This window comes from Notolepis coatsorum, assembly GCF_963971535.1.
Source record: "Notolepis coatsorum genome assembly, chromosome: 6".
In the NCBI taxonomy this organism is placed as follows: Eukaryota; Metazoa; Chordata; class Actinopteri; order Aulopiformes; family Paralepididae; genus Notolepis; species Notolepis coatsorum.
Genome location: NC_140170.1, coordinates 129324952 through 129389966, shown reverse-complemented (window position 1 = coordinate 129389966; position 65015 = coordinate 129324952). Strand labels below are relative to the sequence as shown.

The 65015-nt window shown below is 45.4% G+C and overlaps 1 protein-coding gene across 1 annotated transcript; it reads right to left on the bottom strand.

The window, feature by feature from the left end:
* Positions 1–6523: 6523 nt before the first annotated feature.
* eif6 (eukaryotic translation initiation factor 6) lies at positions 6524–36859 on the bottom strand. The gene is made up of 7 exons (XM_084317137.1): positions 36717–36859; positions 36294–36431; positions 22158–22243; positions 20438–20613; positions 19891–20067; positions 17219–17403; positions 6524–7150 (listed from the first exon to the last, which is right to left on the bottom strand). The coding sequence occupies exons 2-7, from the start codon at positions 36398–36400 to the stop codon at positions 7141–7143; spliced, it is 741 nt and encodes a 246-aa protein (XP_084173263.1). The 5' UTR covers positions 36401–36431; positions 36717–36859; the 3' UTR covers positions 6524–7140.
* Between the last annotated feature and the right edge of the window lie 28156 nt (positions 36860–65015).

The window sequence follows — 65015 nt, the reverse complement described above, 5'->3', positions numbered from 1 at the left end:
CATTCTAAACCATGTGCCTCTATTAGGCAGTAAATTGTTCTTTGTTTTCACAATGTGTGCCCCTCTATCGTATCGAGATACATATTCCATGTGTATGGAATAACACTCACCTTTAACATTCACTTTAAACACTTTTTAACACTACACCATATTGTATCTATTTATTAGTAAAAGATTTGCACTACCTCTCTAACTCATCTTTGCATTTGTTTGCATTGTGTACTTGTACTAGTTTGTATATTTTGTATAGTGTTTGGTCTTTATTTTTTTTAACTTTTTTACTGTCTGAAGCACAATCTCAGGGGGCTCATACAGAACCAAGCATTTTACTGTAATGTACATGTACCTTATATGTGACAAATAAGCTGGTCAGGAAGGCCAATAACATGGTGGGAGTGGAGCTAGACTCTTCCTCTGTCAGAGAGGAAGAGCCTTGCTAAGCTCCACGCCATCATGGACAACCCCTCCCACACGCTATACACAGACTTGGCTGATAGAAGGAGCATGTTCAGTGTTAGACTAAGACTCCCTAGATGCAACACTGAACGGCACAGGAAGTCCTTAATTCCAACAACCATCAGACTGTACAACACATCACTGTGCCTCACTGCCTCACCACAGAGTGACAGTACAAACTCTGGTAATCTTCCTGGACTTTTGACTTCTTATTTTTACATATACACTTAAACATTTTTATTAAAATAAATCTACATTTATTACTGTACATTTTACTGTATATTTTTGGCTGTATATTTTAGAATGTATATATTTTAGAATGTATATCCCGGACTGTATTTTTATTGTTATTTGTGATTTTTGACTACCTAAACTTTACGCAACATAGGGGAGAAGCAAACATAGCTTGCATAGCAGCCTTCTAAACTCTAATTTGAAAATTACCTTGAAGAAAAAGTTTTCTGCCAGTGAAGTTTTGTCACAGATATTTGACGGTGAAAGTGACATAGGAGAGAATGTGTCTGAGACCCTGATTATGAGGCGTCCTCCTCTGATGAGAATGAGACCCTTAGTGCAGATGCTCCTGTTGTCTCTCAACCACAAGCAGACACGTTACTTTCCAAAAACGGAAAGTTATCACGGGCCCACTCCCCACTTGAACAACATAATATATATTATGTATGTATAATTGGGTGGGGGGGGAGTAGGGGTAATGTTTTATTTAAATGGTTATTTAGGTAATCAACATTAACATGAATTAACAGTAACATGAAGTTTATCAGTGAGCTGGATACAATCCTACCTGGAGGGGAGAGAACAGATGGTGGAGGTAAACGGTACCCTATCCCCCCCCCTCACAGTGAACTGTGGTGTTCCACAAGGAAGCATACTAGGACCGCTACTGTTCCTAATTTATGCAAATTACATGTCGTCAGCTTGTGACTGCAACTTGTTCCTGTTTGCGGACGACTCAGCCCTGCTGGTCTCTGACAAGAACAAGTTACAGGTTGAAAAAACCCTCAGCTCGGAACTAGGCAAAATCTGCATATGGCTCGCCGACAACAAACTATCATTACACATGGGCAAAACAGAGTCCATTCTCTTCGGTTCAAATAACAAACTCAGCAAGACCGACGGCTTCTCAGTTACAGTGGGTGACAATATTGTCACAAGGAAAGATGAAATTACCTACCTGGGTTCCATTCTAGAGGCTAATCTTTCCTGTGACAAAATGGCATCCAATGTAATAAAAAAAGTAAACCAACAAACTCGATTCTTGTACCGGATTTCCTCTCTGGTAAACAAGAATACCCTGAAGACTCTGGCAGGAGCACTCATTCAAGGGTACTACGACTAAGCACCTCAAAGGCACTAAAAAACCAAATTACAAACATCTCAAAACAAACTAGTCAGACTACTGCTTGACCTGACTCCTAGAACCCACCTCACCCCTGCCCACTTTGCCAACCTAGGATGGCTTAGAGTAGACGACAGAGTACAGCAACTTGCAATGGGCCTGGTCTACAAGATGCACTACACGACCAAGGTACCCATGTACATGTCAAAATACTTCCCAAAGGTCAGTGAATACCACGATCACAACACCAGAGGGAGCTCCACAAATCATGTTAAACCCAGATTCGGCTCAAACAAGGGACTAAACATGTTTTGCAATTATGCCACATCAATGTGGAACGCCCTACCCAAAGCTGTAAAGGAATGTGAATCACTACCCACTTTCAAAAACACTCTCAAAGAACACCTACGGGAGACTGCAATTCGAAACTGGCCCCTACAAATGTCCTAACCCAGTTGTACAGTAAAGACCAAGTATGGCTTTGTCAGTATTCCAATGTACAGTGTGTGTCCCCCTACCCAACCCCCCCCCCCCCACCTCCAATGTACAGTTTTTATGTCAAATGTATATACACTCTTTTTCTGGACACTTTTTGTATCACAAACAGTACTGTATTTGCAAATCTGGTATGTCATAAATGTATAGATGTAGCAGTACTGTCTATCTGTATGTCGTGTGTGTCATAATGATGAATTGAAAATGGGGGACCCTGATGTAAACAAGACGAAAGTCTTTCTCTGGTCTGCATCCCCTTAACAATTGTATGTATTGAGCTGTACTGTACTGTACCCATTCTGCAATGTTAATACACTTTTCAATCAATCTATCTATCTATCTATCTATTGTGTTTAATTACATACAGTATATTTATTTAATGTGGCGAATAAAATAAATGTAAATCAATCAATCAACCTGAAACATACATTTGGGTAACACTTTTGATTATGATCATTTTCTGGAGGTTTAAACTGCTGGGGTCAAAATGTCCCCAAGGATAAAGAGTGTAAAGTAAATTTGAGGATAACAGGAGGGTTAACAAAACCATTTCAAATAATTTTAGCCCTGCTAGATAGAGGTAGCAAATAACTCTAAGGATGGCAATAATAATAATAAACGTTATTTGTACAAATTCCATACAAGAATTGCAGCCCAAAGTGCTTCACAGCAGAAAATACACTAGAATACATCAAATGAACATAAAATAGACAGAATAAATGCAATGCAGAAAATAAAAATACAAGATGATAGAAGTAGATGATCATAGTGTTCTTGGGGGCATGTAGTTGACAAGAAAATTGCCAATATAGCTTGGTCTGGTTCCATTTATGGCTTTGTACATAACGAGGCGGACCTTCAAATCAATTCTAAATGTTACCGGAAGCCAGTGAAATAGCCTAGCTGAGAGTTGAATAAACTGAAGTATTTTCTTCAGTCGGCTTGGAATAAAGGCATGGATCCGTTTTTCAGCATCCTTTTGATTTATAAATGGTTGTACTTTAGCTTTGTTTCTAAGGTGGAAGAATTGTGTTTTTGTCACCTTGTTAATGTGGGACTTAAAGCTTACAGTAGACCTGAGTCTATGAACCAAGACTTGTAAGCAAGGAGTAAGTTTCCCCATAATATTATTCAGCAGAATTTCTCTTGAAATAGAAATTTGGTAAATTCCAGTAAATATTGCAATTTCGAAACTCTTGAGTATCATAAATGGATTCAGTATCCCGAATAACCCCCAAAACCACTCCAACATTGTTGAAATTGATCAAGTAGTTTCCGAGATTTGCCATTTAGGTGATTATGCAAATGTTGCTAATTATGCAAATAAAAAAAGTTGCCCAACATGTACAACTTAGCATCCGGCAGTTTCTAAGTGCTGGTGACCCATACTATCATAAAAGATTGTGTTGGCAATGAGTGCCCCTTATAAAATACAAAGAATTCTGGTGCAAGTGTCCTTATAGTGTCTTTGGTGAAATTACATATTGAAAATATCTTTATACAGTAGGGCACAGATTTACACAATACAAGGATTCAGTGTTTGCTCATGACGTCATGGGAGATGTTCTAAATAAATTAATGTGTGCAAAAACAGTTTAGAGCCTTGGGATGTGAGATTATTTTAAATTAATTACAACCACATCATTCTGAGTCACTTTCAATTAATTATCTTTAACTTGACTCATTGGCCATGGCTCATTTTATGTGAAAAACATAAAAGAACACATTTATGACATATGAATGTGGTGTTCAGGTCGACTGTAAAGATTAATTAAAAAAATTGTCTTTTTTTTTCAGACAATACATGATAGCATCACAAAAAACGAATAGCACTTTTTGATAAATGTGATCTAGCAGAGGTAAATTGCTAATATTAACCATATATGCGGTCTAGATTGCTTGTAATTGAGATAAAGTTAACTTGTTATATATTTTTTCCAGAATGTTATGGATTTATAGTTTTAAAATCCCAATGTTGTGGTGGGTCCACCAGACCTGCGATCACTGGGTGAATAACAGAAATGCCCACACAAGGGTTGACTAATAATTGCCTATACTAGTGGTGTCTTTCATTTCTGTGTGGCAGTGGTTGGAGAATAGAATGTCTGCAGAGTAGATTGTTGTTGCAAAACACAGTTGTCCCTCATGACATCTAATCATTCAGTTCCATTTCATTGAGTCCCGGGGCAGGACCAACAATCTGGTAAATTGCAGTGTTGTCAGGAGGACAGTGCTCAGTGGTCTGGCAAAGCTAAACTAATTGAGATAAACTCTCAATGAACAATTGTTTACAACATTAATTTAGGATGTGGTCTTGGTACCTGAAAGATATCCCAGCAAACAGGTACTCAGGACAAAAAGGTGATTGTCAAAGTCAGCAATGGTATTATTGCACCCTGCTCTTTACTGGATCTGGAAACAGACTAAAACACACTGGCATACGGGTTTAGAATATTTAGCAACCTAATTCAGTTACAGGAAGTGTCAGGTACAGCTTTGTTTAGTAGGATATAGACAAATATTTAGCAACCTAATTCAGTTACAGGAAGTGTCAGGTACAGCTTTGTTTAGTAGGATATAGACAACTTGAAGGATATATTCATGAAGTTAAAATGGATCTGATATCAGTTGTATTCAACTGTACGTCAATTGGTAATGGTATTAGGTATACCGTGTTCAGTAAACAGCTTTCAGGCACAGCCCTTGTTAAACTCAAATGGGCTCCACAAATGGTGCCTTCCTGCATTTAGCAATGGAGGGCGCCAGAGACCACAAAGTGTGCATTGTATACGTGTAAGTTAGTTTGTTTTTGAAGGCATTACAGTTGAATGGTCGTTTATATGCGAGCAGTCACCTGCAGTGCACATGCTGTAGAACTAGATTACAATCAAGATTTTCAGAATTTCCTATTCTTTCAATCTATAACAAAACACTAATATAATCTAATTATATAAAAGCTCATTAAAAAGAAATACCCCCATTGGTTCCAATAAAACAAGACCGGGAATGACAATTACAGGGTCAATCAGTTTTATTATACAAGACAGAGGTCATAACAGAAATCTTAACCATGTCAAGTGTGCCATGCAGGTGTAATTTGTTACAGTTGGCAATCACATAAAAGACTTAAGTAAAACATTTTCAACTTCTCACAATTCCAAAACGGTTAGTTCCCCCACACATGTATAGCTTGGGAAACCCCACCCTGACATTTATGGTGTATGATTATCAATAAAGGTTACTCTTTTAAATGTTTCTTCAAACTCGTTATAAACATCTAATTCAACATTTTCTTGATGTCATTCTCTTCAGTAGGAAAGCATTTCTTATCCATACATTGTTGTTGTTGTTCAAGGCTGAACAGACTCCAACACCAAACTATGGAAGGTGATTTCAGAACTGAGAGAATGCATTGTATGTGTATGTTAGTAAGTCTTATTTAGTCTATATAGCTTTAAAACTTTTTACAGCTGTAAAAACCAGTTTGATATAGAGCTGTGAACCTATTTGATCCTTATTTTATCCAGTGCACACTTTCAGTTAATGGAATCGGATTGTATTTATTACTGCTAACACTACAAAATAATATATAGCATAATGTAGACTCAAAACATGTTGAGGTCAGAAAGCGTCTTGACAAATGTTGATTTCTGGAGTGGAATGCAGCGCAACTTTATGAAAGTTCTGTCAAGCCAGGGTCCAGCTAGCCCCTTACGTGACTGCGATCTGCAAGCCAGGGGCTTTTCGTATCCGCAGTCACTCTCAGCTATGCCGCCACCAGGCTCATATTAAGTACCAAGCGCTGAATGCTGAGCTGGGGTGGGTAAAAAATATATCAGATATGAATTTCAAAGATACCCAGCGTACAATATGGGTTTAACACAGCTTTACAGTGGGGTCTGGAAGCTCGGAGTTGCTAATAAACAGTTTAAATCATTGTTACAAAACAAGTGGTACTTACAGACCGAACGTCCATTTCCGCCGTTGGTGTCACAGCGCATGCGCACCAGGCAGCCAAATAGCGGCAGAAGAAGAAGACGCCATCTTGCCAACATTCGCTCTGTGAGTACCACTCGTTTTGTAACAATGATTTAAACTGTTTATTAGCAACTCCGAGCTTCCAGACCCCACCGTAAAGCCGTGTTAAACCCATATTGTACACTGGTTATCTTTGAAATTCATATCTGATATATTTTTGACCCATCCCCAGCTCAGAATTCAGCGCTTGGTACTTAATATGAGCCTGGTGGCGGCATAGCTGAGAGTGACTGCGGATACGAAAAGCCCCTGGCTTGCAGATCGCAGTCATGTAAGGGGCTAGGGTCCAGCATTAAGAACCTCTTTATTCATATGGGAACCTACCATCGGTAGAAAAGATTAGAGGCACCGATTATCCATCATTGGCAGAATCTACACAGGCACAACAGAAGATACATACTTACATTAAACTTGCCAACTTTTTTTTTCAGATCTGAGTTTTTCCAGGACCATCTACATAAGAGAGAAATCACACATAATATGATTTCTCCCCGTTAAGTGCAACTGAAATATAAACACCACATCTCTTGTGTGGCAAACGTTTAAAAGCCAGCTTCATCTGCTGTTCCTGTGTAAAGGCAGTTCTAAACAGTGGATTTCTCCCCCTTAAACCCATTTTGTGTCCTAGTTTAGTTGAACTGAAAGGACACAAAATGGCCACCACCAGGAAAGCAAAATACAGGTGTGAAAAGAGCCGTTTGATAGAAGGGTTGAGGTCCAGCAGCTCGTTGGCTCAGCCTCCCAGACCTCACACGCCACACTATTCCCCAATGGTAGACCGCTGGCCAGACTTTTTATGTCAAGCTGGAAAGAAAGAGAGAAGTGGAAGTATTAGGATAAGATAGGATATTCCTTTATTGATACATCTAAAATAGTATGCAGCATGGGAGAGGGGAGGTACAGGTAGTAAAAACAAGCAGTGTAAACAATATAACAAGTCAATATAATTAACTAACTCACTGAAATAGTATTCACATAAGGTGCAGTATGCATAAGGTAGTGTTATTGTCCTTTTTAGGTTCCTAGTAGTTGTAGTTGGATGTCTGGCAGCAGTCCCTGCCCACTGTTGTGGAGCCTGATGGTCGCTGGTATGAAGGACTGGCCGAGGCGGTTAGTTGAGTGTCGGGGGGGGGGTATGAGTCTGACTGTCGTAGAGGGGGTGGGAGGGATTCTCCAGGATAGCAGCCAGCTTCCTTCTCATCCCCCTCTCTGCCATCACCTCTAGTCTGACCAGCTCCTTCCTCACCAGCTTTACCCATTACAAATGGGCAATTTGTCAATACTGTGTTTATGTTTGCATGCATCTTGCATTCAGTCAGCTAGTCTGCGTTAGACATGTTGAACAGTAATTTTCATGCTGCTGAGCATTCAAACCAACCTGTCCATCAGCAAGTCTCACGCTAAAGGGGATGGCAGGTCACTCAGTGAGTCTCTCACGCTAAAGGGGAGGGCAGGTCAGTGAGTATTTCACGCTAAAGGGGAGGGCAGGTCAGTGAGTATCTCACGCTAAAGGGGGAGGGCAGGTCAGCGAGTCTCTCACGCTAAAGGGGAGGGCAGGTCAGCGAGTCTCTCACGCTAAAGGGGAGGGCAGGTCAAAGCGTTCTCAAACCAACCTGTCGATCAGAGTCTCTCACGCTAAAGGGGCTGGCGGGTCAAAGTTTGATGTAGATGTGTGTGTATGTATGTATACCATGTGTATATCAACTGAACACAATATTAGGAAGCATACTATTTTAGATGTATAGAAGTCTGCTCAGTTGGCACTTGTGGGATTGACAGAAGGGAGAACACTAACATATCTGTTGTTCGGCCATGTGAGGGTAGATATCTGCCCATGCCGACTGCTCCAAAGTGCTCGAGATATGTCCAATTAATCAGACAACTAATGAATGAATGTATACCTTTATTAATGTCAGGGCTGTACAGTGCGAGATATATATTGCATGTGCTACAGCAACATCGGTCTGTGCGATTAATGGATTTACTTCAGTAGCACTGGTGCGATAGGCATTCGGTTCATTCATGTCGATACTCTATTTTGAAAATCCTGTAGCGGGTCTCATTTCCGCGTAAGCGCAGCTCCAGCTATAATAACTATGGCTCCGGCAGCTAGCAACGCTCAGTTCATATCGATACTCTTATTTTGAAAATCCGTGGTGTCGTGACTCATATCCGCTCGGCTCCACAGCAGTACTCGTCTCGCAGTAGCAGCAGTAGCGTCTGGAACACGTACATTGCACCATAGCAAGGCTAGTGTGCCTATTTCGCGATCCAAAACAAATCCCTGCTGTTTTATTCTGCAACGGGTCAAATGCATATAACATGCTTTGCAATCCTCGCCATTCCTTTATGACCATGTCGTGTTTAAGACCGGATTTAACAGGCAGGCATTCTCCCTTCTGTGTGTGTGCGTTTGAAAAGAGATGTCAGACGAGTATATTATATTGATAGTAAATGTACTGAGGGTGGACAGATAATGTTGATATTTAAACATAAAAAATACAATACATAATAAATGTATGCATGATCATCATGCAACATAAAACAATTGCAGGAACGGTTTGGGAGAGGAAGGGGTTTTAGGTTGAGTGTTCCAAAAAATGTTTACTTAAAGTTTAAAGCTCAATATATCAAAACGTGGCACTTTATAGTGAACAGGAGGTCTATTTGTATTAAAAACAATAAATAGTTTTTCATTTAAATGTCTGGAAGAGCTAAATTTCTTTTTCCCCAAATTATATTTGTTACCTTTTTTGAGTTGATCTAAATGTTACAGATTGTGTTAAATGGGCTTATGATATCATCTCATATCGATTGCAGGCACATGCATTGTATCGTATCGTGGCAGATATCGGCAAATATCGTATCGTTGTCCAAAGAATCGATATCGTATCGTGATGAAAAAATAGTTTTTCATTTAAATGTCTGGAAGAGCTAATTTCTTTTTTCAAATTATATTTGTTACGTTTTTTTGAGTTGATCTAAATGTTACAGATTGTGTTAAATGGGCTTATGATATCATCTCATATCGATTGCAGGCACCTGCATTGTATCGTATCGTGGCAGATATCGGCAAATATCGTATCGTTGTCCAAAGAATCGATATCGTATCGTGATGAAACAGGCGATTCCCACCCCTAGTAGAGTCCATACACCAAACACAAAATCCCATAATTCCTTACACGTAACGTGTCTGGCTGTGTGACGTCAACTTGTCAGCATGAAAATGACAGCCAAACATGGCACTGCAACTAAATAACACAAATACAATAGGCACATTTGTGACTGTAGGCACATTTGTGACTGTTACAAATATAACACGTTTTATACTTGTGCTACAAGATTTTGGCCTGTGCTACAAAACTATCAACCTCTGTAGCACCAGTGCTATGTGCAAAAACGTACAGCCCTGATTAATGTATATATGTATTGCAGTCTTTTTATTTTTTTCTCCGCTGGAGATACTTGATATGTCCAGGTTGTACTGAATTGTTTTATATTTTTGATCAAGTACTGAAAAGCATAATTTTTCAGCCTCAGGAGTTCAGGCTATTTTTGGATGGGCTCCGCCCATAAGTGCTTTGAGTGAGTCACCCACAGTCTGTGACTGGCAGACAGAGAGATAGAGAGAGAGAGGGGGACACAGAGCATAAAGTTATCTCTCCACTGCTTCCCCCACGCGGTCCAGGTTGTGTGTAAATGTGTGTTTGACACACTCCTGCGCCGCGGTCCCTCTCTCTACCAGGGAGAAGCCCGGCGCGCCAGGTTGTAAAATGCATCTCTCTCTCGCTCTCTCTGAGGAAGTGAAGATATTTCCACTCGCTCTGCTGTCGCTGTCAACCATAGAGGGGGTTAGTTATGCAAATCAGTACCCTATTCACGTCAGCAATACCATCAAATCAGAACAGCTTAGTTGAGTGAGGGAAGATCTTGTGAACTCGAGACTAGACTGATGAGTCAATATGGTAATTAGAGACAGACCCATTGTAACTAACCTCTATTGCTATAAAAGAATGCTAAACACTGGAAAGCGCCATTTATAATGCATGTCCCCTTTAATCATCTTCCCTTTATTCATTTCCTTAGATTTTTTGTACACGTGATCTCAAGAAGGTACTGAACAAGCTATTTTATGGTCATATTTAGTACATTGTCCTGGAATACACCGCTTGGAAACGAGGCTGGCTAGGATAATTACCGTACTTTTCGGACTATAAGCCGCGGCTTTCCCCCCAATTTTTCGACCCTGCGGCTTATATAACGGTGCGGCTTATATGTGACTCAACGTGACCAAACCCGAAAATGTAAAAATCTAAATATAGCTTTTTTGACTGCATTGAAATGTTATTTATCTGTTCCCTTATTTGCTAAACTTAATACAACTTGTAAATGAGTTAATTCTTGTTATTTGTCCGACAGTATTGTGTCCCAATGCTAATTACATATGGTAATTAAACATTAAAACACCTGCGGCTTATAGTCCAGTGCGGCTTATATATGTACACATCATTCAATTTAGCTGCTGCGGCTTATAGTCAGGTGCGGCTTATAGTGCGAAAAGTACGGTAGCTTGCACGGCGCTATTTTACAGTTTACCTGCCGAGTTGGTGTGTGTTTTGAATTCTGAGGGTAACTGTTATAGTAGTGTGGGGTATACGGTGGACGTCGTTGCAATGTATTGGGGCGGAACAGAGTATTTTAGGGTCATATTTAGTACATTGTCATGAGATACTACGCTTGCTCTGGCTAACTGCTAACGTGCGCGGACTGACGACGACATCAACTCGACTCTCGAGACATTCGCAGCAGCAAAACAAGTCTATTAATAGCCCGTCCATCGGCGCCGGGCATAAGAAGTTAATTAAACTTGACAGACATTATATCGACGATAATTATCGATAGAGTTATATGAAAATAATTTTATCGCGATAACGTTTTTGGCCATATCGCCCAGCTCCGTTCTGAACCCTCTGAACCTTGGTGCTCTCTGGCGAACCACCCCGCGTTTACACCCATTTAAGCAGAACCAACATTCCACGGTCTCCGCCATCAACGGGGGCGTTACTCAGGTAAAAATAATGCGTGGAGAGCGAGCCTCAGCGCGAGCACACAAAAGCACACACACACTGTATACGTTTGAAATGAATCGTTCCAGCAAAGTATGCTTCTATTATTCGAATGACTTGTTTTAATGGGTATCATCATGGGTAAGTCCTACTGTAGAACATGACATAATAGCATGATATCAGATTTATTAATGCCAATAATGCATGACGACCGCAATTGGCACTTGAAAAGTGTAAATGATGGATTAGTCAGTAGCAATTCATGACTGCTCGTTTAGCTCAACTGGTTAGTGCGCTGCCTGTGGACCATATGGTCCCCAGTTCGAATCTCTTGCTTACTTTTTTTTTTTGTAACGTTAAATAATTTATCCACTCTGGTGTCCCAAAAAGGACAATAACACCAACTTATGCATACTGCACCTTATGTGAATACTGTATATTTCAGTTAGTTAGATAGACAATTATATTGACTTATTTATTTACACCCGTGTACCCACCCATGCTGCTATGATGCCTGAATTTCCCCAAGGGATCAATAAAGGAATATCTTATAAACCAGAGATAAATTAATTAACGTTACAGAAAAAGAAGTATCCAAGAGATTTGAACTGGGGACCATATGGTCAACCAACCAGTTGAGCTAAATGAGCAGTCATCAATTGCTAATCCATCATTTACACTTCAAGTGCCAATTGCGGTCGTCGTGCATTAATAAATCAAGATATCATGCTATTATGTCATGTTCTACAATAGGACTTACTACTATATGATACTAGGGATGTCCAATATTAACACTTTAATCGCCGGAAACGCCGAAACTCGTCATTGCCCGCCATGCTCATTCTGCCGAAGACGCCGTAACACGTCTTTGATATCAATATTTCAAAAATCTGTGATCGAAATCATATTTCTCCTCCAGGGACCTGAGATATACTGCTAGGCTCCACTCAACCCTCGATGGGCAGATCGCCCAACAGGAAGTGACGCGCCAAACAGGAAGTGCTCACCCATATTTCGTCCGGGCACTCGCGATCGTTAGCAGGACTCCATCTCGACACACTGGATAATCAATCGCTCGCCCTAACTCAATAAACAACGTTATTTGGACGTATATAGTATTATACAACCTGGAAATGGTTCATCTAGATCAACATCCCATAATAGAAAACAGTCTACTCCAAGCTGATCGCCCAACGGCCCGAGGAGACTGGGGTAAGTTTCAGCGTTTATTATTACCGTGTTCGATATAAACTGCTCCGATGATCATATGACCCACAGTAGATGAATGATATAACGTTGCCCACGGAATTATAAACGACCCCCCACCCATCCGGTCAACATCAGATCATACGTAGTAACTTCTAGAAGTACCTCCAGTTGAAATTTTTTATCTGGCACCGATCGCTACCAAACTGTATTTGATCATCAATATAATGCATTTGGGGCTATAAATCAAGTTCTGGAGAAAGCTGCAGAAAACGATAAAAACATACTTATACTTTAGACCGTATTTTAGTATGAATATGTGAATGAAAAAGTATAACGTTGCTACACCCTGAACAATAGATATAGGACATTGAATGGGCCATAATAATGTCAATTTAGCAATAGAATTAAAAAAGTTATAGCCCTGCAAAGAAGGGGAACTTCTCCATAGACAAATAGAGCTGGCTAGGGATGGTAAATTATGAATTTAACCATGGCGATCAAAGTGTTAAAATGTGATATCGGAAAATATCGGTTTAATTTTTATTTTATTTCTATAACCTTTATTTACCCAGGCAAGCAAGTAAGAACAAATTCTGATTTTATTTATTGTAAAAAGTATGCATAATATTATGTTAATTCCACAACAAGACATATGAAATGTTTATTACCTGAAATTATTCAGTTTTTTGGGGGGGGGAAACCCTGCATATATCGGTATCGGTTGATATCGGTATCGGAAATTAAGAGTTGGACAATATCGGTATAGGTAAAAAAGACAATATCGAGCATCCCTATACGATAGTCATTCGAATAATAGAAGCATACTTTGCTGGAACGATTCATTTCAAACGTATACAGCGTGTGTGTGCGCTCTCGCGCTGACTCGTTAAGCAGGGATTAAAGCAAAAAAGAATCTCCTGACTGAACTTTTTTCAGGCCAAGTCTATTCTTATTTTAACCTCCACTGTATTTTTTTTTAATAGCGTTAGCGTTTTAAGGGAGCCTACTTGTAGAGCCTACTGTCCTGACTGTGACTATAGACCCTACTGTTGTGGTTGTTGTGCCAGGCAGGGAGGCTGTGTGCTGGAGAGCGTGAATGCAAGTCTTGTGGCTAGCTTCTGATTGATGGCGAGCTAGCACCCTTTTCCCATTACTTTGAACCATGAACTAAAAGGCTTGTTATCATACAAACAAGGGACTAAACACGTTATGCCACAACAATGTGGAACGCCCTACCCACAGCCGTACACATTTTTGAATCCTCAGTGTTTCCCACAGGATTTAGTGAGACTGTGGTGGTGGGTGAACCTCTGCCCCTCCAGAGGGGTCCGGGGGCATGCCCCCTCGGATTTTTTTTTACGTTTTAAAGTTAAATGCATCAATCTGGTGCACTTTGAGAGCAAAATTAAGAGGCTAGATCTATGATGATCTTTGTGCTCAAAACACAAAATCGACTAGACACTAGAGCATACATTTGAGCCATCAAAGAAATTAAGCAAAAGTGGTTGCCTGTGTTGAACTAGTTTATTTTTTTTAGAAAAAAAAAAAAAATAGACTGGATTACTATTACGACTACTACCAGTGCCAATACTACTGAAACATCCCTATTGGCAAACTTGTATGTGTAATATATATATATAATATATATGTATATAAAAAAAATATCAATTACAATATTATATAAATATAATCAAATAGACTGAAATCCGTCTCAAGACGGAACGCTTTAATGCCTGCGTTAAGCCTTTCCCTACGCATATTCATTTCCGGAGCATTTCTTTATCCACTCTGGTTGGATGGTGTATTGTACTAGCAAATCGCTTCCCGTTGAATGAATCGGTTGAGTGCAATGCCGACTCGCTACGTTCCCCCGTTCACTCGTCTTCACACAGCCTAGAATATGACACGCCCACTCTTGACGTCACGGTTCGCGAGGAAAAACCAACTATTTTCTGGTGCCATCTGAGCACCGATTTATCACGTTCTGAACCAATTAATCCCGGTCTGAACACGTTCCCGGTACGATATTACGTTCGGGAACCGGCTCCAGCACGGAGCCTGGCCGGTGTAAAATGGATATGTGTGTTACATGGTCCGGGCGGAGAATTTAGACCAAGCCAAGTGAATCGCTTCATCCGAGCACTTTGAAACGCATTCAGCACACTCCATGCATATTTTGTGCCAGTTCATGTCAGGGACCCGATGGACATCAATACTGGAAATCGCGATCAGACAATTGGAATATTCTTTTTGGGATACCTCCTAGTAAAGGTAAGGACTATCAAATCAAATCAAATTTATTTATAGGGCCCGACAACACACGTTAATGTCCCCATGGGCCGTACAGATCTTCTTTAAACAAGTCAAGAAGAAAACATAACAATAAGTCAAGAACAGAACAACATAAGGTGCAAACATTTTTAGATGGATGCAAATAAATGAAAGAATGCAAGCACTCCCAGACATACCCCACGCGAAGGTAAGGAAAAACTCACTAAAACCTAACAATAGGGAAAAAAGCTCCACAGGCAGTGTGGAGGAGAGAAACCTTAGAAGGGCCATTCAAGGGGCGTTCTCCCTTCTTAGATGTTGGTGATAGTAGTGTTGCTATGTGACATCAATTCTACTTTGATCCAACAATGATTTAACATCGATCGCAACGATCAACGTATGAAAAAAAAATGCCGTTGCCGACGATCAGAGCATCAAAAAACGACCCCCCTCCCCCCCTTTGATGCATTCCTGATGAAACATAATACCTATTATATACCTTTGATTTGGAAATAGTAACGTGTCCAGGTGAGCAACGCAAACGCCTTTAGCAAAATTCACATATTGCTCCATAACGCAGCTTCCAGGAATTAGCCAGGATCACTCCGAAACTATACAATATTCACCACGGGATAACACGCGAACGTATACATGAAAAAATTTAAAAAAAAAATACATGTTGGACGAGGACTGTCAAATGAGCCATAGTATTGTCTCCATAGCTATAATATAGAATAGATATAGCCATGCAAACATCGTGACGCACAGTGAAAATCCCTATCTTTTAAAGCGTGGCCCATTGACTACAAGGATGGATAAAACGGCTGGTGCTGAAAGTGTTAACACTTTAAGTGCCGAAAACGTGTTTAGGCGTCTTTCCTAGCCATGCTAAAGTTGCCGAGGACGCCCTAACTCGTCTTTAAAGGGGAACTATTTTACTATTTCTTTCACTATTTGGGCACTTTTACACAATTCCTGTGGGTTTATGGAACACCTCTGTAATTTTTTTTTTTTTTTAATTCATTGTTTTGTATTTCTAATCAAGTACTCAAAAACAGCATTTTTCGACCTCAAGATCTTAAGCCGTTTTGAGCCTGGGCTCCAACCACAGTGGGAACTGTGTGGAAACTCAGCTGATTATCATGCAGCGGTGTCTCTCTGACATCACAAATCAGCACATTTTCAGATGACTCAGTTCAGTGAGGGTGAATATTGTGAGAGGAGAATTGGAAGAATGCGCCAATATGAGAATTAGAGACATAGATCATATTAATATAAGTCCACATAGCTAGGAAACAATGCTAAACACTGAAAAAGGCCATTTATAAGATAGTTCCCCTTTAATATCAATATTTCAAAAATCTGTGATCGGAATCATATTTCCCCTCTGCAGCCTTCACACACAGTTCTGAGCTCCTCTCAATCCTCTAGCGGTTCAAGAGTGCCATCTGGTGGCCGATCGGCAGAAGCGCCAAACAGGAAGTCATGTGGATGAAGTGGTGATCACCCATATTACTTCCGGCACTCGCTATAGTTCCCGGGACTCGAGCTCAACACAATACATAGCGATCCGTTGCCAATAACTCGATAAACAACATGATTTGGACGTATATACTATTATACAACCTGGAAATGGACCGGGTATTTCGACATCCCATAATGGAAAACTGTCTACCCCACGCTGATCGCCCAACGGCCCGCGGAGACTGGGGTGAGTTTTAGCGTGTAGTATTACCGTGTTCGACACTAACTGCTATGATGAACATTTGACCCACATTAGATGAATGGTATAACGTTGCCCACGGAATTATAAACGATCCCCCGCCCATCCGGTCATCATCAGATGATACGTAGAAACTTCTAGAAGCACGTCCATTTGAAATTTTTCATCCGGCACCGATCGCTACCAAACTGTATTTGAACATCAATATAATGCATTTGGGGCTATAAATCACGTTCTGGAGAAAGCTGCAGAAAGAGATGAAAACATACTTATACTTTAGATCATATTTTAGTATGAATATGTGAATGAAAAAGTTTAACGTTCATACACCCTGAACAATACATATAGGACATTGAATGGGCCCTAATAATGGCAATCTAGCAATAGAATTTAAAAAGTTATAGCCCTGCAAAGAAGGGGAACTTCTCCATAGACAAATAGAGCTGGCAACGGATGGTATATCATGAATTTAACCTTAGGCAATCAAAGTGTTAAGAGGTAAAAGAAAAAATATATATATACAAATAAAAAAGTATACTACTGTATGTGTACGTGTCATTGCATTGTATTACGTTTAATGTGGGGTTTTCAAACCACACCAACCTGTCGATCAGCGTGTCCCTCATGGTGGTGGCAATGGCGGAGGGCGGGGCTGTGTCGTTCAGTCGGAACACACTCTCAATGACGGACAGCTCCGTGCTGGTGGTGTCCAGGCCACAGAACGCACACCAGTCGTTGACCACCATCCCTCCTGCAATCACCTCACTTCCCCGATTCACAGTGCCTGCCTGAGGGGTAGAAGGTAAGCGTGAGGGAGGTTATCAATACCAGTCATTGACGATGCCTACCGTCTGTCATCACCTCCACATAGGGGGAGGAGGGAGGGTCTCCGGAAAGAACAACCCTCTCCCTTGCTCTTAACTAGGGTTGGGCACCGAGAACCGGTTCTAAGAGGAACCGGTTCATAACTTCCGGTTCTGGAACCGGAAGTAACATATTTGCATTTTGATTCTTAATTTCGATTCTAAAAAAATATATATATATATATATATATATTTTTTTTTTTTACTTTGTCAACACTTTGAGTACCAGGGACGTCGTATCTCGTTTTATTAGCCCCCCCCACTGAGTGCCACGGACGACAAATATCGTTTTATTAACGATCTGAAATCATATTTCATCAACCGAGTCTCCCGTTGGTACAGCAGGTACAGCAGCCCCTACAGGAGCTCAGAATGGAAAAAAGCGCCCCCTATCGTCTATCCCTGTGTAACTGCAGGTCAGTCGCTTAGACTGACCTGGGATCTGTAGATATGTAGGGGCGGAGCCAGCTGGTTCCTTGTGCTGGTAAGAAGTCTGATCAACATGGAAGTCATCGCGGGACGGGAATCAGCCTGGAATATATATTTACAGCAGCCAATACTCAATCAATAAGCGTTATCGATATTTGGAATGGCGATCAGGAATTGGAATGATCTGATCTGAGGTAAGGAATCTATTTGACCAGTCTTGGGATAATCAGAGTTGTATTCGCTGAGATCTCAGCGTTTGCCCTATGTGTGATGTGGCTGTTTGTGCGCGATCGCTGATGAGGAAATAAGAGAATCGATTTTCAGATCGCCTCTATAGCGTGCATACGTACACATATACTATCGATAATCTAGCGTTTATTTGAAAACGATTCATAAATAGGCAGAAGAATTACAATGTTTGTGTATTCTAGAATATTCCAGTAAATGTCTTTTATCATGGAATCTTTATATTTTCCTTGAAAACTAGGGCTTTTCAAAATGCTATAAAACGAAAATGAAACGATCAAAAAACAATCCGCTTCGACAACGTTGACTGGAAAACGAGTCATTGATAAGCGACGGGCAGATTAGACACATAGCCATAATTTAAAACATAGATTAGGCGTTTTTAAGCTAACATTGAAGTGGATGGTGGCGTTCAACGGGTAAATCAAGGTTAAGCAATGGCTCTGAAAGTGTTAATTAATACCCTAGTTACAGTACAGCAACCAAATTAAACTGTATCAAGTCAACTGACAATGTGAATAGTATGAATTTTTTTTAAGATTTTAACCCAAAAAAAAAACTCCTGCGAAATAAGCTGTGACCTGTTTTGACCTGCACCTCAAAGAATCGGAATGGAGAATCGTTTAGGACAGGAATCGAAATGGAGAATTGGAATCGTTCAAATCCAAACGATGCCCAACCCTACTCTAAAGGAAAACGCCAACATTTTGGGAAATTAGCTTATTTGCCATCTTCCCTGGAGTTAGACAAGAAGATACATACCCTTTTCTTCTCTGTGCATGCATTAGGCTTAGGTAACAGCCCCTCCGTTAGCGTAGCTTCATCACTGGAAGTGGGGCAGACCTTTACCCTGAAGTTCCCTATAGTCCCGAAATACACTCCAAAACGTTCCTGTAAACATGTTGTGACCTGTGTATTTACCACATGGAGAAATACAAAAATAATTTAATTTAGACAATTATGTTTTCTAAGGAAATATACTCGGAACTATTTTTTGCCGACCCACTCCTCTCTGGGGCGCAGTCAGTGATTTCACGCAACGCAGTGATACTTACTAACGTGACGCCAGTGTTTGTTTACATTCTCATTTCATTCAAAGGATCCGAACAGATTGAAGTTTATGGATACATGACTTAAAATCCTCTTACCTTGACGATTAAAAGCCTCCCCAATTTAGAAAACAGTATTCCCATGGCTGGTGTTGATATGCTGCTAGCTACGAAAACCAACAGCCGGACACTAAAGCAAATAACGAGGGTAATTTTTACTTCCGGTCTGGGGGTTCCAAAATAAAAGAGCGATGTCTATAGCACCGGAAATACGTTTATTTTGTACATTATATAACGTTAACACGAACCTAAACTAACGTTACAACTAACGGCAAAAAATAGTTCAGAGTATATTTGCTTAGAAAACGTAATTGTCGAATTAAATTATTTTTTATTTCTCCACATGGTAAATACACAGGTCACAACATGTTTACAGGAACGTTTTGGAGTTGTATTTGGAGTGTATTTCGTGACTGTAGGGAACTTCAGGGTAAAGGTCTGCCCCACTTCCAGTGATGAAGCTAAGCTACGCTAACGGAGTGGCTGTTCCCTAAGCCTAATGCACGCACAGAGAAGAAAAGTATGTATCTTCTTGTCTAACTCCAGGGAAGATGGCAAATAAGCTAATTTCCCAAAATGTTGGCGTTTTCCTTTAACCCTCCCTCAAACAATCAATCCACCCTCTCACCACTAGAGGGACTTGCAGCAGTGAAGACAGTTCATCTTGGTCTTCTATAGATGTCTTTGGGTGGACCAAGCCTCCCTGGTTACTGAATGCGCAGTAGGAGCCCACCAGGACCTGCTCTGCCACCGTCTGACGGAACACCTCCACCTTCAGGGCGTCTGCCAGGATCTCCTCAGTCTCCTGGGGGGAGGGAAGGAAAGAAAGAAAATGTAAGTTCATTATTGCTTTCTCTAGGCCCTCACTCTGCCCACAGAATCCACCACACAGACTGAATACAGTGACATTACCCAAACATGCGTCTCTCTCATCCTGTCAAAGTCTGGATGAAACATCACTATTATATAGCCACTGCACATGATATAGCCACTGCATCCAATCTGTGTTAGTATATAGATAGTGTGTGAATGAATGTATGTTTTTTGCCATATTGAGATCCTTATGTGCCAGCGATGTGTAGTCACTGGAGGCTAGAACACCCAACATGGCATTTTTATGCATGTGTATCGGTCCATCAGCATATGAATGTGTGCGTTCTTGTTCTCCCTCTCACCCTGTCGAGGTCCGGGTGGACCAGCGCCACATAGTCGTTGCAGGCAATGACATTCCCCAGGGCGGAGAGCCTCTCCTCTACTCTCTGAATCTTCACAGAGTCTGGCAGGCAGTTCCTGATGTGCTGAAGCTCCTGGTCTGTCGTGTTGTTGGGGACCATGAGGCCGTGGCGATTACCTGAAGAAAGAAAGACGAGACAGTGAGAAACTAAACAGGAAGTGGTTTTAGTATTCACATGTTGCTACAAACGACTATGTCATAGGTGCCGTTGAGTAGGGCACTAAACGCCCCGCCCCCCCCGCTAAAATTATAGCTGTTCAGTAGCCAACAGTGTACTGCAGGGGTCTCAAACTCACGGCCCGCCGGCCAATTGCGGCCCGCTGGATGATATTTTGCGCCCCCCCTACTTGACATCAAAGTTTAGTGTTAGTGCAGCCCTCGCGCAACTTTTTGCAGAGTCGTTGTGCGGGTTGGAAGTTTTATTTATTTTATCACTTGTAGGCTACCATAGCGCAGGCTCATGAGGGCATGTTACGTTGGTTGAAACGTGATTCCGGAGTGATACCAAGTAAAGTGGACGGAAAATATATCCCGCCACCCAGTGCGTATGGCAGGCATCCTCAAAATTCTCCGCTATCTCCTCTGCAAGCACTGCTCCACTGTCTGCGTCTATCTACTCTGGTCCAATCACATTCAGCGTCCCGTCAGCGTTCCCCCCCCCCACCCACAGTCTGCGAATCAGAGGCAGAGTAGGGCGGGTCTTCATGGAATGCGTGTCGTCTCTTTCAACGGTTCGAGTCAGAGCGAGAGTTGACAGCGCATCTACAGGTAGTCTAATCCACAGGTAGTCTAATCCACAGGTACTGTAGCTAGTAACCTTGTTCCCAGTTTTATCGCCGTGAGATAAATGTAGCTAGTAGCCTAGTTTCGCCAGCAGGCAGCTAGTAGAAAAATGTGGCATGTTCAAAGATGGCCAGTAAAAGAGAAGTCGACAGTGAAAATCGCTGCAATTCAAAGGTGAATGGACTGAAAAATATGCGTGCATCCTCCCAGCACCAAACCAATGTGCCTAATATGCCAAGAAACGGTAGCTCTTGTGAAGAGTAATAATAATAAATAAATGTATGACTGAAGTGATGGAGACCATGTTTGATGGCAAACAAAAGCAAATCCCCCTCAGATAGCACAGCAACCAGAATAACTGAAATACTGGCTGGTGATTTGATTAAACAGCTTTGTGATAGAATAAAAAAAAATGCAGTGCATTTCCATAGCTGTGGATGAGTCCACTGACACCACTGAGAAGCCTATGTTCTGAAGAACCGTTCATGTTCTGAAGAACTGTTCATGTTCTGAAATGTTATTGCTAAAGATTGGATCAGTTGTACTTTTTTTTGGAATACTTGAAACCCCTTTTTTGTGGAATATTTGATGCGGCCCAGCCTCACCCAGACTCTACCTCCAGCGGCCCCCAGGTAAATTGAGTTTGAGACCCCTGGTGTACTGGGTAGCCCCCAGGTATGAATGTTTAACAGTGTGTAGTGAGTGTGAGGCAAAGTGTTACTGAAAAAGAGCAGGTGTCCCGTTTCCTATCCACACGTGCCGTTATGTATATATGCATGAGTGAGAGTGAGCTGACAAAAGGAAAGGTTCATGAGAGATATACAGATGTCAGATGTCTCACTCACACAAGTATCCGGTTGCTCAGGAGTAATACTCACCTACACACATCCTCCCTATGATACGGCACCCGGCTATGGAGGCGTGTACCACTGGGATGGTTTCCGACAGTTCCCCTTCAAATACACTGCAACCAGACACACACACACAACACATTAGTTAATCTAGACTAGAGCCATATGAAATCCGCGTTGACGGAATCGACCAATAAAAATGGAATAAACGGCAAAACATGGAATATTGCAGAATTTGGCCTAATCTGGACTGAAATTCCGTTTTCGGGTGGAACGTTTGGTGCAAAGCAAACATGACCGGGGACCGCTGCGTGTTACACACAACACAGCTGTGTCCAAGCGTCTGCCGTCTGGCTGCTTCGGTGTTAACGACGTCAAGAAGCTAAGAAATTCTGCAATAAGCCCTAAATTCAGAGCAGTATCCTTTTTATGCCTCCGGCGATAAGGTGTTTTGCTAATTATGTCAACGTACCGTGGACTGGACCCTCAAAAACACAGTGCAACACTATTGTGATTAAATAGCTATGTAACGTTACAGTTAGGGATGTCCGATATTATCGGCATTAAAATGTGATATTGGAAAATATCGGTATCTGTTTTCATTTTTCTTTTTACATTTCTATAACCTTTATTTACCCAGGCAAGCAAGTAAGAACAAATTGTGATTTTATTTATTGTCAAAAGTATGCATAATGTTGTGTTAATTCCACAACAAGAGATATGCAATGTTAATTACCTGAAATTATTAAATTTTTTGGGGGGGGAAACCCTGCATATATCGATATCGGTTGATATCGATAAGAGTTGGACAATATCGGTACCAGTAAAAAAGCCAATATCGAGCATCCCTAGTTACAGTACATAGGACTATAGATGGAAATGATAGCTTCTAGCTAAATCTAGTGCACCTATCCATTTGTTTAATGCAAACTAGGGATGCCCCGATCGATCGGCCACCGATCGTTATCGGCCGATACTCAGTATAAATATGCGATCGGTGATAATGCTTTATTTTCGCCGATCGTCAAACCCGATTTCACTCGCTGTCGCTGAGTTCTGTCTCAACACCGGGTGGTGCGGCGTCTGCTCATCCCTCCAGCACGCATGTAAACACGGGTCTAGTAGTGGTCTACTCTAGTGGGACGGGACACGGGAGGACGGCGTCTCCATGAGCTAACATTAGCTTAGCTACCGTTACAAAATGACCCAGTCAACTATTCACTTTTAGTTTAATACATGATGAGGCATTGTCTAACCGAACGGTATCTAGCCGGCCAGCTACCGATAGCTCCTGACATAAACAAACGCTCCACAAAGTCTAGTAGAGTGTATGATACCTGTTAGCTGTTAGCTCACGTTAGCGCAAGCTAGTTCACTGTTCAAAACGAAATGTCCCATTGAACTAAATAATTCACTGAGGCGTTGTATTAACATTATATATCCGGCTAGCAGTAGCTACAGATAGCTCCTGATATCAATGTCTTATAACACTGATTCGATGCGTATTCGAGCTGAGGGCTTGTGAATGTGATTTAACGTTATACCAATACTAGGGTCCAGCTGCAGCGCCGGAGAATCCTTGCCGTAGCTCGAGGCTACTCGAGTATAGGGTCCAGGTGCAGCCCCGGAGAATCCTGGGCGTAGCTGGAGGCTACTAGAGTACACACAGACAGTGGAGCTTGTTGCGTGGTGGCGATGTCTCGCAGATAATACAAGTACAAGTCTAATTATATAATATATATATTTTATTAAAAAAAAATATATATATAAAATAAATTTTAATTTCTTTTAATCAAAAACGATCGGTATCGGCCGATATGGCTCACGACGATCGGTATCGGTGGCAAAAAACGTGATCAGGGCATACCTAATGCAAACGATTGTCATTACACACAGTCCTTTATAAACGAAATAAACTTAAATAGCTATGTAACGTTACAGTACATGACTAATAGATGGAAATGATAGCTTCTAGCTAAATCTGTTGCACCCATCCATTTGTTTAATGCAAATAATTGTCAGTATAGTCCTTTATAAACGAAATAAACTAAAGGTGCCTAAATTATGCATTACTATATTTCATCACAATATAATAGATATAGCTAGGCTACTGACATCGTCACTGATACAGATAAATACAAATAGCTAGCTGCTGTATCTATTGTTTACACTTGAAATGTGTATTTTTATTTTGTGTGCATTTTTATTTTGTCACAATATTATTCGAGAAAGTGTAAAATTGAACTGTATTTCTGAGTTGCAGCACTTAAAAACATTAAATGGACTGTTATATCTTATTCAATTGTGGACATTTATTCATTCCCACTTATTAGACACTATTTCTGATGGTAAAATGAGCATAAAAAGCCAAATACAGAATTCTGAAATATTAAAACGGAAACAACGGAATTTGGGGGAAAATGTAATGGAATTTGGAAAATAATTAAACGGATTTCATATGGCTATTTAATCCCATTAGAAATCGGTGTAAAGCACACTACCACCACAGTGTTCCTTAATCATTCAGCAGTGGTAGGTAGGGATGGGAATTGATAGGATTTTATCGATACGATTCCATTATCGATACGATTCCATTATCGATTCGATTCTTTATCGATTCCCTTATCGATACCTGATCAATTTATGATTTAAATAAATAAATTGGAAATGCAACAGAACTACATTTACATTTAGTCATTTAGCTGACGCTTTTATCCAAAGCGACTTACAAGTTCTGTACGACAAGCCATCAGGATGGGCACAACTCTATCAGCTGAGCAACAATGTTCATCAAAGTGTTGAGTGCTACAGTGTAGGTTAGGTTAGTTTATTAGGACAAGTGCATGACAGTACGGTTAGTTAGGGTTAGATATATATTTTTTTATTCAGATAATGGTTGAAGAAGTGCGTCTTTAGTCGACGGCGAAAGATTGGACGTGATTCGGCTGTCCTAACTGGGGTGGGTAGTTCATTCCACCATTATGGGGCAAGGACTGAGAATAGGCGACTTCTCTTTGATGACCCTCCCGGAGCTTGGATAGGAGTAGGTCTGAGGCGGCCAGAAGATGCAGAGCGTAGGGGTCTAAGCTGGTTAGAATAACAACATGAAACTTGACATTTCTGATTGTCATTTATTGTTGAGCCCCCATGTCAGAAAAATACAAAAACTGTAAAAAATAAAACATTAACTATAGCCTACACTTAAATAAAATAATGTATTTGAGATTCTCTTAAAATGTATTTATTTTTTTATTCTTAAACTAATTTAATCTATTGAATAACAGGTCGTTATTCCTCTGACTTCTGTCACACACACACACACACACACACACACACACACACAGAGAGAGCGCTCCCTCCCCGGGCCCCTGTCCTATAAGGCAGGGGTTCCCAAACTTTTCAGGCCGGGGCCCAGAAAATAAGGCGTCAGAGAGCCGCGGCTTTTTTTTGCCAGGCGACCGATTTTTTAAGCCAAATATCACTTCAATCCTATTAAGTTAGTTCAAGTTAGTTATTCATTTATATGTGCCATTTATGAGAGGGCTAACTTGTTGCAAAATAATAATGATAATAATAATAGCCTCATTAAAATACTATTGTTGCTTCGGTTGTTTTCAGCGTTTTATGTGCATAATCTGTTATTTAGTTTGAAATGTTCGTTGAAATAAGTAGATTTTTCGTTTTTGTTTATTTATTAAGTTAATATAAAACCATATAGTCACATTTTAGAATACAATAGAAAATAATTTTAGAATACAACTAGAAACACTGTCCTGGCCTGCTTCTAAGTTCAGTGGCCTGACAAAATAAATAAAAAATTTAAATCATCTCGCGGCCCATCCGTGGCTGCTCGCGGCCCACCTTTGGGTCGCGACCCCGACTTTGGGAACCACTGCTATAAGGTATTGGCTTGTGTTGCTACACGGACACATTTGTATGTTGCACCACAGTACTTCCTGGCTTACAGAGAATAGTAAACAAACACTCCGTCTCTTATTATATGTGAACTAAAGAGTACAAGGTTTACACAACAGCCCCCACCTGCTGTTTTATTGTATTTGTACCTGTACTATCCGCTGTCAGCTGTTTATCTCTCTTTGTGAGCTTGATTAAATAGCGTTAGCTAACGTTAGCTAGCGGGAACCGGTTTTCGATTCCCATCCCTAGTGGTAGGTAGGGTACATGAATGAGAATGGCTTAAACAGGAGAAAGTAAAAAGGTAGGCAACAAAACAACTATAATATTCATAGCAGGGCTGTACGCTAAGGTTTTTCACTAGGGGCACAGGTGCCCCTAAATAAAAAATGTAGGGGCACATAATCTTTTTTATGGGCACTTTTTAAAATAAAGGTTTTACCATTATAGTGCAAAAAAATATGTTCCTCCTGCCTCATTACTGTGGTCCTTTAACATTTAAGTGCTTTTGTTTTCAGGTTTGTATCTTTTATAATGAACCAACTGAAGTATTACCACAGCTGCAAACATTTCTTCTTTCATTGATAACGATAGGTTATGTAGAGTTATATTAGTATTGGCTAAGCGTCCCGCTCTGAGCCTTACGAGATAATGGGGAAGAGCGGGCGCGAGACCCGACAGATGTACCCCCTGAGGACCCGTAAGCCCACATCAAGGGGTGCAGGGAGCCCTGTCACCCCATCCTTCCTAACGAAGGGGGGGCGCAGTCAACTCCACCTGAATGCGAACAAGAGGGAGCCAGAACCCCTTGAACACACCGTACAGGCGGAACCACGTGTGACTCAACACACTGCGGCCCATACCCATACACTCCTGCTACCCGACCAAAGGACGGGAAGCAGGAAAGGCCACAGACCCCAGAACCGCCTGGGAGACAGAACCCCCGGTCATGTCCATGAGGAAAAACCTTACAAAAGAGCCCGGGGAGGACCATGAAGCTGCAGCACAGATGGCCTCCACCGAGGCCCCACCCAGGAGAGCGGCAGAGGCAGCCACCCCACGAGTGGAGTGCGCCCTGACGCCCCCAGGGGGATCCTGCCCAGCCAGCGTGTAGCAGAGGGTAACACCTGTAACACTGGCGCTGCTCCGACAGTGCCTTACCAGCACGAGCCCCACCGTAACAGACAAAAAGCTGGTCGGTAACCCTGAAATCCTGAGTACGGCTGAGGTAAATCCCCAAGCACGGACTGGACATGACAGGTGAAGGCCCGCATCTAACTCACCAGTGTGAGGAGGAGGACGAAACGCCTGAACCACAATATCCCGGGAGCGGAAGGAACTCCGGATATTCTTAGGCACGAAAGCAGGATTAGGTCGCAGAGTGACACCGCAATCGGTCCGAAAAGACAGGCACTCTGGATGTACCGAGAGAGCACAGAGCTCACCTACGCGTTTAGCGGAAGTGACAGCCAGAAGGAACGCGGTCCTGAAGGACAGCTGTCCCAACGGCGCCCGCTCGAGCGGCTCAAACGGGGCCAAGGACAACCGAAGATCCCAAGTCGGAGCCAAGGAGCGTTGCACCGGCTTAACGCGTCGAGCGCCAAGCAGGAAACGCTTCACAAGAGGGTGGCTGAACAAGACATCCCCTCAAACCCCTCATGATAGGAGGATATAGCTGCTGCATATACCCTCACCGTCGAAGCCGACAGTCTATCAAGGAGAGACTGGAGGTAACTAAGGACAGCAACCAGGGGGCAGGAGACTGAGTCCTGGCCCCCCGCCTTACACCACACTTGGAACATACGTCATCTGCCCGCGTAAGCGCGACAGTGGAGGGAGCATGCGCATTCCAGATGGTAACACCATCAGGATCAAGAACCTGCGCCCCTCAACGTACCCGTCCCAACAACTGACCTAACAGATGTATGGGGAAGAATCCCTGGCGGCACGGCATCGGTCCCAGACCTGCCTGGCCATGTCCAGACGCAATCCTCACCCGTCAGGATGAGGGCCGCCCCGCGACAGTACACCTGCACCCACATTCTCCCTGCCGGGGATGTGGGGAGCCCTTAGGCCGCGCAGATGGAGGACGCCCATAGCCAGCCGCCCGCCGCCTGGTGCAGACAGGGGGAGCGTACTCCTCCCTGTCTGTCGATACACGACACTGACGTCGTATCGTCCGTCCTGATCAACACCATTTGTGGACCAGAAGGACCGCTTTCAACACCAACACATTGAACGTAGCGCAGACCGGGCAGCATGGTTTGCCAGCTGCCCCCTACTGCGTTGGCCCGACGCATCACCAGCGAGGGAGGCGTCGGTGAAAACGCGACGTGAGACAGCGCCGTAACCGTCCTAGGACGGAACCTCCCGAGCGTGTTGACAACACGCTCTGAGATGGATGCCCATAGCCCTCCAACCGTTGACTGGGAAGAGGAATACTCTACATCCAGTCTACAGCAACCCCAGGCTGGTAGAGACCTGCCTGGTACGAGACCTGACGATCCACCTTGACCGCGAAGGACCAGAACGTCATCAGGGCAGAACACTCCGTAACCCCGGATGACGCAGAGGCCCCAGTGCGGCCTCCACGCACTTGGTGAAGATGCGGGGAGCCAGAGAAAACCGAACGGCAGCCTCTGGTACTCATACGCTAACCCTGCAAAGGAAGCGTAGGTAAGCCCTAGGATGGAAGATCGGGGATGCGCATACGCATCCTACAGGTCTATGGAGGAGAACCAGACCCCCACCTGACAGTGTTCAACAGGTAGGAGACGATCCAAAAAATGCTGAACCTTCCCGTGGGACAGGTCCAGCCTGGGTCTTACACCCCTCCCTCCCGACTTCTCGGGCAGAGAACACCGGGAGGAGAACGCCACGACGATGGCTTGCTTCGTCCACAGAGATTGGATCTCGTCGACCAGAGCTGTCCCTGCTGGAGACCCCGACAACAGGGTCTGTACCAAACCTGAAAACGGGTGGGGTTGTGTAAACACAAGTCCCCGCCTCACCATTCTCTCCATCTACCTCGACACATGGTACTGCCGTAGTCATATGTGACGACACTCCCAACGCACCCGCCGTCACGTGGCGCAGGTCCGCCAGGAACTGTAGATAGTTGGCCCGGTCCCCCCCGCTGTGCGAAGACAACCCCGGAATCGTGCGAGGAGCGCGTTCCGTGTCGGAACACCTGACCCTGACACCACCCACGAGGCAATCGCACCAAGGGGGAACCCCGACAGAAAAGGGCCTGTCTGATACGGGGGGCTTCCGATCAAAAAAGCCCCCCCACTGAACACCCCTCCAGAACATGCTGAAGGAGTTGTTCTGCAGCCGGACATGCAAGGTGTAAGGCCCCCATGGGTTCCTACACACCGTAGCCCTGCAGTGATATCACTACCACCCCAAACCATGTGAGCTGCGACCACTTGCCAATATTCCAGGAGTGGGAGCACCAACATGATACCTGGCCTGGCGAAGGCGAGGCCGGGGAAGCCCGCACTGTGTGCCTCAAAAGGTTTCGAGCCCCCCTGCTGACAACACTTAAGTTGACAGACGTAACACCAGGCTCAACCAACACAGTTCAAGGTGTGGGAGCCGCTTGACAGCACAACATTCTCACGGACAGACCCAGGCTCAGCCATCAACTGGGTGTCAGCCCCTGTCTCCATGAGAAGCGAAGAATGGGGCCGCATACGCTTCAAGAAGGTTCGCGGCCCGCAGCCAAAGGAACACACCCAGAGCCCCGCTTCTGAGGGTAACAGAAAGCGGACTGAGCGGGGAGCGGGCTGCTCGCGGCAAAATGACGACGGAGTGGTTTACCAACACCGAAATCACCCAAAATGGCCGATCCCTCGGCCGCCAAGACTGTCGGCCTCGCGATACCCTGTCGATTCTCCAACCAGGGCACCACTGGCGGGGGAAACATGGCCGCCTGTCGAGGGCCCCGTCATCGCCGCTGACGAGGCCGTGCTCTCTCTTCTTCTGGCTGCGCGGTGTGAGGCGGTGTAGGGCCTAGGACAATACCGCCCGCGCTCCAGCAGAAGACCAAAATCCCCTGCGGAGAGGGGAACCCTGAGCGGTTATAGCTTGCGGCTGGGTCAAAGCTAATAACGTCAACAACCTTGCGCGATGTGTCGACGTCGGCCGGCCCTCAAGGCCCCTCCACCAGACACCATTTCTTTAATAGAAAAAACACCAATTCGAACACAGTTCTAATCGTTGCCAATTCCATACCGTGGCGGTACAAGCCTTAACAGCCCACCAGCCACTCGCCAGGCCGACCCATGGTGTCGGCCGGGCGGGGCATTGTTTCAATATATCAAAAACAAAGGACTGACGTTAACATGGAGCACCAGTGGTGATTGCAAACAGCACCCTCCACTGTGGTGTGGACCATGAAAAGGTTAAATGAATAAAAGAGCTAAACCACAAAAACTGTAGAATGAGCAAACCCATACACACAAAGTTTAAGGGGAGACGGACCAGACCCGTCTTCATTCAAAATATTCACAACAGAACACCAGCCCTAGTTTAGCCCATTTACCAAAAAAGGTAAACAAAGCCCCCCCCCCGCACTACTCCCCCAGTATACCGATTGACCGTCAGTATGAATGGTTTGAGAGGAGAGAAAGCTGTAGCAAGACAGACCTTCTCATAGCAGAGTGACAAAATGAAACAATAGCCCCCTACACAGGGCCGCCCCAGGAGATGGGGGGCCTCGCGTCTAAAAACGCACAGGGCCTCACATTTCTCCCAAGCGGCCCTGCCCTTATACTACTGCAGCCTAACGCCAGGCAATGTGGAACCCAAGACAACAATTGCCTGTGCACAGACACGCAACATGTTTACCATGTCGGCTGGACCCATAGCCCCACTACCCGACGCCAACCCAGATGGGAACACCGTTCAACAAACCCCGCCGGAACACAAGGTAATACCCGGCTAGAACCTAGCCACGACCTACCCCGTTGTCAACCCATTTACCCGAAAAAGGTAAATAGAACTCAAAACCCCACAACAGCTACCGACTGACCTTCATTGATGAACCGGGCAAGAGGCGGGAGAGTGACAACATCTCACGGCGGAGACATTAAAACAGCATAGCAATTAGCAGTAGCGATAGCATGCGGCAGTAGCGATAGCATGTTAGCATAGCTTTAGATGTTTTAGCAGCACGCCCAAGACAGCTTGGAAACCGTTCCCTGCAGAGAACGTTCACCAAACCATCTTGCCCCTGGCGCCAACACACAACAAGGTTGTGTTAACAACACAAACCAGCATTACTAACACTAATACCCATGCCTGAAGACACAGGGCCTACCTGAGTACAAGCTGGCCCGACAGCCAGCCTTGTACAGCTGAACCTCGATGTGCAGTCATCAAACGAGGAACATCACAGGCCCGTCGTGTCGCCGAAAACATGCGTCGAAGATGCCAGGGGCCAGCAACCTCCGGTAAGCTTCCAACATTATTAATCTTCCTTAATCTTTTCATTCCGCTAGCTCGTATGGTGCACGCATCCAATACGCTGGGACGAAAATAGAGGAAGGGTGTTTCATGACCAGGGTCATGGTTATATGGGCGGGCCACCATAAGGGGCGGGGCCCCATACAGGTGGGGTGCATGTGTTTTTGTTCGTGGGAGATACATTAGGTATCACAGGAGATAGGAGTATCTCGTAAGGCTCAGAGCGGGACGCGATGCAATACGAAATATAACAGTGTATTAACAGCAGTGCATGTGAGCGGATCGGCGCGGGCGAGAAATCCGCTCTTCACTCTAGACGGCTTGTTCCGCTCCGCTAATCGCTCATGTTGACCCCGCCCCCAAGTCGCTCTCCGCTCGCTCACCTTCATTTACGAATCAAGCGCTCCCCGCTCCACAGCTCGCTCGGCAGAATTTTTCTTTTTGGAGCATGATGTAAATTAGCTTGATTTGACCAAACTACAACAGTCTACACCCCCTGGGCCCCTTAACAATTGTTTGTATTGAGCCGTATTGTAATTGTACCCATTCTGCCATGTTAAATAATGTAATATCCATTAAACTAGCTATCCTAAGCGATGGTAGCTAGCCTAGCCACAATGCTATGGTCGCTGCCATTCACGTTAGCATGTAAGCTAACCACAACAACAATGCTGGAATATATTTTGGTCTAGCAGGATGTGAGTGACGGTTCACCCTTCTCATTGGTTGAAAATGGCCTTCATGTTTGTACATCGCCACCTGTTGCTTTGGCATTGTACTACATGTATATTACATCAGTGTTAAACCACTGTGAGCGGCCCGGAGGAGTCTAAAGGCAGCCCAAGAGTGCTTCCGCGTTTCTCTGATTGGCCACGACGCCCATGTGACCGCGGCAGAGCGGAAATAGGCTGCTGCTCCGGCGAAAGAAAGACAGGCATTCTATTGCCATGCTCTAAGACAAACTCGAACCTTAACCAGCTCCGAAAGAATGCCTAAACTTAACCCTAACCAACTCCGAAAGAATGCCAACCTTAACCAACTCCGAAAGAATGCCTAAACTTAACCGGCGAAAGAAAGACAGGCGCTAGTTACATTTATATAGAGAGATGATAAATTAATTAAACATAAAAAAAAATAAAAAAATTGTGAGTGATTCGAACTTGTCACCAACCTGACCGCAGGCTCCACAGCAAGCTGAGGAACGAGTTGAGCTAACCGTCGATGTTAAAACAGGGGGGATTACGAATGCATAATGCCGCGGCAACCTATGCGACGCTGCCGCTCCGCTCTGGCGCTGACGCGGGGCGTGCGCGGCATTGTCACGTGGGCCGTCACAGCCAATCAGAGAAACGCGGAAGCACTCTTGGGCTGCCTTTAAAGAGGCGGCCCTGAGCGGATTGGAGCGGAGGAGAACTCTCGCTCCGGAAGTCGCGCCAACCCATTTTAAAACCCACTCCGCCACTCACTTCCAAACCACCCGCTCCGCTCACCGCGCCGATCACATGCCCTGATTAACAGTGTTCATTAGGGATGGGTATCGTTATGATTTTATCGATACTACTACTCTTATCGATACTGCTTAACACATTGGGTGCCACGCCCCTTTGCCCAGATAACCCCTTCCGTGCCAGCGCTTTAGTCAATGGGAGGTCAGGGATATTTGCGAATGCTTAAAGGGGCTATGTACTGCTATTCCTAGCACTATTTGGGCAACTTTACACAATTCCTGTTAGTCTATTGAAGACATTTGTAAGGTTTTTTTTTCAAAAAAATGCATTGTTTTATATTTCTAATCAAGTACTCAACCATAATTTTTCAGCCTCAAGAAATCAGGCTGTTATGGCCTGGCTCCGCCCATAAGCACTTTGAGTGACAGTCAGTCCACAGTCTGCACTGGTAGAGGGAGGGAGGGGGGGGGGGGGGGAAGAGAGAGAGAGAGAGAGAGAGAGAGAGAGAGAGAGAGAGAGCCGTTATTGACAAGGCCCCCTCTCTTCCTTTCTCTCCCTCTCGGTGATGAGTCCGCGCGCGGCAGAGAGAGAGAGGGAGGGGGTGGGAGAGAGAGATAGAGAGAAAAAAAAGACAGGCAAGGCCCCCTCTCTCCCTCCCTCTTCCTTTCTCTCCCTCTCGGTGATGAGTCCGCGCGCGGCAGAGAGAGAGAGGGGGAGGGGGTGGGAGAGAGAGAGAAAAAAAAGACAGGCAAGGCCCCCTCTCTCCCTCCCTCTTCCTTTCTCTCCCTCTCGGTGATGAGTCCGCGCGCGGCAGAGAGAGAGGGAGGGGGTGGGAGAGAGAGATAGAGAGAAAAAAAAGACAGGCAAGGCCCCCTCTCTCCCTCCCTCTTCCTTTCTCTCCCTCTCGGTGATGAGTCCGCGCGCGGCAGAGAGAGAGAGGGGGAGGGGGTGGGAGAGAGAGAGAAAAAAAAGACAGGCAAGGCCCCCTCTCTCCCTCCCTCTTCCTTTCTCTCCCTCTCGGCTCTCTGTGATGAGACGCAGCAGCTTGTGTTTTTTTTTCTCTCTTTCTTTCAATCTCCCCCCCCCCCCCCCAAAGTGCCCCCTCTCTCTCCATCTCTCTTCCTTTCTCTCCCTCCAGAGCGCACGGGCCCCACTCCACCTCGCAGCTGAGGAGGCTTCCTCCACTCGCTGTCTAGTCTAGGTAGAATGGGGCGGGCATTAGCTCCAACCACAGAGCCAATCACATCACCCAGCAGCCATATGACGTATATCGGCCGTTCAAATCAAAATGGCCTGATTTACTGGAGGAAAGGGGCTGAGCTGAAACAGAGCAATCCGCCATTATATTGGTATTTAGACACTAAAACACATTGATACGAACTCCTATTACTATAATACAATGCTAGAGACATAATAATGCCATAATGTTTCATTAATAAACACAATACGTCCCATCGACACATTCTTGCCCGGGATGCCTTCAACGCTAAACAAACCCCTGAGCGGGCCGGCACCCTCTTGCACTCGCTGAGTAAACAGACGACCAGAGCGGATGATGCTGATCTCCGTGAGGTAAAGTTTAAGATGAATGTGGCATATTGCATCGCCAAGGAATAAATGCTGTTCACTAAATTTAAGCCGCTAATTTTACTCTGTAAAAAGAACTCCATCGTATGGCTACTTAAATTCCCCTCCGGGATCAATAAAGTATTAATTATCTATCTATCTATCTATCTAATAACGAGACAATATGCAAATAAGGTAATAATAATAATAATTCATTTTATTTATAAAGCACTTTTTCATGCAGAGTTCCTTGTACTTCTGATTAATGCAATAGTGTGTGTGTGGATCTGAAAAAGTGGCCAGCAGACATGATGCTGGAACTGCGACACGTGTGCAGTGCACACACACACACGAATAATTATAATAATAATAATAATAATACATTTATTTATTTGGTTCCACAAATATGTACAGGTGTTTGTATGCATTATATCTATTTGTTATGTTGGTTTCTAGGTGTTTCTAGGTTGGTTTCTAGCTTTCCCTGTAATCTGAGTCCACACCAGCGCTGCCTGGTCTCAGACTGCTTCATATCGGTTATTTGGTTATGTCCTTGTTTTTTTTGTTTTACATTATGGGCAAATAAAGAGAGAATTTGTCTGAAAGCATTTCTTGTTAAAGTTTGGATTTTGTGTGCCCTGTATGCAATCATGTCCCTTGCCAGTCACATACCTATTTAAGTAATGAACTGCACTACTTGTGGTTGTTTTTAGAGACGTTTTATACTCGTGCTACAAGATTTTGGCCTGTGCTACAAAACGATCAACCTCTGTAGCACCAGTGCTATGTGCAAAAAAAGTTAACGTACAGCCCTGCATCAGGGTCACACATTTTCAATTCATCAGGACATATATGACATACAGATAGACAGTACTGCTACATCTATAAATTTATGACATACCAGATTTGCAAATACAGTACCGTTTGTGATACAAAAAGAGTCCAGAAAAGGGAGTATATACATTTGACGTAGAAACTGTACATTGGAGGGGGGGGGTAGGAGGGTTTGGGGGGGGGGGGGGGAACACTGTACAAGCAAAGCTGTACATGGAACATTGACAACCATACTAGGTAATTTACTGTACATTGGAGGGGGTACTTTTATATAAAATGCTTACTGTACCCTTAAGACCATTGGAAGGGCACTTCCTCTCATTTTTGCCACTCAAAGGGGCACTTTTGGAGACGATGTTCAACTGTCTGGGGCACATGGTCAAATTTAGACCACTGGAAGAGCACCAATAGGGCATGTCCTCTCGTTTTCGCCACTCAAAAGGGCACTTTAGCGCAACGTTTTTTAACCGTGGGGGCACCAGGTTACCCCTGCCCACCCCCTTGAGTCCGCCAGTGGAATGAATATTATGTACAACATGAAAGCTTAGTAACAAAATCGAAATGTTATTAAGCACTACCAGACCCGATCTGATTAGTTTGCAGACACTACCCACTGTATAATGTAACGTACCGTAAGATGCAACTTCGCTACGTGTCTATTATGTGTTCAGGGTTCAAAGAATGAAGGACTGTTGATACTTTACAGAGACGTTTCAGAAACACCCAACTAGCCTTATGCAATAAAAATCAACACAACACATTATTCAACGCAGTGGTACGGGTACTAGATAACTGTGCGTCTGTTTCGTAACCAACGTTAGCGATCCACACACTAACGTTAATAGCCGAACTTTATGCAGGGGTACAGTATATTTGATAGACATGTTGCTGCACCAACTACTTTTGGTACGAGAGAATAAGGTGTATTTACCTGTAGAAGTTCTCTGATCCTCCGATAGCCACCAGGCAATAAGTGTTGGTGAGCTTGGCGAAGCAGCCTATCTCGTTGTTTTTCTCAAACGATGCTCTCACAGCCATGGTTGAGATGTTAAGTTACGTTTGATTGATTCTAAAAAGAAAAAACACAATACATTTATGTAAGCTGAATAACTGTTTTATCGATGGACACATTGATTGAGTAGTTAAGTCATTCTAGAATACGAATGGTGGCTAGCAATGGGGCTAACGTTAGCTGGCCCGCTAAAACATGAGTTAGACACTAATTATAGCACGCCAACCAGTCACACAAGGAGCAGCATACACACACGCATGGTGGATTAAACGTTTGGGTTTGACGTATCATGAAATCAAATGTGTTGTGACTAGTTCAATTTAGTATAATCAAGATATTTACCCAAGCAGTGTTCGTGGCCCCTCAACATGCGTGTATATTCAACTCTTCACCCCACGTGTTTACTAACTTCCGCTTTAGAGTTAACGTGATGACGTAAGGACGTACTGTGATTGGCGATCTTCTTCTTCTTCTTCTTCTTCTTCTTCTTCTTCTTCTTCTTCTTCTTCTTCTTCTTCTTCTTCTTCTTCTTCTTCTTCTTCTTCTTCTTCTTCTTCTTCTTCTTCTTCTTCTTCTTCTTATTTGGAATTAATGGCGGGTCGCATATCGCCACCTACTGTACAACCCAGCAATGAATGAATGAATGAATGAATGAATGAATGAATGAATGAATGAATGAATGAATGAATGAATGAATGAATGAATGAATGAATGAATGAAAACTTTATTTAACAGATTGCAGAATGGGTACAATACAGTACGGCTCAATACATACAATTGTTAAGGGGATGCAGACCTGAGAAAGACGTTTGTCTTGTTTCCATCAGGGTCCCCCATTTTCAATTCATATAGACATTTATGACATACACAACATACATGACATTTATGGCATAGGGACATATAGGTATTTAGTACTGATACATTTGTGACATAAACGGTATTCCAATATACAGTACTGTTACCCCTAGATCCTGACAGAGTATATACATATGATGGGGAGGGGACTGTACATTAGGGGGGGTGGGTGGGTGGGAGAGAAATATACATACGGTGGGGAGGGATATACATGCGGTGGGGAGGAGACTGTCTATTAGGAGGTGGTGGGGGTTTTGGGCATTTACGGTGGCCAGTTTCGAATTGCAGCCTCCCGTAGGTGCTCTTTAAGAGCGGTTTTGAATGTGGGCAGGGATTCACATTCCTTTACAGCTTTGGGTAGGGCGTTCCACATTGTTGTGGCATAATTGCGAAACGTGTTTAGTCCCTTGTTTGAGCCGAATCTGGGTTTAACATGATTTGTTGAGCTTCCTCTGGTGTAGTGGTTGTGGTATTCACTGACCTTTGGGAAGTATTTTGACATGTACATGGGCACCCCGGTCGTATAGTGTATCTTGTAGACCAGGCCCATTGCAAGTTGCTGTACTCTGTCGTCTAATCTAAGCCATCCTAGGTTGTCAAAGTGGGCAGGGGTGAGGTGGGTTCTGGGGTTCAGGTCAAGTAGTAGTCTGACCAGTTTGTTTTGTGATGTTTGTAATTTTGTTTTAAGCGCCTTTGAGGTGCTTTGGTACCATGAGGTGCACGCATAGTCATAGTACCCTTGAATGAGTGCTCCTGCCAGAGTCTTCAGGTTATTCTTGTTTACCAGAGAGGAGATCCGGTACAGGAATCTAGTTCGTTGGTTGACTTTTTTTATTACATTGGATGCCATTTTGTCACAGGAAAGATTTGCCTCTAGGATGGAACCCAGGTAGGTAATTTCGTCTTTCCTTGTGACAATATTGTCACCCACTGTAACTGAGAAGCCGTCGGTCTTGTTGAGTTTGTTATTTGAACCGAAGAGAATGGACTCTGTTTTGCCCATGTGTAATGATAGTTTGTTATCAGCGAGCCATATGCAGATTTTGCCTAGTTCCGAGCTGAGGGTTTTTTCAACCTGCAACTTGTTCTTGTCAGAGACCAGCAGGGCTGAGTCGTCCGCAAACAGGAACAAGTTGCAGTCACAGGCTGACGACATGTCATTTGCATAAATTAGGAACTGGAGCGGATAAAGCAAGAACCCGGTAAAGAAAAGAAAACATTAAAGACAAAAACAATAAACCCAGCACAAACAAAACTAAATACCCAACCCTAACATCACCACCCTATATAAATCTAATAAAATTAAAACTAAAACCTAAATACAAACAAAAGAAATTAAATAAAATTCAAATCCTACCCCCCAAACCAATTGAAAACACAAACCCCAAAACCAAATCCTGCACCCCTTTACTGCCCACCTCATCCCTCAACAATCTGCCCAACGTAAAATCTGCACCCCCCCTCTCCCTCACCCGACCCCACAAGATCCCCCTCTCCCTCTCATACCGAGCACAATGAAGCAGCACATGTTCAACTGTTTCCAGCTCCCCACAAGCAGGACAACCCCCGGTCTCATGCCTCCCCACCTTAAATAACGAGGAATTGAGCCCTGAGTGCCCCCACCGTCGATCTGGCCCACACAACCTCTCTTCTCCTATCCAGCCCCCCCACCGTCGACCTGGACACAGAGGCTTGACTCGCATACAGATGCCGCACCCTCACCTCCCTATCCCACTGCCTTTGCCACTCCACCGCAGTTGCGGCTCTGATGAGGGCTTTCGCCTCCCCTTTACCAAACGGCACAACTAGCTCCACCCCCACCATCCCAAGCGCCCGTTTCGCCAATCCATCAGCCACTTCATTTCCCCTCACCCCCACATGTGCCGGTACCCAACAAAACCTGACCCTAACACCCATCCCATCGAGCCTATAAACCACTACATGCACTTCTGTAACAAGGTCCTCCCTACATGACACAGGGGCGGACAAACCCTCCAGGGCAGACGCAGAGTCCGAGCACATGACCACCCTGTCCGGCCTAACCTCTTCAACCCACTGCAAGGCCATGATTATGGCCACCATCTCTGCAGTATAAACAGACAGGTTATCAGTCAACCTCTTGGACAACCTGACCCCAAACATTGGCACATACACGCCCGACCCCACGCAACCTGTCACCGGATCCTTGGCACCATCCGTAAACACAGGGAGAAACTCCCAGAACTGCCGACCAACACAATCATCCACCCACACACCAACATTACCAATCCCTGCCCCCTTCCTATTCTCCATCAGCCATAAGTCCACATCCGGTGTCAGAAACAGCCACGTGGGACCTGAGGCACCACTACGGTCGGCCCTGTAATGTTATGTCTAGTAACATCAGGGACTAGATTATGCGGTGCAGGATACCTGTGTAATACGAGTCAGCCTATAACAGGACGGAGCATGCGCAGGACCACTCCGCGAGTAGCCGGCTAAGCATGCAGTCGTGTTCCGAGTCAACCCATACCTGATGTTGAATAAAGAGTGTTTACTAAACCAACCGAGTGATTATTCAACATTACATGGTGTCAGAAGTCAACCATGGCAAAGTTCCCACCGCCGAGCAGTTTGGACTTCAGCCATCCGGAGCAGTGGCCTGAATGGAAACGCAGATTCCACAGGTATAGAATCGCAACCAAATTAGACAAGGAGGAGGAAGAAGTGCAAGTGTGCACTCTGCTGTACGCGCTCGGAAGTGAAGCCGAATCGATCGTCAAGACCTTCGTTTATACAGCCGACGGAGTGTCTGGCGGCAGTCTGGGCATGTGAAAAGTTCTCCAAATACCTATACGGCCTGGACAACTTCACCATTCAAACAGACCATAAGCCATTGGTCCCACTCTTCAACCTCAAAGACATTGATGCAGTGCCACTTCGTTGTCAACGACTGCTCCTGAGGATGATGCGATTCAACGCGAAAGCGGTGTATGTCCCAGGCAAACTACTTGTAGTAGCAGACACACTCTCAAGGCATCCTTCTGCAGCGCTGCACCTGGAGACGGTTGAGCTGTCAGACGACATAGCGGCTCTAGAGGAAGCCACACAGGCAGCATGGCCAATGTCAAGTTCACGTCTGGATGAGGTTAAAGAGCGCACAAAAGAAGACCCAGAGCTACAGATGGTGATACAGTTTGTGAGAAATGGCTGGCCAAGATACGCATCCAAAGTGCCAAGCAGCATCATGCCATACTATGCAGTAAAAGATTCCCTTTCAGTATGCCGCAACCTGCTCATCTATGGCGACAGAATCATTATTCCCAAATGCATGAGGGCAGTAATAGTGGAACGACTGCACGACGGCCACATGGGCATTGTGAAGTGCCGTGAACGCGCCAAGCAGAGCGTCTCGTGGCCGGGCGTCGGTAAAGCCCTGCAGAAGTGGATTGAACACTGCAAACAGTGCCAGGTGACAAAACCCACCCAGAACAGAGAGCCGCTCATGCCGACGCCTCTACCCGACAGACCCTGGTCGAGAGTGGCTGCGGATATCTGCGAAGTGGACAAAAGAAACTACCTGGTTGTAGTCGACTACTTCTCAAGGTATATCGACGTCGTCTACCTACCAAACATGACAAGCGCCACAGTGAGGTCTCGCCTCAATGCCATCTTTGCAAGGTGGGGCTGTCCCACGACCCTGGTGACGGATAATGGCCTCAGTTCTGTGGACATCAGTTTCAGCAGTTTGCAAAGGACTATGACTTTCACCATGTCACAACGAGCCCACATTTCCCACAAGCAAATGGAGCTGCTGAGAGAGCAGTGAGGACGGCTAAACACATTCTGAAACAGAAGGATCCAGCACTCGCTCTGCTCAGCTACAGAGCAACTCCCATCCAGGCAACAGGATACAGTCCAGCCCAATTGATGCTGGGCCGCCAGATACGTACCCCTGTACCCATATTGGAGGAAAAGCTTATTCCCCGGTGGCCAGACATCAGACTGGTGAGGGCAGCAGACTCCAGAGCCAAGGCTGCCTACAAACACCACTATGACAGACGTCACTCAAGCCGCCCATTGCCCCTACTCAAGCCGGGTGACCCTGTTGCTGTCAAACTTGACAGTCAAAAAGGGTGGACTACAACTGCCACTGTCCTGGACAAATGCAGTGCCCCAAGGTCATACCTCATCCGCACCGGAGGCGGTGTTCTTCGCAGGAACAGGCGACACCTGCGTCTGCTGACTTCACCACTTCCCCAGCCCGAGCATGAGGAGGAAGAGGAAGCAGACGGGGTAATCGAGGAGGAAGCAAACGAACGACAGCAAGAGACGGTGACACCAATCCAGACACCAGCCACGGTCACCACGTTGAGAGGCAGAGTGGTTAAAAAGCCATCACATCTGAAAGACTTTTTCACCTCTTTCAGGTTCATGTGACAGGGTTTGAAAATAAACTCTAAAAGCATTCACTAACGTTAATAATAAAGAATAATATGTTAATTAAAATAGCTAAGGTTAATATTGTAGTCATGTTCCATGGACTGCTAGATAATTTAATTGGTTTACTTCCCTCAGGTTAAGCTACTCAAAGGAGGGAAGATGTAATGTTATGTCTAGTAGTAGTAACATCAGGGACTAGATTACGCGGTGCAGGATACCTGTGTAATACGAGTCAGCCTACAACAGGACGGAGCATGCGCAGGACCACCCCGTGAGTAGCCGACTAAGCATGCAGTCGTGTTCCGAGTCAACCCATACCTGATGTTGAATAAAGAGTGTTTACTAAACCAACCGAGTGATTATTCAACATTACAGGCCCAACCACAATCTTATCAATACCAAACTCCCTCGCCTTCCCATTGGCGATAATCATGTTGCCTCTCCTCGTTTCTCTGGTGTCGTGACTCGTTACTCGTTACATTACATTTACACTAGTATGAGCAGGGTCCTGAAGAATTGAAAATGGGGGACCCTGATGTAAACAAGATGAAAGTCTTTCTCTGGTCTGCATCCCGTTAACAATTGTGTGTATTGAGCATTTGAGCTGTACTCTATTGTACCCATTCTGCAATCTGTTAATAAAGTTTTCAATCAACCGTGATTGTTTTCCCGTTTTATGCAGCCATGTATTTACTCAGGAGGACACTAGAAATAACGTACGTTCTGCCACATAAATACAACACGTTATTTCTACGTATACGTATACTGTAGCTACGTCATGGCCCCCCTAAGAACCACCAGGGTAAAAAATCGCGCTGAGCCATGGATGCACACTGAAATACTGACCGCTATGAAAGCCAGAGACAAAAAATGCTCTGAGTTTTGTAAAAGTCAGTCAAAGCTTACCAAAAGCACGAGCAGTGAACTCCAAGACCACGTGACTGAACTCAAACTAGAAAGAAACAGACTAAGAAATGACGTAAACTCCATGATCAAAACTGCTAAAAAAAATTTCATCAATGACAAAACCGAGGAAAACAAAAATAAACCACGTGAACTTTGGAAATTACTCAACAATCAACTAGGCTGCAGTAAAAAACTCAAAACCAGGTTCTCAAACATAAACATAAAGACGGACAACACGCTCATCACAGAAAAGCTGGATGTAGCCAATTACTTAAACACTTTCTTCACAAACATAGCCACAACACTGGTAAACAAACTACCCTCCCACTCAGGGCAGTATGGGGTAGAACACATAGTAGCATACTACAAGAACCTAGGCGTCCACAAAGACGACTTCAAACTGGAAATAGTAACTACAGATGAGGTACTCAAAAAACTGAGCGCCCTCCAACCAAACAAGGCCACTGGCCATGACAACATCCCCTCCAAATTCCTCAGAGACTCAGCAGCAGCCATCACCCCAGTCATCACACACATAATAAACCTCTCCATAAAACAGGGACACGTCCCCAAGGACTTCAAAATTGCGAGAGTAACACCCCTGCACAAAAAGGGCAGCAAATTAGACCCGGGTAACTACCGCCCTGTTTCTATCCTTACATCCATCTCGAAAGTCATGGAAAAAATAGTATACGAACAGATCGAAAAGTACCTTGCGGAAAAAATCTAATCTACGAATTCCAATCTGGCTTCAGAACATCCCACTCCACTGACACATGCCTTCTCTACTTGAACGACCACATCAAACAAGAGGTGGACGCGGGCAAATACTGCGGCATGGTCATGCTGGACCTACAAAAGGCCTTCGACACTGTCAATCACACCATTCTGATTGACAAGCTAAAAGCAATTGGTTTTGATAGTTTATCAGTGAGCTGGATACAATCCTACCTGGAGGGGAGGGAACAGATGGTGGAAGTAAACAGTACCCTATCCCCCCCCTCACAGTGAGCTGTGGTGTTCCACAAGGAAGCATACTAGGACCGCTACTATTCCTAATTTATGCAAATGACATGTCGTCAGCTTGTGACTGCAACTTGTTCCTGTTTGCGGACGACTCAGCCCTGCTGGTCTCTGACAAGAACAAGTTACAGGTTGAAAAAGCCCTCAGCTCGGAACTAGGCAAAATCTGCATATGGCTCGCCGACAACAAACTATCATTACACATGGGCAAAACAGAGTCCATTCTCTTCGGTTCAAATAACAAACTCAGCAAGACCGACGGCTTCTCGGTTACAGTGGGTGACAATATTATCACAAGGAAAGATGAAATTACCTACCTGGGTTCCATCCTAGAGGCTAATCTTTCCTGTGACAAAATGGCATCCAATGTAATAAAAAAAGTCAACCAACGAACGCGATTCTTGTACCGGATCTCCTCTCTGGTAAACAAGAATACCCTGAAGACTCTAGCAGGAGCACTCATTCAAGGGTACTACGACTATGCTTGCACCTCATGGTACCAAAGCACCTCAAAGGCACTAAAAAACAAATTACAAACATCTCAAAACAAGCTAGTCAGACTACTACTTGACCTGACTCCTAGAACCCACCTCACCCCTGCCCACTTTGACAACCTAGGATGGCTTAGAGTAGACGACAGAGTACAGCAACTTGCAATGGGCCTGGTCTACAAGATACACTACGCGACCAAGGTACCCATGTACATGTCAAAATACTTCCCAAAGGTCAGTGAATACCACGATCACAACACCAGAGGGAGCTCCACAAATCATGTAAAACCCAGATTCGGCTCAAACAAGGGACTAAACACGTTTCGCAATTATGCCACATCAATGTGGAACGCCCTGCCTAAAGCTGTAAAGGAATGTGAATCACTACCCACCTTCAAAAACACTCTCAAAAAACACCTACGTGAGACTGCAATTCGAAACTGGCCCCTACAAATGTCCTAACCTAGTTGTACAGTAAATGACCAAGTAAGGCTTTGTCAATATTCCAATGTACAGTGTAAAATGTGTGTGTGTCCCCTTCCCAACCCCCCCCCACCTCCAATGTACAGCCCTCACCCAACCCACCCAACCCCACCCCACCCAACCAACCTCCTCCAATGTACAGTTTCTATGCCAAATGTATATACACTCCTTTTCTGGACACTTTTGTATCACAAACAGTACTGTATTTGCAAATCTGATATGTCATAAATGTATAGATGTAGCAGTACTGTCTATCTGTATGTCATGTATGTCATATATGTTATGATGAATTGAAAATGGGGGACCCTGATGTAAACAAGACGAAAGTCTTTCTCTGGTCTGCATCCCCTTAACAATTGTATTGAGCTGTACTGTACTGTACCCATTCTGCAATCTGTTAATAAACTTTTCAATCAATCAATCAATCACGTATTACTATTATATTCCTCTATTATGTTCTAATTAATAATGTATTATATTATATTCGAGATATCTACTAAATTAATTGTATTAAATGAATCCTGCTCATACGGTGTGTGTTTTCACTGTTTTTCCCCAGAAGCGATTGTTGTTTTCGGACTTTCCTGCTGCACACAGCGTTTTCAGCGCGCGCGCGTGTGTGTCTGTGTCTGTGTGTGTGTGTGCGTGCGTGCGTGGGTGTGTGTGTGTGAGAAACATGAATGAATCAACTTGAAACCCTCTCTCCCCTTCCTCCGGCCTGCATAGCAACTGCAGCCACCGGGTTCCTCCTCTTTCCTCCTCTCGCACTGGGGCGGGTTTTGTGAGCCAACCACGTCGGGTTCTCCGTGTGACGTCTTGTTTGTTGACACTTCCATTAGTTGGCCACCTGCGCCACGTCACTGCAGCAGGGGGAAGGTCCGCCGCCAGGACTGTCAGACGGAATGTTCTGCCTAGAAACACCACACACTAATCGGAACCGGCGAGCGAGACAGACGGACCGCGCAGGCTACGTGGGGGTTGATTGCGTGGTGGGGTAGCGCGGTGGGGTAACATGTTTTTCTCCTCAGGCAGCAGCCAGCTTCCACCTTGCTCTCCTGTCTCTCGACGCTCAACATTGTCAACATTGAGAATGCCATAATAACCACGAACACAGTAGCTAGCTTCGCCTTCAAAGCCTGTTCCTTCAAAAGTGACATGATAAAAGCAAGTGTTTAGCCCAGCTAACACCCGGGCCATGTTGTGCAATGTGCATCAGCTGCCACTGTTGACCATGTGTTTCTGCCTTTTTGTGTGTTATGAGTCACTCACTCAATGGTGTAAAGGCAGATAGGTCTGTAGAGGTCATATATGCATATATATTACAATTCCTTCATTAATTATTTCTCAATGTTAATGTTTGATATGATAACCCTCTCAAGCAAACATGTTTACCAGCCGCAAGACCAGCCGCATTTCATTGTATACCTGTATGCCGTGACAATTAAAACTCTTGACTTGACTTGACTTGACTTGACTTTACAACATTTGAAGGAAACCCCTGAACTGAAAATGTATTGAAATAGCCAATGTAGACATAGTTGAGTGCATCTACCAAAACTTTAGATGTTGAGATGTGAACAGATATAAGTGTAAAAAAAAACACCTTATTGCATTCTGATGATTTCGTTTGCACTTTGTGATGGATTAAATTAACTGCTATTATAGAGCTCAACACCACTGAAGGCCACACCAAAGCACACATTCTATGACAACCACATTATGACGACAACCGTGTCTTTAAACATGACACTACCACCATTAAACGATTCAACACAACAGCATTGCCAAACAGGATGATAAAATATCACTCACCAAAGCTGTGGGCTCACTTGAAGAGAAAGGCAGCACTGGCTTTTGATGCTGGCCAAGGCTGTCCCATGGTATTGTGAGTAAACGTTTTTATCCTCTTTAAGGTGTAAAGGTTTCTCTCTGACTCAGATGTTGTCATAGGAGTTGTTATGATGATTTTCAGCAGACTGACGATCTCAGTAAAAGCCTCTTCTAGGTTGTTCTCATGGATGGATGTTAACGGTTACCTTTGCAAGTGTGACGGATCATATTGGTCTGCGTTGTGTTTGATGTTAAATGTTAATGTCCCGAGGGGGAGTCGAACAGGGGGCTCCCGCGTCCGTGGGCGACGACACAGGCCGCTGCACTAAGAAGTGAATTCACTCCTAACTACCGTACCTATGCGTCTGTTAACCCTGTTATGGGGAAGTGAGTTTAATTTACCAGCCCGCACTGCCACAGTCACTCGTCAACACACCTGTTTCCGTGACTGTGGACATACCCACGGGCTTCCCCGTTACACTCGCCTCCCTAAACTCACGCCCCTCAGGACATCCGGGTCACTGGGCACTGTTAGATATTTAGTATCCCTTCATTTAAGAACGACTCAGTATTTAAACAATAGTCTTTTATTGTATCTTCTGTTCTCGTGCTTCAGCACGCCGCTTGCTCTCAGTCTGCAAACTCTGGAGTGCACGCACAGCGTCAGCTCCAATGACGTCACCACGTAACAGCGTGGTACGTCCATACACAACATCCCCTCCTTACTAGGACATAAACTCCAAGGTCCCATACAGAAATGTGTGTGAATTCAATTACTTTCTTTTTTCACTTACAGGATACCCTTCAATTCTGTTACCTGTTATCAAAAATAAACAAAGGTTCACCATGAACAAAACTCCACCTTTCAATTAGTGAATGCATGTAAGTATCATTGAGCATGAATAATAATACATAATACATAACAATATCTGGCACCCACTATTTTTTTTTTTTTTTTTTGTGTGTGTGCCAGACAGGCTCATTTCACTTAATGACAAAATCCATCAATCTCTGAGGCATTTTGGTCTGTCTGTGGGGTCTCTCATACCTAGCCATAGGCGGTGTGGCTTTGGGTGTGGACACCCTAGTGTGAGTCTCTGCTTCGGACTCTGTGTCAGGTGTGTTTTCCTTCTCCTCACCCTCAGTCCATGTTAATCGAGTCTTGCTGGACGATTGTGGAGCAGGATCCTCTGTGTAGTACCTCTTGACGAACGTAGTGTTCCTGGAATAGGTCGCTCCACTTGGTGATTGGACAACCACATTGTTCCCATCTCTACTGATGACCTTGTGTGGTGTCTTGTCAAAGGCTGTTGTAAACTTGTCTGTTTTGTCTTGTTTGAGTAAGACTTGGTCTCCCACTGATACATCAGAGTATTTTGCTCTGTTCTTGTTGTCAGTGTACAGTTTTGACTTTCCTTTTCTCTCGGCGTCAGTGTCTCTGACCTCCAGGTCTCTTTGTGGTGTCATGACGTCCGGGAGCTTTCCTCTGATCTTTCTCTTGAACAGGAGCTCTGCAGGACTTTTCCCTGTTGTGGAGTGATCAATAGACCGGTAGATGGTCACATACTTGCGTAGCTCCTTCTTCCAGTCCAGCCCCTCAGACTGTGCGATGCGAATCCTCTTCATCAGTGAAGCGTTTTGTCTCTCCACCTCCCCATTGGCTTGTGCCCACTTGGGTGTGGTTTTCACATGCTCAATTCCATTCTCCTGGCAGAATGCTTGAAACTGGGCAGACATATACTGTGGTCCACAGTCTGACCGTATGGAAATCGGTAGTCCATGTCTGCTGAAGATATTCTCCAGGCTGTTAATGACCTTTTCAGCAGTGGTCGACTGCAGGATATCATACTCGTAGTACCGGCTGTAGTAGTCTATTACAACTAATATCGAGTGTCCTGTCGGTAATGGACCAAGTAGGTCAGTGGCTAAGTCCTGCCACGGCCCATCTGGAAGTGTTGTAGGTCTCAAGGGTTCAGGCACATCAGGCCTCGACACTATTTGGCATCCGTGACATGACCTCACATACTTCTCAGCTGCCTTATCTATACCTGGCCACCACACTTTACTCCTGAGGTGCTGCTTCGTACCAACAATCCCCAAGTGTCCCTCATGAGCCAACTCCAGGGCTCTGTCTCTGAGTGTGTGTGGCAGTACAATGCGTGTCCCTCTCAACACCAACTGTCCAATTATACACAATTCATATGCAATGCGTGCATACACTTGGCATTTGTCAAAACATCCACTTTGTATTGCACTTCTCAGGTCACTGAGTTCCTCATCGGTTGCAGAGGCTTCCTCTACCTCCCTGGTAGTCAGTGCTCGTGGCGTAGCGTGTGTGGCTACGAACCGAACGTATTCCTCCGCTCCGTGCTTGTGGTTCCCGTCTGTCGTGCTTTCTCCCAGTAGTCGCGACAGTGGATCTGCAATGTTGTCCTTTCCGGGTATGTGGATTACTCTGAACTCATATGGTTGGAGCCGCAGCACCCACCTCTCAATACGGGCACATGGCTTAGAGGTCGGACTGTATATGGCCTCCAGCGCCTTGTGGTCTGTTACTAGGTCAAACTTTTTACCATATATGTATGGGTGCAGCCTCTCGCACGCCCAAACTAAGGCGAGAGCTTCTTTTTCAGTTTGTGAATATCTTGTTTCACAATCAGTCAGGCTCCTACTCACATAACATATTGGCACCATTTCCTGTTGCTGTTGCTGTACTAAGACTGCTCCAATTCCTACTGGTCCTGCGTCTGCTATGACTTTAGTAGGCGCATCTTTGTCAAAATATGCTAGAGTGCCGGCCTCAGCTAGCTTTTCTTTCAGCATTCTAAATGCCTGCTTTTGCTCTGGCCCAAATATGAAAGCTGTGTCTTTCTTGGTAAGCCTCCGCAGTGGCTCTGATATGCTAGCAAACTGTGGTATAAAACGGCTACTATACCCTGCTAGGCCCAGAAAACTACGGGTCTCAGAGGCGTTCTCAGGCTCTCGTGCCTCTGCTATTGCTCTCACCCTTTCTGTGGTGGGGCCTATGCCCTTCTGTGAGAGTAACATGCCCATGAAAATCAACTTGTCCATGTTAAACTGACACTTTTCTTTGTTTAGAGTCAGCCCACAGTCCTCTAGTCTCTTCAGAACTGCATTGAGTCGTTTTTCATGAGTCTCCTGATCTGGGGCATGAACAATTATGTCATCGGATATATTTTCTACCCCCTCAATGCCCGCTGTAGCAGTGGCTATCTCATGTTGATACTGTTCACTAGCTGATGACACTCCAAATATGAGTCTCTTGTACCTGTAGGTACCTGTGTGTACTGCAAACGTAGTAATACCCCTGGACTCTGGTGTGAGCTCTAATTGGTGGTATCCCCATTTCAAATCCAGTTTACTGAAAATGACAGACCCGTTCATTCCCTGTAATAGCTCATCCACTGTGGGTATTGGATATCTCCCTCTGATGATAGCTGCATTAGCTCTTCTCATGTCTAGACACATCCTGATGTCGTCCTCATTAGCTTTTGGTGCAATTACAACAGGGTTAACCCACGGTGTAGGTCCCTCAACCTTCTCAATAATGTCCATGTCTAGCAGCTGATTTACTTTCTTCTCTACTGCTTCCCTCAGGTGAAATGGCACCCTCCTCAGGGGTTGTACCACTGGTGTTACACTCTCATCAATATGCAAACTGATTTGCTTTGTGTTCAGTTTACCAACACCTTTAAACAGTTTGGGGTATTGCCTCTGTATTTCAGATTTAGCTTCTGTCACTGCTGCTATGTTTGTGCCCACCCTCAGTACACCTAACTCAATAGCAGTCTTCCTGCCTAGCAGCGGCTCCCCCCGTCTCTGTATTACAGTGAACTCTGCTTCAGTGTCACACTTTCCCACCTTAACATGACATTTGAATATACCCAATACTGGAAGAGGCACCTTGGAAGAGTATGTGTACAGCGGTTTGTTAGCTGCCTTGGTAGAAACACACTTAATATTTTTACTCTTAAGCATTTTCCATGTGTTCTCATCTACAATGTTACTTGATGCACCTGAATCAATTAACATAAGTAAATCTACTCCCCCAACGTCAAATGTGACCCTTTCAGTATTTGAATCATCTTCAACCACAAATGCATAGTCTCTGTTCCCAGTGTTCTGATCCTCAGTTTCAACACATCTCACAGTCTGTCTTTCTTTACCTTTGGATTTACAGACTTTGGCATAATGTCCTTTTCCATTACACTTTCTGCATGTCTGTCCTCTTGCAGGGCATGCAGAATCGTTGGCCAGATGATCCCCGTGTCCACATCTGTAGCACACTTTATCCGATTTGGATTTCTCTTTTCCTTCTCCACGATCTCCACGATCTCCACGATCTCCACGAGGCGATGGTCTCCACTTTTGGACTTGGTCCTCCTTCTTGAAGACACGGTTCACCGTCTCTCTCCCCTCAGCGCCGTCACTCATCTTCATCGCCGCCATTTGCAGCTCCACTCTTTCACACTGCAACGCTATTTCCAACGCACGTGGCAGCAAAAGTTGTGGTTCCTCCAGTAACTTTCTCCGTACATAGTCCGACGTGCCCCTGCTCAGCACCGCATCCCTTATTTGGTTGCTAATGTCCGCAGCAAATGCACAGTCTCTAGCAGCCTGACGAAGCCTCGTCACAAACTGCTGTACAGTTTCACCTGGTTTCTGTGATACTTGGTAGAAAGCCTGGCGCGCAAACGCAGTATTTACCTGCGGCACAAAGTAGTCATTTAGCGCCTTGACAGCCTTAGCATAGTCCGTCGGTCCTCCCCCGTCGGGCAATGTAGCGAATATATCTTGTACGTCTGTACCTGCATGATGTAAGAGCATGGCCCTTCTTCTCTGTCTCACTGTGGCGTCCACACCGACAGATAGAATCATCCCTTTTCCGTCAGCGTACAGCTCAAACGCCATTAGCCACCTGGTCCACCTCGGTCCCAGTGTAGCAGGCTCGTTGTAGCATTCAAACTTCGGCACGTTGTCCATGTTCTCTTCTCAACGCCGTGATAACTCTACTCTTCGGAGTTTATCCTCGTCGCCATTGTTAGATATTTAGTATCCCTTCATTTAAGAACGACTCAGTATTTAAACAATAGTCTTTTATTGTATCTTCTGTTCTCGTGCTTCAGCACGCCGCTTGCTCTCAGTCTGCAAACTCTGGAGTGCATGCACAGCGTCAGCTCCAATGACGTCACCACGTAACAGCGTGGTACGTCCATACACAACAGGCACCACTGTGACGGATCATATTGGTCTGCGTTGTGTTTGATGTTAAATGAGAATGTCCAGAGGGGGAGTCGAACAGGGGCTCCCGCGTCTGCGGGCGACGACACAGGCCGCTGCACTAAGAAGTGAATTCACTCCTAACTACCGTACCTATGCGCCTGTTAACCCTGTTATGGGGAAGTGAGTTTAATTTACCAGCCCGCACTGCCACAGTCACTCGTCAACACACCTGTTTCCGTGACTGTGGACATACCCACAGGCTTCCCCGTTACACAAGCTGTTTGAGTTATAACGATATCCAGTGGCTTGGTGTGTGGACCCAGACGTTTTCTCGTCCAAATTCAGGGTTTCAAACCCGTTCTCGAGTAAATAATCCACCTTGTTCATTTTCACGTAACGTCACTAGCTAGGTAGTTACAGTAGCTACCGTTGGCAATGAAAAGCTTTGCCAACTGAAATCCGACGCCAGCCAATCAACTTTGAAATACGAAATTACGTACACTTGGGGCTAGGGGCTCCGAGCCCCACTTGCCATCAAATTGATGTGGTCTACTGTGAATGAGACAACACCCTGAGCATGCGCACTTGGATTTTCCCACGTACAGTACACCCTGCATTGATAGAGAGGGGCTAGCCCCATTTAGACCTAACGATCGGGCGAATGACGCAATCCGAAACAGCAAGGCAGAGAGATGACATGAACTAAAATACTAATAAAACGTATATGCAATTTAGTAAGATGCTATATCCATACATAATACATTTGAGCAAATAATAGGCAAATCTTTAAGAATGAATAACTTTGTCTGCAGTTCCTTTTGGTGGCATTAGGTGTAGGGGTGGGAATCATCAGTTGCATCACGATACGATACGATATCGATTCTTTGGACAACGATACGATATTTGCCGATATCACAAAGTCTGCCACGATACGATACGATACGATTCAATTCAGGTGCCTGCGATCGATATGAGGCGATATTATGTGCCCATTTAACACAATCAGTCACATTTAGATCAACTAAAAAAAGGCTACGGAAATATCAATTGATGTATTTATTTTTGAGCTCTTCCAGACATTTAAATGAAAAACAATCTATTGTTTTTAATACAAATAGACCTCCTGTTCACTTTTGTTTTTATATATTGAGCTTTAACACACACACAGACACACACAGACACACACACACACACACACACACACACACACACACACACACACACACACAGTCCCCCACAGCCCCCACCCCTCCTCCTTCCAAGTCCCCTCTTCACTCTCCTGTTCTCTCTCACGGTTAGCTGCTTAGCTTTTAAGCAGCCAACGCGACGTTCATTTAGATATTTAACGCGACGTTGGCATAAAGGAATGGCGACGATGCAACGCCTGTTATATGCATTTGACCCGTTGCGGGGAAAAACTGCACAGACTTATATCGGCTCGCAAAATAGACGCTCTGTAGTGCTTTAGAGCAGACGCAAACACTGCTGTAATGTATACACGGAGTTTCACAATACTGGGCGCCGGCGGATATGACTCGCGGGGATTTTCAAAATAAGAGTATCGCAATATGAATCGATCTTTTTACGTTGCGTCGATCCTATTTGATTATTGATAATAGATCGATATATCGATCTGGATCGATGTATTGTCCCACCCCTAATTAGGTGGGGCTCTGCCCCTAATGACCAGTCGCCACTGGGGGGGGGGGGGGTACACCGATTTTTTTAATGAACAAATCATTCATTTTTCTATGTGATTGGTCTATTGTGAGGGAGCTGTCCATCAGTACATAGCCTAAGGCCTATTAAGGTAAAAAGAAAATGATTTGTTGTTTGCTTAAGTTCTTGTTATTACTGAAAGCATATATCTGAAGGCATTCTCTAAGGAATTACAAAGCAAGTGCATTATATTATGTTGCTCGCCAATGACTTGTTAACACGTCATTCTCCGCCATGCGTAATCTGCCAATGACGCCCTAACACGTCTTTGAGATCAATATTTCATATTTTCGTCATGGTATTCACATTTAACCCACGGAGTCTTGGCTAGTGCTGTAGGACTCCGCTCAACTCTGCAATGCTTCAATACCGCCACCTGGTGGCCGATCGGCGAGTTGCCAAAACCGGAAGTGGCCGGAAGTGCTTGGTCCGTCCCCTATCCTGTCCGGCCACTCGTTATCGCTCCCGTGACTCCATCCAGACACCGTGGATATCGATCCATTGCCATAACTCAATAAACAACATGATTGGACGTGTATTAGTAATATACAACCCGGAAATGGATCGCATCGATCAACATCCCATAATAGCGATCTTTTTGCTCCACGCTCAGAGGAGACTGGGGTGAGTTTCAGCGTTTTTCTTTACCATTTTCGATACAAACTGCTCTGATCTATATATCACCCATACTACATAAATGATTTAACGTCGGCCATTATTATATATGTTTAGGGAGCAAGCTAACATTAGCTGGCTCCAGCAGCTTGTCGATCTGCTGGAGCCAGCTAACGTTAGGTTGCTGAGGCTCTTAGCACATCGACAAGCTGCTGGATCTCCCGATGCTGGTTGAAGTGGAGCTAGGTAGCCAGCAGGCTAAATGCTCCCGACGACATCGACAAGCTGCTGGAGCTAGCTAACGTTAGCTTGACTGGTTGCTGGCTAACTAATGTAGCTACTCGTCCCGGGAGATAACGGCGCTGCCTGGCTGGTTGCTGGCTAACTAATGTAGCTACTCGTCCCGGGAGATAACGGCGCTGCCTGGCTGGTTGCTGGCTAACTAATGTAGCTACTCGTCCCGGGAGATAACGGCGCTGCCTGGCTGGTTGTTGGCTAACTAATGTAGCTACTCGTCCCGGGAGATAACGGCGCTGCCTGGCTGGTTGCTGGCTAACTAACGCTAACCAGCCAGGCAGCGCCGTTATGTCCCGGGACGAGTAGCTACATTAGTTAGCCAGCAACCAGCCAGGCAGCGCCGTTATCTCCCGGGACGAGTAGCCACGTCTTTAACAGGTTAAGAACTGCAACAACTATCGTTGGATTATGTTGCTCTCAACACCAGGCAAATTGTTCAACGCATTATCTTGGACAGACTGCGAAAAGGGGTCGATGATGAACTGAGAGAAAACCAAGCCAGTTTCAGGAACGGTAGATCGTGCAGTGCGCCTTCTCCGCAACCGGCTCTTCGTTAAGGCAGAGAAGTGCCGTTTCCACTCCGACTCCATCGATTACCTTGGCTTCATCGTGGAGAGTGGCCAGACCCGAGCCGACCCCCGCAAGATCCAGGCCGTGGTAGAGTGGCCGGAGCCCTCTTCTCGGAAGGAGCTACAGAGCTTCCTCGGTTTTGCAAACCTTTACCGGAGGTTCATCCGGAACTACAGCCAAGTGGCGGAGCCACTTACCAAGCTGACCTCTCCCTCCCTGCCATTTGACTGGTCTCCAGCGGCCTGCGCTGCGTTCCGTTCCCTCAAGAACAGATTTACCACCGCCCCGGTCTTGCTCCACCCAGACCCCAAGAGGCAGTTCATTGTGGAGTTGGACGCCTTGGATACTGGACTAGGGGCTATCCTGTCTCAGCGGTCAGCGACGGACCAGAAGGTCCATCCATGCGCCTTCTACTCTCGTCGTTTCCTTCCTGCTGAGATGAACTACGACATAGGGAATCGGGAGCTGTTGGCAGTGGTAGCTGCCTTGGAGGAATGGCGTCATTGGCTGGAGGGGGCCGAGGAACCGTTCACCATTTGGACTGACCATAAGAACTTGACGTACATCCATGCATCCAAGCGCCTCAACGGCCGGCAAGCAAGGTGGGCCAGCTTCCTCAGTCGGTTCGACTTCTCTTTGACTTTTCGCCCTGGTTCCCGCAACACAAAGGCTGACTCTCTGTCCCGGTTACACTCCAAGGGGGATCCAACTACTGAGGATCCGACTCCCATTCTCCCTGAGGTCAGGGTGGTGGGAGTGGTCACCTGGGGTATTGAGACCGTGGTCAAGCGTGCCTTACGTTTCTATCCCGCTCCGAGCAACGTACCTTTTCGTCGCCTTTTCGTCCCCGACTCTGTCCGGTCCCGGGTTCTCCAGTGGGGCCACACCAGCCGGTTTGCCTGCCACCCCGGCGTCCACCGCACCTTCTCCTTCCTGGCTCGTCGGTTCTGGTGGCCCACCATGAGGAACGACGTCAGGGAGTTTGTGTTGGCCTGCACGGTCTGCGCCCGCAGCAAGGCCTCTCACCAGGCACCCACCGGTCTACTGCAGCCACTTCCCATTCCGTGCCTTCCTTGGTCCCATGTGGCGTTGGACTTCGTCTCTGGCCTTCCACCCTCCCAGGGAAACACAGTCATTCTGACGGTGGTGGATCGCTTCAGCAAGGGGGTCCATCTCGTGGCCCTTCCCAAGCTTCCATCTGCTCCCGAGACAGCGGACCTCCTGACGAGCCACGTGTTCCGCCTCCATGGTTTTCCCCAGGACGTCGTCTCGGACCGGGGGCCCCAGCTCACTTCCCAGGTATGGCGGGCCTTTTGTAAGGGATTGGGGGCCACTGTTAGCCTTTCATCTGGTTACCATCCACAGACTAACGGGCAGACGGAGAGAATGAACCAGAGCGTGGAATCAGCTCTCCGGTGTGTTTCCGCCAAGAAGCCTGCATCTTGGAGCCGGTTCCTCCCCTGGGTCGAGTACGCCATCAACTCCCTGGTCAGCTCCGCCACCGGCCTCTCGCCGTTCGAGGCATCTCTGGGCTACCAACCCCCTCTTTTCTCTGCACAGGAGTCGGAAGTGGGAGTTCCCTCCGTGCAGGTTCATCTCGACCGGTGTTGTCGTGTCTGGGAGATCACCAGGACTGCGCTGCTCCGGGCATCGGAGCGCGCCAGTCGGGGAGCTAACCGACGCCGGATCCCTGCGCCGACTTACTATCCAGGGCAGAGGGTATGGTTATCCTCCAAGGATCTTCCGCTTCAATCCACCGCCAAGAAGCTGAACCCCCGGTTCGTCGGCCCTTTCGAGATCCGGAAGGTGCTCAGTCCCACGGCGGTGAGTCTCAAGCTTCCAGCATCCATGCGCATTCATCCTGTGTTTCATGTGTCCCGAGTAAAGCCTGTCTCTCTCAGTCCCCTGATGCCTCCTGCCCCAGATCCGCCTCCTCCCGAGTGTAGGGTCCGCCGGCTCATGGACATCCGACGCCGAGGACGGGGGTTTCAGTATCTGGTGGACTGGGAGGGATACGGTCCTGAGGAATGGAGCTGGGTCTCCCGCCAGCTCATCATGGACCCCGCCCTGATCACTGACTTCCATCGTTCCTGTTCTGAAGGTCCAGATTAACACATAAAGTCTGCGTTTATTATTTTGTATACCTTATATATTGTTTATATATATAAGATATATATTTTCACGTCGTCTATTTACCTAACAGTATTTATCATTCGCTTCTTTGTATATGTTCCATTCTTAACGCCGTAGGCGCACGTGCATGCACCTGTAGACAGCGTGAGCGCATGCGCAAGGTTTTTAGAACATGCCCGGGCAGAGTGCGTGAGAGAGAAGAAACGTTTTGGTGAAGCAGTAAACCAGACGGCAAGCAACGTATCTTGATAGACAGCTGTACAGCTAATTAGATACCACCATAATATTGTCGAGCCACTATTGGCAAAGTAGAGTGACTTGTTCGAGCGAAGTGAAGTAACGTTGAGAGACTTCTAGCTGAACCCAGCGGCGTTCTGGATTCGGCTACCTATTGCGGACTACATGCGGGTTAGCCTTAGCATACAAGGGCTAACTAGCTAGCAACCATGCCAACGGGCGTTTGGAATATTGGCTATTGATCCTGCCATCGGGCGCTTGGAATACAGGAACCAGGTCCGTACGAGACCCTCCTCACCAGCGACGACAGGATTATCCCACGTTTGTCTGCAGCTCTCTGGAGTAGGAGCTCCAGAGAATATCGTCTCCATCCGCCATCTTGCTTTCCCCGTGCTGTTCGCTCCTTCTCACTCCATTCAGAGCATCAACGGTCGAGTACTAGTAGTTCAGGACTATCATTACCTCTGACATTGTTGCATTGACATTCTACTAGTAACAGGAGATCTGCTATATATATAACATGTATGTTTGACGTTACTATTAAAGTGATTATTGAACTTGGTATCACTGTCCCCTCTCAGTTAATGGAGTGTCCGCCATTTTGTGTACCTTTAATGTCTGGCTAATTAATATTCTAGTAGTGGTCTAATCTAACATTTAAATACAGTCAGGGTTGTGTAGCCCCTTAGCTACAGTTCCCATCCGGAGAAGCCGAGGCCGGGCAGGTCGCCGGGTGGCTCCCGTGGAGGGGGGGGGGGTACTGTGAGGGCTGGTCCAGTACTGTGCGCTTCTCAGCGCCAATTACCATCACGCACCTGAGATGAGTTTCCAATCAGCTCGGTGGGAGCACTCATATACTGGGTTTGCTGATCGTTTCTGTGTCGAGTCGTTTTGTCACCACGTACTCTACTGCTGTTCCCTCTCGTGTTCTTCCAGTGCGCCCTTGGAGGTTGTTGCTGTGTTCTCTCTCTGCCTCCGTGGACCCGTGCCCCGTTTTCCCACTTCGACCTTGCTTCTGGTGAATCTTTTGGAAGACTATTTTTCTATAAATTGATATCCTCGTTTTTTGCCCTGGACTCACTGCCTTCGTCTGTTTTCTGTGTGTTTCCTCAAACACTGAAGAATTGTTGATTGTTTTGTTACTGGACTCTGCCTGTGTGTTTCCTCAAACACTGAAGAATTGTTGATTGTTTTGTTACTGGACTCTGCCTTTGTGTTTCCTCAAACACTGAAGAATTGTTGATTGTTTTGTTACTGGACTCTGCCTGTGTGTTTCCTCAAACACTGAAGATTTGTTGATTGTTTTGTTACTGGACTCTGCCTGGTATTTTCGAAGTTTTGAAACTAATGACATTCTCCGTTTCTATTTTCCCCGCGAGTGGGATAGCATAAAGCTGCAGAGCCGCAGAAGTCAACTCTGCTAAGGGCAATGCTGCAGAGCCGCAGAGTCAACTCTGCTAAGGGCAGTGCTGCAGAGCCGCAGAGCCCAACTTGGCTAAAGGCCATTCCCCTCGAAAGGATTAACATTGTGGTTGCACATTTCTGTTTTGTGAAAATAAATACGCCCTTCGGTTTTGGCTAACTCTGAACTACCTGCCTGTGTCGTACTGTTGGGGTTGTTTACAAACCATAACAGTGAAGGTATTATGTTAGATGAAGTGTTAGCAGGGTGAAGGTATTATGTTAGGTGAAGTGTTTAGCAGGGTGAAGGTATTATGTTAGGTGAAGTGTTTAGCACTTCGCGAAGACTTCGCAATCTTCTTTGAGGAAAAAGTGGAGAACATCCGCAGCGACTTCTCCCAACCCCCACCCATTCCAAATACTGAATCGAGAACCTCATCCTTCACTCTGTCATCTTTCTCTCCCATTACAGAAGCCGGGACCCTGACACTGGTAACGTTGAACCGTCCGACTACATGCCAGCTGGACCAGCTACCCTCCCCACTCCTCCAGACCATAGCACCAGACATCCTCCCATTCCTAACTGCAACCATCAACTCCTCACTCAACTCGGGGGTGGTCCCCACCTCCCTAAAACAAGCCAGAGTCACGCCCCTCATAAAAAACCAACCCTGAACCCCACTGTCATAGGCAACTATCGTCCTGTCTCTCTTCTCTCCTTCCTTTCTAAAACACTTGATCGTGCTGTATCCAACCAACTTACTGCTTATCTCTTACAGAATGACCTCCTAGACCCTAATCAGTCTGGCTTCCGGACTGGCCACTCCACAGAAACGGCCCTCATTGCGGTCACAGAGGCACTTCACTTAGCAAAAGCAAAAGGCCTCTCCTCTGTCCTGATTCTCCGAGATCTATCTGCAGCCTTCGACATAGTCAACCATCAGATCCTCCTCACGGCCCTCGCAGGAATGGGAGTGGCTGGCTCTGCGCTGACATGGCTGACATCATACCTCAATGACCGCTCCTACCAAGTGTCATGGAGAGGGACCCTGTCGGCCACCCACCCAGGGCTCGAGACTAACGATGTCCCGTCGTCCCGGGGACGATCAAATATTGATTTGGGACGAACAGAAATCATTGCCGGGACACAAACGGGACGAAGAGGATTTATTTTTTTCACAGGAAATGTCAATTAGCCGACTGTCAGTGCGCGCACATATTGCTGTCAAACGGTGCGTGTCTCGTGCCGACTTAGTTGACAGAGAGACGGCAACATTATCATGTGGGGTTCACTGAAGTCTAAACGTTGCGTGATTTGCCGAATCCAATGACTATCTCCGCCGTCCCAACGCAGCGATATGCTAATCCAGCATCAAGCTCCCGCCCACCATTCTGATCAGCAAACCACAGGTCGCGCTGCAGTAGCCCCAAATTTATCTCGACATCGAAAAAGAAAGAGGTTAAAAAATGCCAGGAACTGGTGATACTTGCTGTGTGCGTGAACATAATCCCTTGGACATGAACTGACGGTACGTTTTTATTGATATATCATTGGGATCCCCCTCCGAAATTGGTCAACACGTCACCATGCATTTTGGCCGGAGCTTAAAAAAGCGCGGTGGACACCTTACGTCTGTTTATAATGAATGAATGGTAAAACGGATTATATTGAAACATAATGCGAGGCTGCGAGCACTCACAACAACTATTCACACAATTTAAAACAGCCCATATTTATTATAGTTGACAGTCGCACGAGACCACTATACAAGAACCGCGAAAATATCAGAATGTTATAAAAATAAAAATAAACGCTATACTGGCATCCTCTCAGTGAAGAGAGCACCGCAAATATGCTGCGCTATTTGAAGAGGATAAACACAGCAGAAGAAGATGGAGAACAGACACACACTGACCAACAGGGAACTGCATCCAACAATATAACCCCTGACTCTAACGTAAGGACACATTTAAATAACAGAAGTGTAATGTTATCCGCAACGCCCCAACCCTGGACACCTTCAAAACTGCTCTAAAAACACACCTCTTGACCAAGGCTTTTCCCCATCAATTAGTTTAGATTAGGTCCATTATCCATTATCCCTAACCTTCCCTCATCCCCCTTTTCCCCCCTATTTCCCTAGCCCTATTTTTTGTCCTGATTGTGAAGCGACCTTGGGTTCTATGAAAGGCGCTATATAAATTTGATCTATTATTATTATTATTGGAACTGTATATAGTTATCGACACGTTCTAGTTATAGCTGCTTATTATCTTTGTGCTTACAATAATCAAAAGGTACGGTACACAGTTGGTCTCACCCTCTGTGCCATTATCAGCACAAAATATGTCCCCATATGATCAAATTGACGTTGATAGATTATATATATAAAAAAGAAATTGGGACGGTTTACATTCACTTTGGGACGGTTAAAACTGTATTTCGGGACGGTTCTGGGACGGTGGTGAAAAAAGTTAGTCTGGAGCCCTGCACCCACCCCCTGCGGACAGGTGTCCCCAGGGCTCGGTCCTAGGACCCCTTCTCTTCTCTCTCTACACTAAATCACTGGGTAACATTATCACGTCTCATGGCTTCTCGTATCATTGTTATGCCGATGATACTCAACTCTTCCTCTCCTTCCCTCCCTCAGATATCCACGTCTCTGAGCGGATCTCGGCCTGTCTGTCCGACATCTCCGCCTGGATGACGACCAACCACCTCAAACTGAACCTAAGCTAAACAGAATTGTTCCACCTGCCGGCCAAATCCTCCCCCCTGACCGACCTTTCCATCACAGTTGAGAATGCAGCTGTGACCGCGTCCCCGACCGCCAAGAACCTTGGTGTTGTCCTCAACGACCAGTTGAACTTCTCTGCTCACATCGCAGTGACAACCAGAACCTGCATATTCCTCCTGAGCAACGTCAGAAGGATCCGCCCCTTCCTGACAAAAGAAGCCACCCAACTCCTCGTCCAATCAACAGTCATCTCCCGCCTCGACTACTGCAACGCACTACTCGCTGGCCTCCCGGCCACTGCCACCAAGCCTCTTCAACTCATTCAGAACGCAGCGGCCCGCCTGATCTCAAACCTACCGAAGTCGGCCCATGTCACCCCACTTCTTAGGGACCTGCACTGGCTCCCCATTGCTGCACGTATCCGCTTCAAGGCCCTCGACCTAGCATACCGTGCGGCAAAGGGAACCGCTCCCACCTACCTCCGGTCAATGGTCTCTAACTACACACCCTCAAGACCCCTACGCTCTGCATCTTCTGGCCGCCTCAGACCTACTGTTATCCAACCCCCGGGAGGGTCATCAAAGAGATGCCGCCTATTCTCAGTCCTTGCCCCGCAATGAACTACCCACCCCAGTTAGGACAGCCGAAACCCGTCCAATCTTCCGCCGTCGACTTAAGACGCACTTCTTCAACCATTATCTGAAATAATAAATAAAATAAAAATAAAAATAATTCAAATCTAACCCTAACTAACCTTACTGTCATGCACTTGTCCTAATAAACTAACCTACACTGTAACACGCAACACTTTGATGAACATTGTTACTCAGCTGATAGAGTTGTACCCTTCCTGATGACTTGTCGTACAGAACTTGTAAGTCGCTTTGGATAAAAGCGTCAGCTAAATGACTAAATGTAAATGTAAATGTAGCAGGGTGAAGGTATTATGTTAGGTGAAGTGTTAGCAGGGTGAAGTGTTAGCAGGGTGAAGGTATTATGTTAGGTGAAGAGTTAGCAGGGTGAAGGTATTATGGTAGGTGAAGTGTTAGCAGGGTGATTGTGTTGTGCTTGATTGGAATGGTGTCCTGAATGGATCATTCTAGAAGGGTCCAGAGTGATAACCAAGGATGGGTCTGACTCTGATCTGTCTTCTCTGCTCTCTGTCTCTTTGCTCTCCATGGGTCTGTCTCCCTCTATTCTTCATATCTTGCTTGATTTCCCTTCCTCTCTCTCTCTCTCTCTCTCTCTCTCTCTCTCTCTCTCTCTCTCTCTCTCTCTCTCTCTCTCTCTCTCTCTCTCTCTCTCTCTCTCTCTCTCTCTCTCTCTCTCTCTCTCACACACTCTCTTACTCTCAGGGGTCGGTCTGTCTGTCTCCCTTTCTCTGCTCTCTCTTTCTGTCTCCACCTCTGTGATATCTGTCTTTATCTGTGTTCTATATCCCCTGCACTCTATAGTCTATTTCTTCTGTCTCCCTCTCTCTTTCAGTTATCTATCTATTTTTTGCCTTTTAGGTCTGTCTTTCTCTCTGCATGTCTCTTGCACTCTGCTCCTCTCTTTGTTCTCTGTATGTCTGTCTTTTTGCCTGTCTCTATCTTGTCAGTCAGTCTTCTGTCATACTTTCTCCAACTGTGTTATTTGTCTTTCTACACACACACACACACACACACACACACACACGCATGCATGCACGCACGCACGCACACACACACACACACACACACACACACACACACACACACACACACAGAGACACACTCATACACACACACTTGGCAAATGAAACCTATCTCCGAGATCTGTTTATATTGGGCGTCCTTTGGGAGATGAAAGTCAAAGAGGGATTTTATCAGATGTCTTCTATTCTCCTTCCATCTGTCATTTTGTCACCAGGGGAACAACTAGGTATTCTGGGCCCCAGGATGTTTTATTTTTTCCCCATTGCATTAGTGTATTGTGTGATGTGTTTATAGATGCAAAGTAACTCATAGGCCCACTCACTCACGGTTAACCACTCTGCCACTAGTGGACAGTTCATTGGAACAGCTATCCTAGCTTAAAACTCCCAAGTAGAGGTGTTTTCGGCCAACAGCTAGGCTAGCTGATCCGTATCCGCTTCCATTAATTTGTGCTAAGCTAGGCCAGCTTGCAGCCGGATAGCTTTTTACTAATGCACAGGAGAGGAAATTGGTATCCATCTTCTTGTCTGACTCTGGAGAAGACGGTAAGTGCATTTCCCATAAGTAGTTGAAATATTCAGACTGTCTCTAGTCAAAAGCTTAACTTGCAGTCCAAAACTTTATAATTGGAACAGCGATGCAGGAGATACTGGTATCGAGCCCAGCTCTCTGCGTTGCTTCCGGCTTGGCCGGCTGTCGTACTAACACAATTGGCAGTGTTAGAGGGTGGGAAAGCCGGTGGGTGGGTCCTGGTTGTTGTAAACAGCGACTCCTACAGTTTGGTCGGAGAACCTGCTCAGCGAGGAAAGGATCTAAGGGGGGTAGTGTGATCCTTCCACACGTTACACCCTCTCAGTGAGAGTCCACGCTGCCAGGTGAAAAGAAGCGGTTGATTCATGTGTCGGAGGAAGCATCAAGCATGTGATAGCCTCCACTCTCCCAGACCGACTGTAGGGGGTAGAGTGCGCAGCGACCAGGAAGGGGATTGGGAATTGTCATAACGACTAACATTGGGATGGGAGAAAAAATTGAGGAAAAAGGAGGGGGGGAAATATATATTAAAAAAAAAAGAATTGGAACAGCGAACTGAAGTATTTAAATTGTTTGTGTCGAGTTGACTCATCTGCAGTGTAACATGAATGTCACATCAAACGAATATGTGGCAAAAGAAAAGCCTGTGTTATGGTTTGTAACCGACCTCAAACGCAACGGCACAGACAGGTAGTTCAGAGTTAGCCAAACACTAGGGCGTATTTATTTACAGAGTCAAAAAAAGGGTAAAGTACTATTATCAAACAAACAGGGAGACTGCCTTCGGCAGAGTCATCTGCGGCTCTGCAGAATCCTCCTGGTGATAGCGGTGGGGAATTGGCATGTGACGTTGTAGCGGCTCTGCAGATACTCCCAGCTTTAACTCAAGGTGGAAAACGGAGAGAGAGAGAGGTATCAGAAACAGTCCATCGAAACACAGAGGCAGTGTGGTTCCCTCCTCCCTTAGCTGTGTCCAGAACCAATTGACAGTGACAGTCTTCAGTGTTCCCCACAACACACAACTTAGCTGAGTCAGTGCAAACAAAACGAAATCTTCAGTGTCTCTTCTAAAACACACAATCAGAATAATCCAGAACCAATTGACAGTGACAGTCTTCAGTGTTCCCCACAACACACAACTTAGCTGAGTCAGTGCAAACAAAACGAAATCTTCAGTGTCTCTTCTAAAACACACAATCAGAATAATCCAGAGGGGTTTGGTTCCACTCACCCAAGCGCAACGCGTAAGGATAAAACGAGGCGCAGCTCCAAACGGGGAACAAGGTTCTCAACAGCGGTTCTCCACAGAAAGGTCCTGGAGAGAAAGTAGACCAGGAACAGCAACGGGGAAAAAGCAGGCAAATGCAGTAGTATTCCAGAACGACCCGACAACGATAGAAGGAAGGTCCAGGTATATAAAGCCCTCTGGGGCGCTAATCACAAACTATGACAGCTGCGTGATGAAAGTGG

Bases quoted from the DNA above. Each gene is read 5' to 3' on its own strand.
- eif6 (XM_084317137.1), bottom strand. From the start codon at position 36,400: ATGGCTGTGAGAGCATCGTTTGAGAAAAACAACGAGATAGGCTGCTTC. The intron at 20,614-22,157 runs GTGAGTATTACT...TTCTTTCTTCAG, and splicing joins CATAGGGAGGATGTGTGTAG to GTAATCGCCACGGCCTCATG. The intron at 20,068-20,437 runs GTGAGAGGGAGA...CCCTCCCCCCAG, and splicing joins TCCACCCGGACCTCGACAGG to GAGACTGAGGAGATCCTGGC.